Source organism: Rhinopithecus roxellana, chromosome 1, assembly GCF_007565055.1.
Source record: "Rhinopithecus roxellana isolate Shanxi Qingling chromosome 1, ASM756505v1, whole genome shotgun sequence".
In the NCBI taxonomy this organism is placed as follows: domain Eukaryota; kingdom Metazoa; phylum Chordata; class Mammalia; order Primates; family Cercopithecidae; genus Rhinopithecus; species Rhinopithecus roxellana.
In genome coordinates, this window is record NC_044549.1 from 196,064,076 (window position 1) to 196,117,067 (window position 52,992).

General features: G+C 43.3%; 2 protein-coding genes across 5 annotated transcripts; one reads left to right on the forward strand and one right to left on the reverse strand.

The window, feature by feature from the left end:
* Positions 1-2,337: 2,337 nt before the first annotated feature.
* Positions 2,338-38,968, reverse strand: SEC22C (SEC22 homolog C, vesicle trafficking protein). 3 transcript variants are annotated; one of them, XM_010374313.2, is made up of 7 exons: positions 37,805-37,954; positions 23,188-23,396; positions 18,139-18,302; positions 15,723-15,902; positions 11,946-12,064; positions 10,314-10,379; positions 2,338-7,805 (listed from the first exon to the last, which is right to left on the reverse strand). In XM_010374313.2, the coding sequence occupies exons 2-7, from the start codon at positions 23,367-23,369 to the stop codon at positions 7,605-7,607; spliced, it is 912 nt and encodes a 303-aa protein (XP_010372615.1). In that variant the 5' UTR covers positions 23,370-23,396; positions 37,805-37,954; the 3' UTR covers positions 2,338-7,604. The 3 variants fall into 3 exon arrangements, with proteins under 3 accessions (XP_010372615.1, XP_010372616.1, XP_010372617.1); XM_010374314.2 differs by lacking the exon at positions 37,805-37,954 and adding an exon at positions 38,132-38,968 and having other exon boundaries at positions 7,287-7,805; XM_010374315.2 differs by lacking the exon at positions 2,338-7,805 and adding an exon at positions 7,821-8,406 and having other exon boundaries at positions 37,805-37,951.
* Positions 37,804-51,621, forward strand: SS18L2 (SS18 like 2). Of its 2 annotated transcripts, none has more exons than XM_030935503.1 (4): positions 37,804-37,917; positions 47,407-47,564; positions 48,122-48,198; positions 51,046-51,621. In XM_030935503.1, the coding sequence occupies exons 2-4, from the start codon at positions 47,496-47,498 to the stop codon at positions 51,131-51,133; spliced, it is 234 nt and encodes a 77-aa protein (XP_030791363.1). In that variant the 5' UTR covers positions 37,804-37,917; positions 47,407-47,495; the 3' UTR covers positions 51,134-51,621. The 2 variants fall into 2 exon arrangements, with proteins under 2 accessions (XP_030791363.1, XP_010372618.1); XM_010374316.2 differs by lacking the exon at positions 37,804-37,917 and adding an exon at positions 38,055-38,174.
* Positions 51,622-52,992: the final 1,371 nt, after the last annotated feature.

Below are 52,992 nucleotides of genomic sequence, written 5' to 3' on the forward strand. Positions count from 1 at the left end.
ACCCCAGGCTTCAGTTTCCCCGCCCCCACTTCCCACCACTGCAGCCCTGGAGGCTCAAACACTCTGGCAGCATATGGGGCTTTAGAGCCCCCAAAGGTCAGCCTTCTCAACCTCGTCTTGTCAACTGCAGGGCTGGGCACGGCCAGGACAAGATCTCCCAGGGGGCATGCAGGCCCACCCCATTCTCCCAGAGCTCTCAGAACTGACTGCTGACTCAAGCAACCCTCTTTTTAAAACAATTCCTTATTATCCCTATACCTAACTCCCAAGCTCCTAGTCCCTTTTAAGAAGCCATTCAAGTGTATTTAACATGTATCTTTTTGCATGTATCCTCACAAAATATTTTATCGTCTTGTATGCATATATTTCTTATATAACAGTCATTTTTCACTCAGCTCTAAGTTTTCAGGATTCATCCATATGACGTTGCATCTAAATCTGGTACATCTGCCTGCATCGTGATGCTCCGTGGTATGCCTGCACACTTTCTTTCCATGATGGATACATAGATTGCTTTCCACCAACACCAGTAAGTCTTCAATGAATGTGTCCCCTTAAGGATCTGTATAAGAATTTTCCTGGGACAAATAACCAGAAGTCAAATTTCCACTTCACAAGGTGTGCACTCTTAACTTGGGTAAGTAGGCTGTATTAGTTTGTTAAGGCGGCCCTAACGAAGTACCACAGTCTGGGTGGTTTAAGCAGACATTTATTTTCTCATGGGTTGGGACTTCAACATGTGAATTTCGGGGAAACAGAATTCAGCTGTTAACAGTGGCATGGCTCTGCAGATCAGTTGTGCCTCTCTACTCACTGCCACCTCGCACGAAGTCCTGTATCTCCATATTCCCTTCTGCACTTGGTGCCATCCAGCTCTGCAAGATTTGCCAAACTCATAGGTGTGAGGTGATGTCTTATTATTGCTTCAATGTGTATTAATGATTTAAAATCTCTTCATATGCTTATTAGCTCTTTAGGTTTTATCTTCTGTTAATTGTCTGCACATTTTCTATTGGGATTGCTGTTTCTTGCTGATTTACAGGAATTTCTTCTGTGTTATTAATCCCTTAGTGGTTTCTGGCATCATAAATATCTCCTCCCATTCTTTTAACTTTGCCCATGGAATCCTTATTTGTGTATAGTCAAATTCATCAATCATTTTTGCTTTAAGGCAGTCCTTTTCCACCACAAGCCACAAAGATAATCTTCAAGTTCTTCAACGTATTCCATAGATTTTGCTGTCCACATTTGACTTAAGAAGTCCTTTTCCGCCACAAGCCACAAAGATAATCTTCAAGTTCTTCAATGTATTCCACAGAATTTGCTGACCACATTTGATCCCAGCAACATCTTTGTGCTGACTCAGCAGAGCCAAGTGGGCTCCTTAGAGCCTCTCCTCTACTAGCACTGCCCAAAGATGCTTGGCAGCTGTCAGGTAGCACTTCTGCTACCTGGCACCCTTCAAGGGGTAGGCCCCAAGAAAAAAGAAGGCAACTCACCAGCTAGAACTTCTCATCCAGTCCTCCTAGCATAGAAGGAACACTTTCATGGGCCAGAATCTCCTTCTATTCTTTGTGGGTACTGCCAAGTGGGGGACAGACACTTGTTTCCTGCTCAGTGGAAACAGAGCTCCGAACTTTACTGTCACTGGCTCCCTAGAACAAGCCTCAGCTTCCCAACCTGAGCAAAAACGTGGTTGAAGCAGATGGTGTCTGAAAACTACCAACTTCCAAATCCCAGCACCCAATAACTCAGATGTTTATTTTGGCAGTCACTGCCTTCCTCCAAAAGATTCTGACTCAGGACAGATGGTGCAGAGACTCTTGGAGAGTGAATTCCCCAATGTGTTTAGAGGATGGTCAGGAGAGGATAGTGCATTTGCTTCCTTTCTGGGAATTTTATTAGCTGCTATAGGAACAGCCTTTGCAAAAGGCCACCTTCCCTTGTCTGGAAACCTGAGGAGGTGGCCAGCAGCTGTGCCCCCTGGTGGCCATTCTGTGGTCAGGCTGGTCCTGGGAGATGAAACTTCACCTTCCCAGTAGACAAGAGCCCAAAACACAGAGCAGGGAAAGTGCCTGCTGCACACAGCAGGACAGGGGCAGAGCCTGCGAAGTGGGGAGGCCTCCCAGCCCCCAGAGCATTGTTGTGACTGCTATTTTGGTTGGGAATTAGTGCTAAAGACTATTTGAGCCCTTGCACCTGTCTAGACCTCACTGGACATGACCTTTCACTTCTCTCAACAACCCCCTCCCATTACGTCACGCCCGCATCACACTGTCTAGGAAAGGATCCATAACTCAGAATTTTTCACACAAGTGCAAAGACACATGTTAATAAACACTTTAGATTTATTCTGCCATTTCTGAAGCCACCTCATTTATGTACACATAGGATATAAATGGCTATACAACATTTTTACATACTTTCATACAAGTTTAGGTTGTACTACTATGAGTTTGTTAAAATGTACCATTTACTCAAAATATTGTTACAAGAAAACCGTAAGAAGCTTGTGTAACATGAACAGCAAGTATTTAAAATGAATATGTAAATGGTTTTGCCCTGACTAAATCAGCCTCAGTATTTTATGCTCTTAATAGAAAAGCCCATTAAACAAAATAGAATCCTGGGGGATCAAATCATATGAATGATTCATGAAATAATACTTCTGAAGCAACCCCAGAATCATATAAATGTAAGGGTTAAAGAAGGTTATATGTACCAAGCATGGGTCGGAGGAACAGAATGGGCTTGTTAATTTTACCCTAAACAAAACGCGCTTGTGGGCAACAGCTCTGCCATCAGCACACATGGGCAGATGTTTCCATATCCAGCCATTCCCAGATTTTACTGACAAGCCCTTTTCCACAGGTTCCCTGCTGATGAGATTTCCCCAGCAACAGAAGTTTGACATCACTGCTCCCAGATGGGAGAATCAGAGCTCTCCTCATTTGGGTCAGGGGTGGCTGGCTCATGAGGTTTGGTCCAACCAGCAGAACCAGTTCCCTGGATCCTGGAATAAACCAAACACCAATAGTACCATGCGCTCTGTGCCCAGGGGGTGAAAGGCAGGTCCAGGGTGGGAAGAAAAGGGGCTGCTACCTTTTGAAGTGAAAAATTGAGGTTGTTTACACTATAGTATAACAAAATGCCTTTTTGTAAAGGCCAGAAGAAATGGCTGTGCTGTGCTGCCTGAAGCAGAAAAACCTTCATGTACCAGATGAATGTAAAGCCTTTCTCCTCCCATACATGGTGGATTCACCCACTATTCCCCTCCACTATCACTTTTGACCCTCATAACAGCACCCTGAGGGAGCAGACTGATGTTATCACCATTTACCAGATGAGGAAACTGAGGCCTGATGGGCAATGATTTGTGCACTGTGACATAGGACTCAGTGAAGAGCCTAGCAAACTGATGGTTAGCTAACTGGTGCACTCTTTCCCTCACCTTATCTCTCAAGGGCACAGCTACACTCACTTTCTCCACCATCATTAACACTCACAGTGCACAGGTAGAGCGTCCCCAGACTTGTGCAACATTCTACACAAAACCATTTGGAATGTGAGCAATGTTTGAACAGGGGCTTGCCAGGCACATCTGATTACCACAAATGCTCCCACCCGTGCCTGTCCTCACTTGTGCTGCACTGTGCAAGCAAGCAGTAGGTTCTCAGAAGGCCATTGTCCTGCATGTTACAATGAGTGGCCAACTCCTTCACAGAACAGCAAATGGCAGCCCTGGCTGCAAGGTGCAGTGTGCAACCCCCATATGCCAAGGGGCAGCTGCTATCTTCCAGCAAAGAGAGAACCCCTAGCTCTGCTCCCTATCTATGCCCTGCTTCCTGTGCCTCACACAGCCAGCCTTGCTGCTGGCCTGCTGGCTGTTGTCTTTGACTCTGAGCTGTGCTGACCACCAAGAGTGTTACTCCTCTCCAAGACTTGACTCCCAGGCATGGGTGGGAGAGTTGAACCTCAGTGCAATCTGCTCCCACTCTGAAGCTCGTCTACCCACCCCATTCGTTACAATTAAAGGTGGTTTTCTCATCCCTCCAGAGACTCGTTTCAGCCTCTGTCTCCAGAGCTGGAGTGTATAGGGCAGAGGTAGAAAGAGGCAGGAGAGTTGGAGAACAAGAGCACCCAGAAAAGAACAGAGGAGCTCAAGCTCATTTAATCAAAATGCTTACATGTTTTAATTCCAGCATTCTCGAGTTCACAGAAAAGAGGGATGCAAGGCCAAAAAGCAAAACCAGGAGCTTATGGTCACATGCCTCCAGCTGCAGGCAGTGGGACCTCTGGTACTGAGAGGGAATGCCACCTGAATATGCCCCAGCTGTCTCCACCCAGGAAAAGGAAAGCCAGGTACAGTCCTCATCACAATAAGGCTAGCCTAACATGGGAAAACAGATTTACATGTTTCCTTCATTAGGATATTAGGGAAGGGGAAACCTTTTGGGCTCTGGCCCCTTGGTCGAGAAACCCTTCCTAAGAGCACTGAGCCACACTCTGGCCCTGATACAGTAGATGGGACTTAACACACTTTGATGCTCAAGGCCTTGCAGCATCTGATACCAGAAGGCACCTCTAAAGTTTTGTTTTCAACATTATTTCATCTATTCCCAGATCTAGCCCAGTAAGATCAGCTGCACAGGTAGCATTTAACTACTGGGAAAACAAAAGTGCTACAACAACAGTGAGTCCATGGTGGAGTGAGGATAATTCCTGGGATTTGGAACCAGTTTGCTGGTATCAAGGATCACACAAGAGGCTATATAAACCTCCAACCCTGAACCAAGTCAAACCTAAGCCTGGGGATTTCCCTTGGATGAAATCACCAGAACTTCTTTCCTATTATCAGTCTCTTCCTTCAGTGAGCTGAGGATTCTTTTAGCTAGCTGGATTTCAGTCAATGTTTTTGTGGTCATTACTTGTACTGTTTTTCTACTGCATCTTTTCCCTTTTGTTTGCAAAAGTCAATCTCACTCCATGTGGATGTTAACTGATATCCACACATTCAACCTGGTGTGGGTAACATCTTTGGTAGTGCTTTGGTGGTCAGGAAGCATTACCAGGAAGGACTCATCTTCAAGGACCGTTTCTTTACTGCCTACTGAATATGGATCATAGGCTCAGATGCCCAAAGCACCCGGGGTACAGGTCTACACGGCAACCCAATGCCACACAGGCTTAAAAAGAAAACAGTCCATTTTCAAGCTGTTCTCACCGACTTTTTTTTTTTTGAGACGGAGTCTTGCTTTGTCGCCAGGCTGGAGTGCAGTGGCTCGATCTTGGCTCACTGCAACCTCCACCTCCTGGGTTCAAGAGATTCTCCTGCCTCAGCCTCCTGAGTAGCTGGGGCTACAGGCGCACGTCACCGTGCCTAGCTAATTTTTGTATTTTTAGTAGAGACTGGGGTTTCACCATGTTGGCCAGGATGGTCTCGATCTCTTGACCTTGTGATCCGCCCACCTCGGCCTCCCAAAGTGTTCTTATTGACTTTTAAAACGTTTTTGTTCTTCTCATTTAAAACAATTTACCTCCCCTCCTTAAATTCCCATTCTATTTCACCATCTCTTCAAAATTGTCTCCCAGAAAAACTGAAAATTCACCTGCTGGGTAAGCAGAAAATTATGCAGATGTGAAATCAGCGGAGAGACAACTTTGGAGTTTATGTCTGAGTATGTTGCCAATATAATTTTCATATTCAGATTTTTTAGAGACAGGGTTTCACTCTGTCATGCAGGCTGGGGTGCAGTGGTATGATTATAGCTCATTGAAGCCTCAAACTCCTGGACTCAAGGGATCCTCCTGCCTCAGCCTCCCAAAGTGCTGGGATTACAGGCATGTGCCATCACATCTGGCAAGTTTTTTTTGTCCTTTTTTTGTAGAGACGAATCTTACTATGTTGTCCAGGCTGGTCTCAAACTACTGGCCTCAACCGATTCTCCTGTTTTAGCTTTCCAAAGTGCTGGGAATACAGGTGTGAGCCATCATGCCTGGCCCATATCCAGATATTTTATGTTTGGTCAAAAATAGAAAATTCTATTATAAAAAATAAAGTTACTATGGCAACATTTTCCCAACATAGTTCCCAGTATATAAACTTATCTTTCTTAAAATGATAACAAGGTAGCTCAGTAACAATATAATACCAATGATAACCAAATATAATTGAATTTTCTAAAACTACATTCTTACATTCCCTATCTACTCAACTCTTGTAATGGTTTTCCACTTTTAAAAACTATCAAAATAGGATTTTAAAAAATTTATCAAGACCACATAATGCAGTTGAACACTCAAAGCGTTCCGTGCCACTGTGGTTGAACTATTCAGATTGCAGACTTCTACCAAGAACAATCCAAAAAACAAACTCCCAAAATGGCCTCCTGAGTGGTACTAAACAAGCCAGGCTGAAATTTTGGGAGACCTAAGGGATCTTGTCCAGAACCATATTCTGGAAAACTGTGATCAAGCAATTTTTTGACAATGAAAGACAGTAACTTTCCAGAGTATGTGTTAATTATATCTCTATCAAGCTTTAAAAAGTTAACAGCTACTTAACTCTTGTTCATAAAAAATTAGGCCCTCAAGCAAATTAAGATGACTGGGAAAGGTACAGAGGAGGAATTAATTTTGGAGGTGCTCTGCAAACAGGTACACAGGGTACAGTAGTCATCATCATTAAAATAACAGGCACTCAGCTCTACTGAAAAGGCTGATGACAGCAGCCTCTCCCAAGTGGATCTGTAAGGTGCCATTGAATCCATGTTCATTTACCTACTCCAGGTTGTGGTCAATTGTAAGTAATCCTGAAATTCTCATTTCTGCTCATGCTGATAAACTTATCATCTAGTAGTACCGGTTATTCAATTAATTTTTAAAATATTCGGATATACCCCGCAAATAAATAAAACATTTCTGTACCCACACAGTGCCACCACCATAAAAGGTTACATATAAATTAACTCAGATTTCTTAACCATTTTCTCAGCTTAAGTTTGCCCTCACCCTAAATGAAGTCCAATTTATATCCAAAATATATTTAAATATTCCAAAGGTATATCGAACCTAAGATACTGAAAAAATGTAAACAAAATTTATCTAGCTTATATTTAAGAACCATATTTTTAGGTTTTTAATTCATCCTGTACTGACCCACTAGAAAAAAAAAAAAAAACCAACCAAGTTATATTTAGACTGAAAGCTGATTTGGATTTTAAAGTGGTTCCTTGGAGACAACTGCCAATTACTAAAACCAGTGTTACTGAATCAAGTGGTTTACTGTATCATTGAACTTAAAAGACCAAAATATTTCCTTTCTCTCTCCCAATAAAGCTCTTTCTGGATAAGCCCCCAAATCCAGCTGTCCTAAGTAAACGTGCTGAACTGGAGATCCTGCAATAATGCTCGGCACAGAACCAAGGCTGGGTATCAAGCAACTTCATGACTTCCACTGCAACTGTTTAACATCCCCAATTCCTGGTTTTTCAGGCCAGTTGGCTGAAAAGGATGGAAACTGGAGTGTAAAGTAGAGAAGCAGAAAGAGAAACATAGACTGATCCTCAAAAGAAAATCAAAGAATCCATTCATCAGTGTCATCCTCATACTCCATAGTCAGACTGCTTCTCCTGAAGCTGCCTTGTTAGTATCTGATATGAAGACAGAAAAGCCACTCCTATGTGGAAAAGGATTTGCCAGAGGTTCCTCAGCCCGTGCAGGTACATGTTGCCCAGGCAAATAAAGAGCAGCATCAGCACCACCTTCATAGTCCTGGCTGGACTGTAGAACAGGTACAAATAACACTGAAATGAGACCAGAAGAGGAATTTCAATCAGAGATAAAATGGCTACTAGATCATATCCAGAATTCACCTCCCACAGCTTCTAAGAAGAGTGTCATTTCCCTCACATTAGCTGATTAAACTGAATTCATTACAGTAAAGTGGGAACCAATGGTTAGGCTGCTGTTAATTATTGGATAAAAGTGAGGATTTGGAAGATTAAAGGAAAGTGAAATAGATGTCACAGGAAGAATTAGTGCATGGCACATCTGAGAGAAGTTCAAGAAATAGACAGAAATGCCCAGACTGTTGGCAGTAGAGAAAGAAGAGCTGCAGGTAAGCTGTAGACAGCCAGACCAGGGGACCCTAACGTGACTGACTGGTCCCCCAGTGAAGTTTTCCTTCAGGGAGCCATGACAGGCAAGCAAGCTGGTGAGAGGAAGCCATGCTTTTACTATTTTGGTTTCTCCTGAGCCACGACTACATTGAGTACCACTCTTCCCTTGGGCACCCTCCTTATCATGTCTTCCAAAGCATCTCTGAGTCTGGCAAAGGTCTCACAGCAGGGAGAGTGACTGGTATTTTGTGTATGATTATCACACATAAAAGGGGCCATTCTTGTTCTGCAAAAGGTAGAAACAGCATTTTGGTTCAATGCTTTCTTGTTTTTTGTTTTGTTTTGTTTTGTTTTTAAAAAAGGACATCACTGAACATGGATCAATACAACAAAGGTTCAACCTACAGAGGGAGGGAGTGAGCTATCCAACTAGGAACACAGTTGAAGGAATGTGGTGGAACTGTACAATCCCTGCAGTCCTAAAACATAGCTCTAGGAAACTGCCACTGGCTATGTCCAAGGTCTTGGAGACTTGTTTTCTAAAAAGTGAGTGTATTTTCATGGGTTGAAAATTTCTTTTTGCACCATCAGGTAATGCTTTGTCTTTTTTTGCATTTCTGGGCAATGTTTTTCTCTGTTGCCCAGGCTGGAATGTAGTCGCATGATCTGTCACTGCAACCTCCACCTCCAGGGTTCAAGCAATTCTCATGCCTCAGCCTCCCAAGTAGCTGGGACTACAGGTATGCACCACCACACTTGGCTGATTTTTGTATTTTTATTATAATAGAGACAGGGTTTCACCAAGTTCCCCAGGCTGGTCTTAAACTCCTGGCCTCAAGTGATCCACATATCTTGGCCTCCCAAAGTGCTAGGATTACAGGCATGAGTCATCGCACCTGGCCTGGGTAATTCTTAAGAATAAACCATTCTAGAATGCATGTGGAAGAGAAGGAAAGTGTCCTAAGAACAGAAATTTTAATTTAAAAAAAAAGGGAGAAAAAAATATGTATTCAGAGAGAGTGCTAAAATCCTAGTCCATATGGAGGACAAGGAAGGAGAATTAGAGCCAGGCTTTCACTGGAATTAACTCTGCCTATGAGGGACTCAAAAGTGCCTCTTTATGCCACCCCTTAGTACACAGCTTATTTGAAAATAACTAATCAAAACCCTCTAGTTAATTTTCTAATGTTTGCTTCAGTTGCTAAAGAATAGGTTTGAGTCAGAAAGTATTATTATTAAAACAATAACAACAACAAAAAACAGCAGTTCTTTGACCTAGTCCTATATATGTACATATATATTTTAAAAATTTTTTGCGGAGGCCAGGCGCGGTGGCTCACGCCTGTAACCCCAGCACTTTGGGAGGCTGAGGCAGGCAGATCACATGGTCAGGAGATCAAGACCATCCTGGCTAACACAGTGAAACCCTGTCTCTACTAAAAGTACAAAAAAAATTAGCCAGGTGTGGTGGTGGGCACCTATAGTCCCAGCTACTCAGGAGGCTGACGCAGGAGAATGGTGTGAACCCGGGAGGCAGAGCTTGCAGTGAGCCAAGATTGTGCCACTGCACTCCAGCCTGGGTGACAGTGCAAGACTCTGTCTCAAAAACAAACAAACAAAAAAGTTCAGAGATGGGGTCTTGCTGTGTTGCCACCGCTGGTCTCAAACTCTAGGCCTAAAGCCATCCTCCCACCTTGGTCTTGAAAAGTACTGGGATTACAAGTGTGAGCTACCATGCCTGGCCTAGTCCTATATATTAAAAACTACATGTACACAGATGCTAGTTTTATAGAAGGACATTCCTGTGCTTGGACTGTCCTAATAATAAGCACAAGGCAATAAGGCAGTATCTTGCCACCCACTAGTCAGGCCTAATCCAATCCCCATGTAATTTCATCCCTCCCTTCTGGGAAGTCAAATCCAAACTGCTGGTTTCTGTTCTGTTGCTGTCAGTAGCCCCTTGGCCTTGAACAAGGGGCTTTCCCTTTCTGAGCACAAAGTTCTTCCTCTGTAAAATGAGAGGACTGTGCAGAATGGGCCTAAGGTCCTCCACTAAGGGCTTGGTATTGTCCATGATTTGAACCATGACCTTGGTGGAACAAAAATCACATCTAGAAACTTGCTGATAGATGAACAGAAGAACAAAATAAGGTCATGGATTTAATCCACTCACCAAAATATCATTTCACCCACCTGGAAAATGCAGGCTACAAAAGGAACAAGAAAAGCCAGAACGTTTCCAATTTCCTCATGGGCAACCTAAAACAAATACAAGGAACACAAGGAAAGGGATATTTAGATGAAAGGAAACACAGCACCATAAAGCACTTTACTCTGCCTTCAGTCTGGTATGGTTGACAGTACAAAATCCCTGGCTGGGTGAGACACAAGTTCCGGTTTATGCACCAGATCAGGGTTAGCGTACAACTGTTTTCAACAGCCTGGTCACAGCATGTGCCTCCTGTCCCCATGTGATTGTGCTAAGTCTTCAACCTGGAATGAGCCGCCAATCCCTCCACCTCTCAGAAACCTAAGCATCTGTTAAGCCCTAGCTTTCTCTAATTCCTCCCATCTCCAGGCACTGCCGCCTCCTTAGGGTTGCCATCACACACGGTTTTGGGCCATGACAGCCCCCAAGGCAGGGACTATGTCTTAACCATCTTGCTCGCCAGGTACTTATTCTAATGTATACAAACAAGCAGACAGTTGGTAAGTATCTGGCTAAGAGCAATCATAAACAATAAGAGTAGAAACCATAACACACATTGATCAAAGACAGGATGTGGTAACAGCCAGTTACCACTCATAACACAGGCCTGCTGCTATTCGCCAAAGAGGTCAGTCTACATCAGTCTCCTGAGGTTCAACATCAGTCATGTGTCAGACTTTACACACTAAATTCATGGGTGTGAGTATGGTGGCTCTATCTTTAAAAGTAATATCTATTTGTTGATGCTAATAATGGTTCTATACCTTCTCTTTTTTTTTTTTTTTTTTTTTTTTGAGACGGAGTTTTACTTTTGTCACCCAGGCTAGAGTGCAGTGGCGCAATTTTGGCTCACTGCAACCTCTGCCTCCTGGTTTCAAGCGACTCTCCCACCTCAGCCTCCTGAGTAGCTGGGATTACAGGCATGCACCAACACGCCCAGGTAATTTTGTATTTTCAGTAGAGATAGGGTTTCACCATATTGACCAGGCTGGTCTCAAACTCCTGACCTCAAGTGATCCACCCACCTCAACCTCCCAGAAGTGCTGGGATTACGGGTGTGAGCCACCACACCCAGACTATACCTTCTTAAAATACTTCTTAAAATACTTCAAAATTTTAAAACTATTTTTAAAAAGCACTGAAATAGTAAGTTCCTTTGAAATGAGCAGACCAGTGTAGGAACTTCCTAGTGATATATAATTATTCGACAAAGACACAAGGAAGGTGGCATCTGCATTATATAAATCAGATTACAGGACAACTTTTTCTCAGGGGAAAAAGAGCCTGAACCTTAAAATCAGAGAATGAAACTTTTGTCCTGGGTAAATAATCCAGTCCCTGGAGTGACTCCTGAGCCACAGGGTGGTCTAATGTCCTTGTAGCAAATTCTCCATTTCTTACCAATATCTTGGCAGGCCCCTCTGGCCTCTTAGGACAATCGACATAAAAGAGCAACTTTCATATTCATTCAACTTACTACAAAGAATAAAATTTAGAATAAAATTCGTATTAGTTTTGAAAAATTATAAAACCTCAATTTTATAGATAAAATGTATACCTATCACTTTCTTCTATCATATGTCCTTCAATTTAAACTGTTAAAAAAAGAAAGTTACCTGTAAAGAATGTTCTGCAAGGTGAACTCCACGAATGAGATTCAGGGCAGCACACATGATGTTGAGAATGAGGGAGAGGATACCCAGGGCTGTCACTGGTTCCATTCGGAAATTAGGAGCTTCACAATGAAAAAAAACAAGTGTTTAGTGAAAGTAATTTCTATATGAAAGAAAAATAAACAAAGACATTAACTAGACCTACACTAATGATAGGTTCACTATGTTAAACACAGAATTACAAACATATTAATTGTAAAAGCAGCAGAAGTTAGAGGGAAAAAAGGCAAGAAACGATGGACAGAATGGATGTGGGTATTTGAGTAAAGTTTCTTCCAGAAAAAGGCTCTTTTCCAGGCAAGTACAGGTTTTTCAAGTGCTTAATTTCCTTTCTATCTAAAGCAGTGTTTCTCAACCAGGGCCAATCTGCCCCCCGGTGGATATCTGGCAATGTCTGGAATCATTTCTGGTTGTCACAACTAGAGACAGGCTGCTACTGGCATCTAGTGGATACAGGCCAGGAATGCTTCTAAACATCCTACAATGAATGCACAGGACAGCCTCCATAATAAAGAATTATCTGATGCAAAAATGTCAATAGGGATTAGGTTGAAAAATCCTAAAACAATTTCTGGGCCAGGCACGGTGGCACACACCTGTAATGCCAGCACTCTGGGAGGCTGAGGCAGGCGGCAGATCACTTGAGCCCAGTAGTTCAAAACCAGCCTGGGCAACATAGTGAGACTCTGTCTCTACAAAAAAAAAATACAAAAAATTATCCAGGCATGGTGACACATACCTGTAGTCTCAGCTACCTGGGAGCCTGGTAACCTGAATAATCAATGTTTCCCTCTTTCCAGTTATTTTAGGATTTTAAAAATTGCATTTGCTGTGAATTGCTCTAGAAACGCACATGACATCGCATATTATTATTGTCAGAGAAAGAGGACAAGCTGAATGTTGAGGCATATGATAGAAATGCTTTAAACATTTGACAACCAATTACAAATAAAGCCTTGGTTCTCTTTGGTAGTATAAGAAACTGTTTTATTTACTTATTTATTTAATTGTTTTTTGAGACAGGGTCTTATCTTACTCTGTCATCCAGGGAGGCTGAGGTGGGAGGAGGCTGAGCCTGGGAGGCTGAGGTTGCAGTAAGCCATGATTGCACCCCTGCACACAAGCCTAGGCAACAGAGCGACCTTGTCTCAAAAAAAAAAAGAGTTCAGGCATGGTGGCTCATGCCTGTAATCCCAGCACTTTGTGAGGCTAAGGTGAGAGGATCACTTGAACTCAGGAGTTCAAGACCAGCCTGGGCAACATGGTGAAAACCCCATCTCTATAAAAAAAAAAAAAAAAATACAAAAATTAGCTAGGTGTGGTGGTGTGTGTCTGTAGTCCCAGGTACTCAGGAAGCTAAGGTGGGAGGATAGCTTGAGCCCTGGAGGTGGAGGTTGCAGTAAACCAAGATCCCACCACGGTACTTTAGCCTGGACAACAGAGTAAGACCCTGTCTCAAAAAACAATTATATAAATAAGTAAATAAAACAGTTTCTTATACTACCAAAGAGAACCAAGGCTTTATTTGTAATTGGTTGTCAAATGTTTAAAGCATTTCTATCATATGCCTCAACATTCAACTTGTCCTCTTTCTCTGACAATAATAATATGTGATGTCATGTGCGTTTCTAGAGCAATTCACAGCAAATGCAATTTTTAAAATCCTAAAATAACTGGAAAGAGGGAAACATTGATTATTCAGGTTACAAGCTGTTTCTAGAACTATAATGAGAACAAATGCTCATTTTCTCTGTAAAGATAACCACTGAAATTGATTTTGGTTCACACAATTAAATGGTGTCCCTCCCATTCTCTCGCTATACTCCTTTCTTACCCTTATATTTCACACACACACAAATACCTAGCCACAATCCAATTTATGCCTATTGTTAGTGTGTTAGAGTTTCCACTGAGCAATTAAAAGTTACTGTTAGAACAGAATATGCTACCTGTAAAGATTCTAGCCTCAGGACAATAGGGTAAATCAAATCACAGTAAAATGTTCTAGAAAGACGGGCAAGGTGACACTTTCTGGATTTGCTTCTCTTGTCTAAGTGTTTAAAAAACAAAACATACATTACAAAGATATGCCTGCATTCATATACACTAAGTGAGAAGCTTGGAGCTCAATTACCCAGTCTTCCTTTTACAAAAATTAAGTTTATTCTCAATATAAACTAGAACCACTTACTGACCAGAATGAGAGCTAATTCAAGTATTGGTTGAAACACATTAAACTAAAACACAAAGTTAAGTCAAAACCATGAACATAATACATCACTTTTAAAATTCAAGAAATGAGTTTAGCATAAAACAGTTAAACAAAATAATTAAGACTATTATAGTGTAGACAGTTCTTTTAGCAAAGGATTCAGCTCTTATGCCATTATAGAATTCTTAGAATGTAAATATCCAATTTAATTAAATATTAGTTTAATTGTATGTAATATAAACAAGAATGCAAAAAATCATGCTTTGTTATGTGCTAAGCATTGAGTGGCTAATGACGTTAATGACAAAGTCATGGAATGTCAGGGCACTGTAATCACGTTCATTAAGACCTCTTTCTTCAGATGAGGTCCCTGAAATCCACAGGGATAGAGGGAGATCCCAGGTCTCAGAGAGAGCCAGACAGTGAGAACATTAGAAGCCCTGGCTCCAATCCACTGCCCAACGCTCTCATCCCCATTATCCTCCCTCCAACAAGAAGAGTGGGGGTTTCAGTTTTACAACATTTCAGTAAATAATATGATAAGGATTCTCTCTCTCTATATATATAATATCATTATATATATAGTATATATTATATATAATATATATTATGTAAATCTATACAGTTCAATAAGTAACTTACAGAAAAAGAGAATGAATCTTCTTTATAACAACATTTAAACTTGTAGTTCTGTCAGAACAACTTGAACTTAAATAAATGAATACATAAAATTTAAAAATAATAAACTTGTAGACTTCACCCTAATTAAGAAAATAACCTGCCAGCTGAGCATGGTAGCTCACACCTGTAATCCCAGCACTCTGAAAGGCCGAAGCAGGAGGATGATGGCTTAAGCCCAGGAGTTCAAGACCAGCCTGGGCTGTAACATGGAGAAAACTTGTCTCTATTAAAAAAAAAAAGAAGAAGAAGAAGAAGGAAAAGAAAAAAGAAAATAACCTGCCAAGTCATTCTTCAACTCCTGAATTGCATCACAATAGCCTCCCCTCAAACCAATCCACTGTCATAATAGTCAATTTTTTTCTTTTTTAAGACAGGGTCTCATTCTGTCAGCCAGGTTAGAGTACAGTGGCTCACAATCACGGCTCACTGCAGCCTCGACCTCCCGGGCTCAGGTGATTCTCCCACCTTAGTCTCTGCAGCAGCTGGGACTACAGGCACGAGCCACCACCTCTGGCTAATTTTTTGTATTTTTGATAGAGATGGGGTTTTGCCATGTTGCCCAGGCTGGTCTCAAACTCCTGGACTCAGGTGATCCACCTGACTTGGCCTCCCAAAGTGTTGAGATTACGGACATGAGCCTCCACGCCTGCCTGTAGTCAAAGTTTTGTAACAGCCACCAAGAAACAGGATTGGTCCATATTTTTCTCAGCGTATTTTATACCACTCCTTCTCCCCAAAAAATAGCTTTCTAGTGAGAAAAAAAATCAATGTCCATTTGAAATACACAGTATCACTTCATCAACATGAGGGAACTACTAGCCACTTACCAGGCTCCAAGTGCATCGGTGCGTGACCATTCATCACCCCATTTGCCACATCTGTGTCCTCCAGAGTGAGAACCACTGGAGGCTGCAACTTGAGCTCCTCCTGAATTTTTTCCAAGCTGCTCTCCATCTGAGAGGAACTTACATAGTTAAAATGCCACTTCACTTTCTGAATGATGTTGTCTGCAAAAAGAGAGCAACACAAGTTAAACATTTTCATCAGAATAGATATTATAAGATAATATGTACAAAATGAAGTTCACATTTCTTTTTTTGAAGATAGGGTCTCACTGTCACCCACTCTGGAATGCAGTGCAGTGGTGCCATCACAACTTACAGCAGCCTTGACCTCCCGAGCTCAAGTGATTCTCCCACCTAAGCCTCCCAAGTAGCTGAGACCACAGATGTGTGCCACCACACCTGGCTAATTTTTTTCATTTTTAAATTGTTTTTCTGTAAAGACAAGGTCTCACTGTATTGCCCAGGTTGGTCTCAAACTCCTGAGCTCAAGAGATTCTCCTGCCTCAGCCTCCCAAACTGCTGGGATAATAGGCGTGAACCATTGCACCCAGGTGAAGTTCACATTTCTAAGAGCTAATAAATCAGCCAGATTCTGAAAAGTGTCAAGTTAAACATAAAGGTCAAATGATTGCTAATATGAACACTGTCTGATCAATCTCTTCAAAGCAGGATAGTTAAAATGTGATTGACTAAAAAGGCAATAATGCATCACAGAACCTCAGCAATGAGTCAGGGGAAAGGGGCATGCGTCTTAGCCCCTTACCACTTCTCATAGTACAGTACAACCCTAGGCAATTTACAGAATATTTCTAAGCTTGAAAAACGGAGACAGTTACTCCTGATCTGATTAACTCAAAAAAAGGCTTGTTTGAAAAAAATTACAAATGAATATGTTGTGCAAACTAGGATTATATATTTGAAAAGTATTCATTTTAATTCTTAAACTTATGTTAGGATTAATCCATTATCGAATCTGAACAGTTCTTGAAATGAAGTTTTATACATACTGGCAAAGCAAAATCATGTATAATTCTACTCTCAGTGTACTTTGACTCATTCTACTCCCACTCAACAATGAGCAAACATGATGCTGGGGAAGGGGCTCCCATCAGATCAAGCAAACGGCTTTAGAAGGAAGGCACATCCAGAGATGAGGGGAGAGAAGAACACAGGTCTACCCAGCTCCAAATCAACTCACAGCCCAGGGATGCCGCAGCTATGGTCTGTTTTGAACTAGCAGCCCTCTTCAGAGAAAGAAGTGCGGCTCAGAGCACAAGCTTGACTAAGACCTCACAGGGAGACTCAAGGGCAGAACCCTCAGTCTATCACTGGTCTACCAGGCTGGAGCCTGCCTAGCAGGGTGACACCAAAAGAGGGTGCTAGCCCCATTCCTGATGGGCTAGCCAGTGAACACATGAAGGAATGTGAGGGCTATGGCAGGATTAGCCAGAAAGCCTAAGTGGCAACACTTCCAGGTGCTGGTTCTGTCCCTGACCATTTATAACAAATGTTGCCACACCTTTGTTTAAGAACATCACAGAGTCAGCAGCTGTTTACACGGAGAGCACAGAATGTCCCCCAACTCCCACCTCCATTCCTCTTCGTCCAAGAGCTCAAAATGACCCACACCTGACCAAAATAGGGCACATACTATGATTATCACGCTGTGTTCCAGTCTCTAAGCCTCGACAAGGCCTTTCTGGCAGAGCCTACAAAAGAAGTATCATTTTCCAGAGCAAACTTTTGGGTCAAGGAACTGTTTTTTTCTTCCAAACCATCACAGACTGATATTTTGATTTAAAAAAAAGCAATAAAAAATAATCACAGGAATGTCAAATTACCATAAGAATTTCTAAACACCAGTTCTCACTTTCTGTGCGTACCTCCTGATGGTATAAACACCCTTTCAGTAGTAATGCTCTGGGGCAGGGGTCAACAAAAGTTTCGTACAGTGCCAGTTAGTAAATATTTTAGGATGGTGGCTACATGGTCTCTGTCACAACTCAACTCCGCTGTTGTAGGGCAAAAGCAGCCACAGACAACATGTAAAAGAATGAGCATGGCCGAGTTCTGCTTCATTTACAAAACAGGCGGCTGGCCTATGGGCCATTGTTTGCTGACCCCAGCTTCAGAGAGCTGTGGGTTACAACTTACATGTTTCACCCTTCCTCCACCCTGCCCCCAGGCTCTGTGGAGATGAAAAGCCAGAGTATGAAACCTTGACACTTTCCGGGCCACTTCAATTGCTATGAAATCTCATGGTACAAGTCTGTTCTTCAGTGACATGTTTTTGCATCTCCAGTGGTTTTCCTTGATGGTCAAAGCCAAACCTAAACTGTAAATTCTACACATATAACACCATGGAAGAGAACAATAAATATGAAACAGGGTTACAAACCAAACTCAAGAAAAGCGTATGGCCTGGAGGCTAGGCCAATGCAGGTGGTGTCATAGGAAGCCGTGAATTCCCACCACAGGGTCTCCAGGAAGCAGAAGGCCATGGTTGCTGGACACTGGCAGGAGCAGATAGCCATGCAGGCCACGTCCCCGAAAGAAGAAAAACTGAAACAAAAGGGCAACATGTGTATTACCAGGAAACAGCCCCATGTATTCCCATCCCACACCCAGACACAACCTTACCTCAATTCTGCACTTGCTTGGCTTTAAACAGTCCTGTAGCTGTTTGTTGCAGGTATATTGTCTCTTCAGTTTGACCTATTCCTGACACTGTCTTTCTGCTACTTCCTTTAAAATGTGTAGCAGTCTTAGCCAATGACAGCCTGTGATCACTCTTATTTATTCATGCATGAGGGATGCATATTCTATTAGGCGGAATAAGCCTCAGACTTCTCCACATATACTGAGAAAACGTTTTTCTTCTTTAATCTACATCAACAGATTTCCTAATGTTAAATCATCCTGGCATCCTAAAATAAACCCTTGTTGGATCTAAGTTCCTACATATTCATCAACTGCTGGATTCAGTTTGCTAACATTTTAATTGGGACTTTTGTGTCTATGTAAATAAGACTGGCCTATAATTTTCCTTTCTTATACTGTCTTCATCTGATTATGGTATTTAGGTTATTCTGGTCTCATAAAATAAATACAGAGTTTTTCTTTTTCTACTCCCTTTTGGGCTGTCAGGCTATCATTTCAAGTTCAGGGTACGGGGTCTCTAGATCACCTATCTGTGTGTCTACTGACTCCCACTCACTGTGGAATGTCTCCTCTTGTGTTTTGTCATTTTGTGCTGAGAGCTCATCCCTATGGGACATTTTTTGTAAGAATCCCCTGAGGCCCGAGTTGTGACACACTTCTTCCAGTGTGGTTCTGCATTTGCTCTGGCTGCCTACCATAGCAATGTCATCACTCTGGGACCAATACCAATGTTTCAACCTTGGCTTAGGAGTTCCCCAGACTTTGAGGAGTGTACACTCCAACTTCAATCTTTTACAAGGCACAAGAATAACATTTCAATTTCTTAGGTGAAATTTATTTTTCCTTCCCATACAAAGCCAAGTAGAGGTGAGTTACCCTGTATCAATGGGAAAACTATTTCCCTCACCTATCACCATTTCATTAGGTTGTGGCCTGACAAGAACTTTCCTTTATGCAAGAGTTTTTGTTTTGTTTTTTTGACACAGGGTCTCACTCTGTCATCCATGCTAGAGTGCAATGGCACAATCTCAGCTCACTGCAGCCTCAACCTCCCAGGCTTAAGCCATCCTCCCGCCTCAGCCTCCCAAGTAGCTGGGACTACAGTTGTATGCCATCACACTTGGCTAATTTTTTGTGTTTTTGTAGAGATGGGGTCTCTCCATGTTTCCCTGGCTGGTCTCGAACCACTGGGCTCAAGCAATCTCCCTGCCTCAACCTCCCAAAGTGCTGGGATTACAGGTGTGAGCCATGGCACCCAGCCACAAGGGTCTTGTTCTGACACTCCATCCTATGTAAGCCCAAACCAAGCCCCAATTTTACGGTGACTGAATGCCAGGAGCCTCAGTGTCTGCTCACACACTTACTACCTTAATATTTTGCCCCCCTTTCATTTCTAGCATCTTAGGATTTCTTTCTTTCAAGATTAACTACATATTTAAAGTAATTGTTGACATGTATTTACCCTCATTTCTGGGTGTTTTCAGTAGGAGGGTTCTAAGGTTATGTTGTTCTACCATCTTTTTGAAACTGTAACTCCCTACATAAAAGCTTTTCCAATCTAAAAAAAAGGACAACTCTCCTCTTTATGGGAGAAATCCTTCAACAGGGTCTAGCCACTCTAGGATGGATGTGTCTCTATTTGAAAGAGGACCCCTGTTGTGGGTTGAGTGTGTCCCCCCAAAAAGATTTACTGATGTCTTAACTCAAAGAAATAGAGTCTTTGAAGATGTAACCAAGATAAAATGAAGTCATACTGGATTAGGGTGGGCCCTCATCTAATGATCAGTATCCTTATACAAAAGGAAATTTGGACACAGAGACATAGGGAAGAAGACCATGTAACCATGGAGACAGAGACTGCAGTAAGGCATCTACAAGCCAAGGAAAACCAAGGATTGCCAATGACTGCCAGAAAGTAGCAGAGGTTAGGGAAGGATTCTTCCTTAAAGTTTGTAGAGGGAACATGGTCCTGTGATACCTGTGAGAGAATGAATTCTGTTGTTTGAAGCCAATTTGTGGTAATTTGTTATGACAGTCGTAGGGAACTAACACACTCCTTAACTATTAAAAGCTATGGTACTGCTCACCTGTAAGAAAAGAAAGTCTGTTTCCTCTGCGAAAATAATGGTAAATATTTAATTCAAAATTACAAATGAGTAGAACATTTTTTATTCCTTTTTCCAAAATACTACTGAAGTATCCAGGATTTAAATCTGAAGTCTTAGACTTCTTTTTTCTGTGAAAAATAGCTTTTAACAGAGAAAAGCTTTCCTATTTGAAGTACAGTACAAATCAGCTAATCACAGTATAGTAAAGGAGAGACCATCAAGGACAGCATGTTCAGGCCCCCAGAGAAAGGGGCTGCACATGTGGGCAGGTGCAACTCAGTGTTTGCTCCTGAACATCCAAAGCCCACATCACCAGGTGACAGCTGCATGTGCCTATTATTTGTCACCCCCTTCAGGACATGGCCCTTCTAGCCTGACATTACCACTTAGCCTGGTGTCAGGGCTGGACTTTTCCTTTTGTTTTTACAATTCTGAGACTGAATTCCCCTAAAAGGACCTCAGCTTAGCAGGTCAACTAAAAATTCACTATTCAAGGAGAACAAAAGGGGGCCAGGTAAGGTGGCTCATACCTATAATCCCAGGCCTTTGGAAGGCCAAGGCAGGAGGATCACTTGAGCCTAGGAGTTCAAGACCAGCCTGGGCAACATGGCAAGACCCTGTCTCTAAAAAATAAAAATAAATTAGCTGGGGGTAGTGGTGTGTAGACTCAGCTACTTGGGAGGCTATCTATCAATCAATCTATCTATCTAATCTACCTGTCTATCTAGAGACAAGGTCTCTGTCCCTCCCAGTTTGGGGGACAGAGTTTCAGCTACTTGGGCGGCTAAGGTGTGGACATGGCTCACTGCAGCCTTGACCTCCTGGGCTTGAGCAATCCTCCCACCTCAGCCTCCCAAGTAAGCTGGAACTACAGATGCACTCTACCACATCTGGGTTATTTTTAATTTTTTTGTAGAGATGGGGTCTCATCCTGTTGCCCAGGCTGGTCTTGAACTCCTGGACTCAAGCGATCCTCCCACCTTAGCCTCCCAAAGTGCTGGGAGTACAGGCATGAGCCACTGCACCCAGCTGAGATCTTGTCTCTAAAAATAAAATAAAAAATAAAAATATAAGGAGAGCAAAAGGGACTTGCTAAGTAAAGGTCTAGATACAAAAGAAAATAGACATAAACTCTAACAAGCCATTTTCATATTCTAAAATCTGCCTTGCCCCTGATGCCTCCATAGAATGACTTGCTTCTTGCTCTGAGTCCTAGAACAGGAAATTTTATAACCCATAAGAAGCAGACTTTGGTGCCTAACTGCCTTCATTCAAATCCTGGGCTGACCAGTTACTAACAGTGTAACCTTAGTTAAGTTTTTTTACATCAGTTTCCTCCTCTGCAAAACAGGTGTAACACTATTACCTACATCATTAGCCACATAAAACACAGAATAGTGCCTGGCATATAGAAAACACTCAATAATATCAGTTATTGTAACCAGGATTATTGTAATCACTTGATTCCTACTTCCAATGGAGCATTTTCCCCACTGTATTGTAGTTAGTTATATATTTCTCTTGTTAACTCGTTAGACTTTAAGTTCCTTGAGAAGAGAGACCTCCTCTCACTTATTTTTCACTCCCCTGCTCCTGTCATGTAATAAAAATTTAAAAATGACTGGGTACAGTGGCTCACGCCTATAATCCCAGCACTTTGGGAGGCCAAGGTGGGCAGATCATCTGAGGTCAGGAGTTCGAGAGCAGCCTGGCCAACATGGTGAAACCTTGTCTCTACTAAAAAATTCAAAAATTAGCCGGGCCTGGTGGTAGGCGCCTATAATCCCAGCTACTCAGGAGGCTGAAGCAGAAGAATCACTTGAACCCAGGAGGCAGAGGTTGCAGTGAGCAGAGAGTGCACCACTGCACTCCAGCCTGGGCCACAAGAGCGAAACTGTCTCAAAAAAATAAATAAAAATTAAAAAGTGAAAAATCAAAACATAAAAAGTGAAAAAATTAAAAAGCAAAGGTATAAAGTATAAATGAAATTTTTTTCTTATTTTCTTGGCTTTCTAACTCTCATTATTTTCCCTCCCCAACATTATAATCCAGTATCTCCTCCCCCCTTACCTTTTCTCTTCCCCTGCATCTGAGTAAAAAAAACTACAAAACTAAAGACATGAACCTAGGTCTCCCAATGCGCATGGGCACTCCACTAACAGAAGTTAAGAGCTGGAGCAGCCATGGCTGGGCCCAGTGGCTCACACTTGTAAACCCAGTACTCTGAGAGGCTAAGGCGGGTGGATCACCTGAGATCAGGAATTCGAGATCAGCCTGGGCAACATGGTGAAACCCCATCTCTACTAAAAATATAAAAATTAGCTGGGCATTGTGGCATGCACCTATAATCCCAGCTACTCAGGAGGCCAAGGCACGAGAATTGCTTGAACCCAGGAGGCGGAGGTTGCAGTGAGCCAAGATGGTGCCATTGCACTCCAGCCTGGGTGACACAGCGAAACTCTATCTCAAAAGAAAAAAAAAAGCTGGAGCAACCATCCCTGAGGCTCTAAGAAAACCCATTTCTTTCATGATTCTGTTGCAGACACACATGACCTCAGACCACTGATGCTAGATCTACTTTTAATACACAATGTGATCAGCGTAAGATTACCACTACATGTAGTTAAAAATAATCCAAATTTTGCTAATATTCTGAAAAAGTGAATATGCTCACTTACTGTATACTAAAGTCACGGCCTTCTGCAGAACCTCGACCTGGATATTGGGCTAGTCGCAAGGCTAAACTCTTGAGCCGTCTCCTCCATTCCAAAAAATCTTGGGTGTGGTAAAAATCAGTAGAGGCCGAGAGGGGCAGTCCATCCCTTACCCGTACCACGCAGGCAAAAAAGATCATGGACATGGTCTACAAGAGGAGTCATGAGGACACCTGAAGAAAGCAAGATCACCTTGTTACTGAGGCTCAAATGACAGTGCCAGAAATACCCCCACCCATGAAATGCCCACTTTAGGGATTTTCACCCTCATTCCCACTATAATTGCAAATGTTGCTTTTATTATTATTTCCCTGGCCTCTACTGCTACATCACTCCCAATTTTCCTCCCTTTATCATCCTCCCTGCCTTTTCTGCACTTGTAATTCTCTTTTTCTTTTTCTCTAATGAGTCTCTCCTTTTCCAGAATTAAGCCAACTGGGATGATGGGGAAAGGAATACAGAACGGAAGCAGGACCAGATGGCTCAGGAGCAACAGTAGTAATGGCAGGTAGCAGGACTAGACACAGCAAGACAGTCCTAAAGAGACAAGAAGCACCAGACACTGAAGCGGCAAGGATTGAGGTCCAGTGACCTGTGCACTTCAGGTCACCCACGGAGATAGGCACTAAGCAGTTTAGTTGCCATATCCTCACTTGCGAGGAGATAGAAGAAGGTGGAGAGATTCTGAGCATCTAACCTAATGCTGGTGACAAGGAGAGCAGAAGGCAAAAATGAAACCTCCAGATCATGTCCTTCTGAATTTCTGCAAATGTCTGACATAGAGCCAGTCTTCAAAGTGATGACAGTCCCTACAGATGGCTAAAGGCAATCATTTAGCAAATTGTATTAGAGTAAGATTCTAAATATTTGGCCATGATATGTGAATACCATTAAGAAACAGAAAGAAACAGATCTGAACCCTCATGGTGCCTTGGGCAAATTGGAAAAGGATGTCTCTCTTGGTGGAAACAGGCCTGCACCAGTTCTGCTGGCAGAGTCTGGCTGTATTAGCCCTATCTGTAACTCTGCAGGGTGCTTGTTCAGGGCATAACTTGTACATCTGTGAGTGGCAACCCTGCAATTAGGGATTAGTGAGGTGGCCATTGCAGCTCAGATGAGTCTTTCCAACAGGATGTGTCCACACATCCTATTTCACAAATCCTCTACTTGACAGGATCCTCTACTACCAGGCCCTTTACTTGATAGGATGATAACAGGATACCAATGCACCTCTTTTCCAAAGAACTCTAGGGATGCAACCTTATTTGGCATCTCAGTTCTTCATCTCAGACTCCCAGGATGCACACTACTCTTTATCTCTGTACCTCTATGCATTCTTCACTTGTGTCTGCAGTGTCACTCCTCTGATCTCCCCACATCCAAATCCAAATCAAAGACTGTCTCAAATCCACCTTCTCAGACTTGTCCAGCTGGAAGTACTTTCTCCCTCTTTTAAATTCTTAGGAAACCTACCTCTTTGTTCTCTATTTTACTGATTTTGCATTTCCACTACCTAAATAAAAGTTCTAAGAATAAAGACCATGTCTGGAATGGATGAATGAATGAATAATTATCACCACAATATATATGTAGAAACTGCAGTGATATAAAAACACAAAGGAGGCAAAAAGAAAAATTAGGCTACCAGCCAACAGATACTACACAGTCCATTTGACCCATTTCTCCACACCTTCCATTGGGGAGTAAAAATGTGGAAAGCCCCTGGAAAAGTACACACACACAGAAAAGCTACTATGTTCCCAGCACCAATGGCAGGGTCAGGTCAACTGCCAGAAGACACTATGGGTTCTACAGCAGACGCCTGGCCAATGATGAGACCACAAGCACCACAAAGGGAATCAGGGAACAAATGTAGACAGGTTAATTGTTCTATCTTCTATATTTTTGTAAGTATTTGAAATATTTAATTTTAAAACATTTTTTTAAAAAGATTTATAGGGCACAAAGCCCTGACAGACATAGGGAAAGGCTACAAGATCAATTTGAGACCAGGGCTTAGGCTCTTAACAATAACTCCACGAGAACCATAAGCCAAGATATGAAGACATTGAGGCCAAAAAGAGACAGTCAATGAGATACCAAAACAGTTAGAGACAGGACAGAAACACCCCAAAGTAAAATAAGAAAGGTACTTTTTTGGGAGACGAGTAAACTGTGTGCTCCTCTAAAGGAAAGCAGTGTGCACTGACTCCAAATGTCAATTCCAAAACATCCTCTGTAGTTCTGTCTTTACGGAGCATCTACCTTACGCCAGGTATTGTCTTAAGCTAATAAAAAAGAAAAGGGTGACATTTCCAAGCGATGGTAATCAGGAGAACTAGTTTTACCACTCTCTAAAGGACCCAAATGTCCCCTCCAGGTTCTCTACTTCTCCATCCTATCCTTTGGTGATCAAACTTGCTTTTCCTCAAACATTAGTATTCAAGATAAATAAATACCCCTTCTGTTTTCCAGTTCTATCAAGTTACTAGTACTGCAAACTAGTGAAACCGCCATCTATTTTTTAAAAGTCTTTTAAAAATATTTGTGATGGTTTAATGAAGGTGACACTGTGATACTAACTTGTTTGTGCGTATTTGCGAGTGTATGTGAATGTACAGGATGGCAGCTGCTTGAAGGGTTAAAAGATTTTATAGGCTGCCACAGAAGAGTCTAAGAATGAAGACAACATCCTTGACATTGTTTTCCTTTGTAAAAATATACGTTATATTCCAAAAGACGGGAAAAAAAATAATACAAAAAGGAAGGGGCTTATCTTTACAGGGATTTGATATTTGTGAATTCAGGTTATGAGCTATTATGAGACAGCCTGTACTCAAATAAGAGATATGACCACTGCTCAAAACAGAATGAACTTCTGTTTCTGGAAAGATGAAGTAGAATTACTTTTCCCTGCTTCTCCCATGATATACCCTGGACATTACATATAAAATAAACATTCAAAAATTCTGACCAGCCTGGCCAGCAAGGCAAAACCCTGTCTCTACTAAAAATACAAAAATTAGCCAGGTGTGGTGGCACACACCTGTAATCCCAGCTACTCAGGAGGCTGAGGCACGAGAATCACTTGAACCCAGGAGGGAGAGGTTGCAGTAAGTCGAGATTGTGCCACTGTACTCCAACCTAGGTGACAGAGTGAGACCCTGTTTCAAAAATAAAAATAAAAATTCTGAAAGGTGAAGAAGAAGACTGGCTAGGGACCTTGGGATTTAAGGAATGACACATCTGTGAGTCTGCTGAGTTTGTTTTTTCTTATTTGTTTGTTTGTCTCACATATCACAGACTGGGTGTTGGAGAAGCTAGCAAGAAATGCCAATGGGTACAGACCGAACAACAAAAAAAAAAAAGTCAAAAAAACTTTGTTCTCTCCAGTCAAAAAAACTAGAAAAGGTAAAGCATAACAAAACAAAAAACTTTTAGATAAAAAAACTGCTCTACTCCAGCCAAACATCACAAAAAAAAAAAAAAAAAAAAAAAAAAAAACTGTAGCCACCACACACCTGCCAACGAAGGCCAAGTGAACAGCCTAGACTTCCACCACTGTCCTGCAGTAACAAGATGCCCCATTCTCCACCTCCCATCCTGCCGGGGTAGCATTAGAGAAGGCCAAGTAGCAGGTTAGAGGGCAGTAATGAGCCATTCTCTCCCACCACGTCACTCGGCAGACAGAATTCCTATCTCTCCCCAGCAATGATGAGCAGTCCCTTTCCCCTAGGGTGTCAACAGAGGCCATGTAGGGAACCTGGACTTCTACGTCCATCGGGCAGTAATAAGACAGTCCCTCACTCCCCCTGCTGGAGTGGTATCAAGAAAGACCAGCTAAAACAGAAGATTTTAGTAAGATTCAGATCTCATAATATCCAAAATGTAAGTTTCAATAGAAAATCACTGGCTATACTAAGAACCAGAAAAATCTCACCTTCAATGAGAAGAGACATTAACTGATGCCAACATCAAGATGACAGAGATATTAGAATTATCTACAAAGAGTTTAAAACAGCCACCATAAAAATGCTTCAATGGGCAATTATAAACTGCTTCCCAGGCTAGAATGCAGCAGTGCAATCATGGCTCACTGCAGCCTCAATCTCCAGGGCTCAAGCAATCCTTCCACCTCAGCATGCTGAATAGCTGGGAATATAGGCACACATCACTACATTTTTTTTTTTTTTTTTTTTAGACACAGGGTCTCGCTATGTTGCTCAGGCTGGTCTTGAACTCTCAGGTTCATGTGATCCTCCCACCTCAGCCTCTCAAAGGGCTGGGATTACAGGGGTGAGTCACCATACCCAGCCACTTTTAAAAAATGAAAAATAAAAACTCTCAGTAAAGAAACAGAAGATATAAACAACTAAATGGAGATTCTAGAATTAAAAATAAACTGAGGCAGCCAGGCATGGTGGCTCACGCCTGTAATCCTGCCACTTTGGTAGGCCAAGGCAGATGGATCACTTGAAGTCAGGAGTTCGAGACAGCCTGGCCAACATAGTAAAACTTCATCTCTACTAAAAATACAAAAATTAGCCGGGCATGGTGGCACACACCTGTAGTCTCAGACACTTGGGAGGCTGAGGCAGGAGAATCACTTGAATCCGGAGGCTGAGATGGCAGTGAGCCAAGATCACACCACAGAACTCCAGCCTGGGCTACAGAGTGAGACTCCATCAAACAAAACAAAACAAAATAAAACTGAGGCCAGGTACAGTGGCTTATATCTACAATCCTAATGCTTTGAGAGACCAAGGCAAGAGGATCACTTGAGACCAGGAGTTTGAGACCAGCCTAGACAACATAATGAGACCCCATTTGTATGAAAATAAATAAATTAATTAATTAAAGTAAAAAACGCAATGGATGGGCTCAATAGAAATATGGGGGGGAGAAGAATGAATAAGTAAATATGAAGACAGAGTATAGAAATTACTCAATCTGAACAATATGAGGGGAACTAGATTGAAAAATATTTCACAGGCACTTGGAGACCTGTGAGGGCTATAAAAAATGACCAAATATTCCTGTTACTTGAGTCCTGGAGGACAAAAGGAAGAAGACAGGGATGAAAAAGTATTCAGGCCGGGCGCGGTGGCTCAAGCCTGTAATCCCAGCACTTTGGGAGGCCGAGACGGGCGGATCACGAGGTCAGGAGATCGAGACCATCCTGGCTAACACAGTGAAACCCCGTCTCTACTAAAAATACAAAAACTAGCCGGGCGAGGTGGCGGGCGCCTGTAGTCCCAGCTACTCGGGAGGCTGAGGCGGGAGAATGGCGCAAACCCGGGAGGCGGAGCTTGCAGTGAGCTGAGATCGGGCCACTGCACTCCAGTCCGGGCGACAGAGCGAGACTCCGCCTCAAAAAAAAAAAAAAAAAAAAAGAAAAAGTATTCAAAGAAACAATTTCTGAATATTTCCCAAACTGTGCAAAAGACATAAGCCCAGAGATTCAAGAAACTGAACAAATCCCAGAAAGGATAAACCCAAGAAACCCATGCCAGCACACAGACAGAAGCCCAACTTACGAAAACTAAACATAAAGAAAAAATCTTGAAAGCAGCAAGAGAAAAATAATACCTTACCTATAAGGGGAAAACAATTCAAATGACAGCAAATTTCTCACAGAAACCATGGAGGCCAAAAGGAAGTAGCACATTTTTTCCGAGTACTAAAAGAAAAGAACTGCCAACCCAGAATCCCATATTCAGCAAAAATATCCTTTAAGCAGCTAGGTGCAGTGGCATGTGCCTATAGTCCCAACTACACTGCTTGAGCCCCAGGAGTTCAAGTCCAGCCTAGGCAACATAGCAAGACCTTGCCTCAAAAAAAAAAAAAAAAAAAAAAAAAGGCCGGGCGCGGTGGCTCAAGCCTGTAATCCCAGCACTTTGGGAGGCCGAGACGGGTGGATCACGAGGTCAGGAGATCGAGACCATCCTGGCTAACACGGTGAAACCCCGTCTCTACTAAAAATACAAAAAACTAGCTGGGCGAGGTGGTGGGCGCTTGTAGTCCCAGCTACTCGGGAGGCTGAGGCAGGAGAATGGCGTGAACCCGAGAGGAGGAGCTTGCAGTGAGCTGAGATCCGGCCACTGCACTCCAGCCTGGGTGACAGAGCAAGACTCCATTTCAAAAAAAAAAAAAAAAAAGGAATAAAAGAAAAATTAAAGCATACTTAGATGAAGGAACATTAAAGGAATTTGTCAAGAAGTTCTCTAAACAGAAAGGAAATGATAAAAGAAGAAATCCAGGAACATCAGGAAGAAAGAAAGAAGAATAGAAAGGGTAAAAACTTTTAAAAATATGACAGATTAATCTCTCATGAGTTTTCTAAATGATGTTTGGTAAATGAAGCACTAATTACAATGTCTCGTGGTTCTCAACATATGTAAAGGAAATATTTAAGACAATTATAAATGGGAGGGTTCAAAGACATAAAAGGAGGTAAAGTTTCTACATTTCATTTGAAATAGTAAAACACTGACATCAGGAGACCACGACAAGTCATACACATACACACACACACACACACACAAACACATACACACCCCACTAAAAAGCTATACAAAGAGATATACTAAAAAACACTGCAGATTATAAAATGAAATTACTATTTTTTGAGACAGGGTCTCACTGTCACCCAGTCTGGAACACAGTGGCACAATCATGGCTCACTGCAGCCTCGACCTCAAGTCATCCTTCTGCCTCAGCCTCAAGGCTCAAGTGATCCTTTTGCCTCAGCCTCCCAAGCAGCTAGAACTACAGACATGTACCACTACACCCAGCTAATTTTTTTAAAGATGTATTTTGTAGAGACAGGGTCTTACTATGTTGCCATGGCTGGTCTTGAATTCCTGTTCTCAAGCAATCTGCCCATCTCAGCTTCCCAAAGTACTGGGATTACAGGCATAAGCCACTAGGCCTGGCCTAAAATGTAATTATTTTAAAATGTTCAAATTACTCACAAGAAGTCAAGGAAAAGAAAATGGAGAAATAACACAACAACAACAAACACAACAAACACAAAACAAAAAAGGGCAGACTTATTTCCTAATATATATCAATGATTACATTACATGTAAAGGGTCTAAATATGACAATTGAAGACAGAGACTGACGGTAGATAAAAGACATGAACCAATTATATACTATCTACATGAAATTCACTTCCAATATACCAATATAGATAGGTTGAAAGTAAATGGATGGAAAAAATATAGCATGTAAACATTAATCAAAAGAAGCAAGAGTTATATTATCATCAGATAGACTTCAGAGCAAAGAAAATGTCCAGGAACAGAGAAGGATATTACATAATGATAAAAGAATAAGTCCACCAAGAAGGTACAATAATCCTAAATGTGTTTGCACCAAACTTCAAAGATGTAAATAAGTGAAGCAAAAACTAATAAAGTGAAAGGAGGAATAGACAAATCCATAGTTGTAGCTGGAGAGTTCAACCACCTCCACTTCAAAAATTGATAAGACAAGTAAACAGAAATCAGCAAAGATTTTAAAAAAAGAACTAAAAAACACTATCAACTAAAGGATATAATCATCATTTATAATATTCCATCCAACAACAGAATTCCTTTCAAGACCCCACAGAATAGGCCGGGCGCGGTGGCTCAAGCCTGTAATCCCAGCACTTTGGGAGGCCGAGACGGGCGGATCACGAGGTCAGGAGATCGAGACCATCCTGGCTAACACGGTGAAACCCCGTCTCTACTAAAAACTACAAAAAACTAGCCGGGCGAGGTGGCAGCGCCTGTAGTCCCAGCTACCCGGGAGGCTGAGGCAGGAGAATGGCGTGAACCCGGGAGGCGGAGCTTGCAGTGAGCTGAGATCCGGCCACAGCACTCCAGCGTGGGTGACAGAGCGAGACTCCATCTCAAAAAAAAAAAAAAAGACCCCATAGAATAGGCTGGACACAGTGGCTCATACCTGTAATGCCAACCCTCTGGGAGGCCGAGGTGGGAGGATTGCTGAGGACAGGAGTTTAAGACAAGAAACCACAGAATATCTACCAAGATAGACCATATCCTGGGCTATAAGACAAACCTCAATAAATTTAAAAGAATTCATACAAAGTGTGTTATATGACCACAATGTAATCAAATTATAAATTAATAACAGAAAGGTAATGAAAACCTCCAAACACTTGAAAAGAAGGCAAACACTTTTAAATAATCCATAGGTTAAAAAGGAAATATCAAGAAAATTTTAAAAATACATTGAACTGGATGAAAATGAAAATATATCAAAATTTGTGGTACACAGCTAAAGCAGTACTGAGAGGGAAATTCATAGCACTAAATGTTTACGTTCAAAAAGAAGAAAAGTCTCAAAACAATAATTTAAGCTCACAGGTCAAGAAACTAGAAGAAGAGCAAAATAAGCTTAAATCACAAACATGGAAGGAAATCATAGGGCAGAAATCAATGAAATGGAAAAATTTAAAAATAGAGAAAAACCAATGAAACAAAAAGTTGGTCCTTCGGATAGAGTGATACTTCATCTCAAAAAAATTATATTTCTATATACTAACAATGAACATATGGAAACCAAAACTTAAAATACCATTTATAATCACTCTAAAAAATAATCTCAATAAAGCTACAATTTTTAAAATAAAATGCTTAGATGTAAATCTAACAAAACATATTCAGAACTTGTATGATGAAAACTACAAAACATTCCTGAAATCGAAGTGCTAAATGGGGAGATACATCATGTTTTATGGATTGGAAGAGTCAACATAGCAAAGATGTCAATTTTCCCCCCAAATTGATATACAGATTTAATGCAACTACTGGAAAAAAAAATAAGCAAGAGAGTTTGTGGCTATAGATAAGATTATTCTAAAATGCATATGGAAAGGCAAAGAAACTAAAATAGCTAAAGCAATTCTGAAAAAAGAATAAAATAGGAAAAACCATGCTATCCTACTTCAAGACTTATTATATAGCTATAGTAATCAAGATTGTGTGGTATTGTCAGACAAATAGACATAGATCAATGAAACAGAATACAGAATCCAAAAATATACTTACATAGGTATATCTAACTGATTTTTTAACAAAGTGCAAACGTAATTTAAGGGAGGAGGGGTAGTCTTTTCTACAAATAGTGCCGGGAGTAAAAAGAAAGAATCTTGACCTAAACCTCACATCTTATATAAAAATTAACTCAAGATTTATCATAGATTTAAATATGAAAAATAAAACTATAAAACTGGAGAAAACATAGGAGGAAATCTTCAGGACCTATGGCTTAGTGAGGAGCTCTTAGATATGACACCAAAAGCATAATCCATAAAGATAATTCAGAAAACTGGACTGCAACAAAACTGTACACTTTTTCTCTATGAAAGCCCATATGAAGAGGATGAAAAGACAAGCTAGAAATTGGGAGAAAATATCTGTAAACCACATATCTGATAAGCAACTCAAACCTAGACTGTATAAAGAACTCTTGAAATTCAACAGTGAAAAAATACAAACAATCCAATTTTAAAATGGGAAAAACACACATACAGACATTTCACCAAAGAGGATATATGGATGGCAAATTAGAGCATGAAAAGATACTGAGCTATTATGAAACTGCAATTTGAGAGCCCAATGAGATAATACTACCTACCCATCAGAACAGCTAAAACGATAAATAGTGACAGTATCAAATACTGGCAAGCATGGAGAGAAACTGGATCTCTCATGCATTACTGGACTGTAAAATGGTATACTCTAGAAAAGTTTGGGCCAGGCACAGTGGCTCATGCCTGTAATCCCAGCACTTTGGCAGGCTGAGGTGGGTGGATCACCTGAGGTCAAGGGTTCGAGACCAGCCTGGCCAACATGGTGACACCCCGTCTCCATCAAAAACACAAAAATTAACTAGGCGTGGTGGTGGGCACCTGTAATCCCAGCTACTTGGGAGGCTGAGGCAGGAGAATTGCTTGAACCTGGGAGGCGGAGGTTGCAGTGAGCTGAGACTGCACCATTGTACTCCAGCCTGGGCCAGAGAATGAGACTTTGTCTCAAAAAACAAAAACAAACAAAAAAAAACCATTTGGCAGTTTATTTTAAAACTAAACATGGAATTACTGTACAATCTACCAATCACACTCCTGGTATTTATCCCAGAGAAATAAAAACTCATGTCTACACAAAAATCTCTGTATAATTGCTCATTACAGCTTTATAACCAAACCTGGAAACAACTAACATGTCCTACAAATAGTGAATGGTTAAACAAACCACAGTATATTCATTCCATGGACTACTCAGCAAATAAGAGGAATAAACTACTGTACTGGTACACAGAACAACTTGAATGGATCTCAAGTGCATTATGCTTGGTTGTAAAAAGCCAGTATCAAAAGGTTATATACTATATGCATCCTTTCATGTAACATTCTTGAAATGACAAACTTAGAGAAACGGAGGGCTGATAAACAGTTGTCAGAGGTTAGGGATGGTAGAGAAGAGGGGAACAGGTGTGACTATGAATGAATAGCCAAAGGCAGATCTTTGTGGGGATGGAATAATTCTGTATCTTGATTGCCGTGATGATTACAGGAATCTACACGATAAAGTGACAGTACTACACACACACACACACACTTTATACCCACGTCAATTTCCTGGAGTTGCTATTGTACTAGAATTATATAATATGTAATCAATGGGGAAAACTAGGTGAAGCATACATGAGATTTCTCTGTACTACCTTTGCAAATTCCTGCAACTATAATTATCTTAAAATAAAAGCTAGGAAAAAAGTATTAACTTAAGATCTTCACGTACTGGTTACTTAAATTATGCTCATACTTTTTTGTTTAAATATCATTTTTAAATATCTCCACCAATGGAACAATAATCTTATCTGCTAATTAACTATAATTTTGATGTTTTATGCATGAACATTGAAGGGCACACTTTATAGTGAATAGCTCCCTAACTACATGACATTTCCAAACTGGAAGTACTATAATCTCAGGACTCTTTGAAATAAAGCTGCTCAAAGATAACTAGTATTCAACTTAAAACAGGAAAGTGGCTGGGTGTGGTGGCTCACACCTGTAATCCCAACACTTTGGGAGGCAGAGGCAGGCGGATCAGCTGAGGCTGCGAGTTCGAGACCAGCCTGACCAACATGGAGAAACCCTGTCTCTGCTAAAAATACAAAATCAGCCAGGTATGGTGGTGCATGCCTGTAATCTCAGCTATTCTGGAGGCTGAGGCAGGAGAACAGCTTGAACCCAGGAGGCAGAGGTTGCAGTGAGCCGAGATCGTGCCATTGCACTCCAGCCTGGGCAACAAGAAGGAAACTCCATCTCAAAAAAAAAAAAAAAAAAAAAAAACTAGGGCCAGGTGCGGTGGCTCATGCCTGTAATCCTAGCACTTTGGGAGGCCGAGGCGGGCAGATCACGAGGTCAGGAGATCAAGACCATCCTGGCTAACATGGTGAAACCCCATCTCTACCAAAAGTACAAAAAAATTAGCCGGGCATGGTAGCAGGTGCCTGTAGTCCCAGCTACTCAGGAGGCTGAGGCAGGAGAATGGTGTGAACCCGGGAGGCAGAAGTTGCAGCGAGCCGAGGTAGAGCCACTGCACTCCAGCCTGGGCGACACAGCGAGACTCCGTTTGAAAAAAAAAAAAAAAAACTAGAAAAGCAGGCTGAGCATGGTGGCTCATACCTGTCATCCCAGCACTTTGGGAGGCAGAGGTGGGAGGACTGCTTGAGCCCAAGAATTTGAGACCAGCCTGGGAAACACAATGATACCCCATCTCTACAAAAAATTTAAAAAAAAAAAAAAAAAAAAGGCCGGGCGCGGTGGCTCAAGCCTGTAATCCCAGCACTTTAGAAGGCCGAGACGGGAGGATCACGAGGTCAGGAGATCGAGACCATCCTGGCTAACCCGGTGAAACCCCCATCTCTACTAAAAAAAAAAAATACAAAAACACTAGTCGGGGTAGGTGGCGGCGCCTGTAGTCCCAGCTGCTCGGGAGGCTGAGGCAGGAGAATGGCGGGAGCCTGGGAGGCGGAGCTTGCAGTGAGCGGAGATCCAGCCACTGCACTCCAGCCTGGGCGACAGAGCGAGAAGACTCCGTCTCAAAAAAAAAAAAAAAAAAAAAAAAGCCAGGCATGGTGGCACACACCTGTGGTCCCAGCTACTCAGGACTCTGAGGTGAGAGTCTTGAGCTCAGGAGGTCAAGGCTGTGTGAGCTGTGACTACATCACTGCACTCCAGCCTAGGCAACAAAGTGAGACCGTGTCTCAAAAAAAAAAAAAAAAAAAAAAAAAAAAAAAAGAATAGAAAAAGAAAAAGAAAAGAAAAGAAAAGAAAAGAAAAGAAAAGAAAAGAAAAGAAAATCAACTCCACAAGGACAAAGGCAGCTTCAGAATGTTCACACAAAGAGACAATGGAATGTCTTCCAGATCTTAGCAGATCCTTCCACAAGGCAGTGGATGTCATAACCTACCACCTTGCCTGGGACATATTAGGAAGCACTCAGTAAACACTGCTAAGCAAATGAATGAATGACCTAAAGGCTACCTTATTTTTGCTCACTGAAACAAGAAATGCAGGTTTACAGATCCCTTGCCATAATTCTGATCTACAGTTTGAACACTTTTCCACAATAAATCTGTACTTGGAGAGAAAAAGAGAAAGGTTTATACAGATGACATTTGTCTAAAAGTAGAGTAAAGTAATAATCAAATACACAGCATCTGTGTTACTAGTTTTATAAAAATATATTTTAATTTGACTCCCTTATTTCCTAAATCCTCTTCCCAGCATCTGTTTGTAAATTGCTCATGCCATATATTATCTCTGTTCTATCAACAAAGACTTTGTGCCTATGCTACAGGCTACCCTTGTTTCTGTTTTTTCTTCCACCTTTTACCCTTAACCCCTCCTCAAGCCCCTACCACATGCACTGAGAGAGGGAGAGGCTGAGAGAGAGAAACAGAAAGAAAGAGAGAAAGAGAGAGATGACTGCACCTTGCAAAATAGGAATTTAGACAAAACAGGGTTCATTTGGCACACAAATATTCAAACACAAAGTGTTCACCATAAAGTATATACAGAATACAGAAGACTCAAATACACAATACAGAAGACAAAACTGAGTTGTGTCACCTTTACTAAATTCACCTTCAGCCACAGGCCTTGAGAACTGGTTACCAAATTTGTAGATTCTATTAAGGCTCCAAGTTGCTTGGGGATGGAGTGAACAGGAGGGTAGAGGTCAGTTTTGTCATTTGTTAAGAAGTGAGAAGGGTAGGGAACTAAACTTGATAGGACCTTTTACACTGATAATGTTATTAAATGCTTGTAACTATAAGGTAGACATAACCTACACTGGCTAGGTGGGAAAACTGCAGCTCTAAGGCTCAAGAGGTAGAGCCAGATTCAACCCACACTTCCTTACTTCAAATATTCTAAAGCTGACGATCTTTCCACCACATCCTTCTTCTATAAATCCAACCTTGGGGATTACAGCTACTCCCTTTCTCTAAAATAATTTCTCCTCCTTAGAGCACTAATAAGGTAATCAGAGACCTGTTGGTAGACGAAGGAGCCTGAGATTACACTCGTTACAACTGCTCTTTATCCACTGTATTACCTTGAAGTCAGGTTGTCCTCTCTCTGACCATGTTACTTTTTGAATATAGTTGATTTCTAAGTTATTCTAAGAATAAAAAAACACTGAGACTTCAAGATGGCTTCTGTTGCAAGTACAAACACTTAAATCAGAGCTAGTAACAACATTGTCCAAAATGTACTTTCCAGAGGAAACTCTATTTGTTTATTTAATTCTATCTAGCAACGTTAAACCATTTCCAGTTGCTTCCATTTTTCATTTTACTAAAATTATCTTTAGCGGGATCAACTCTCCTCTGCAAAACGTAACTAAATATTATCCTCTATGTTGGTTCTGAGCTGTATTCTTTTCTGACCATGTCACAAATTTCACCAATTACTTTCCACACTGGCAAGTCTTTCGTGGCTTTGATTTCTACAAACCTAAGTTTTCCCCAAGTGCTTTATCCTTCTGGCTCTGGAGGTACATGTGTAAATCTGTAATGAACACAAAACCTGTAATGGAACGTCCTACACCCAGTGCTCTGAAAAGTTGGTTCAGTGTATCCAATATTTAAAGTCTTATAACACTGGCATGCTAAGGGAAGTTTGCTATTCAGATTAAACAATGCTCTGACGTGAGATTCGTGAATGGTTAAAGAAACAGTCGTCCCCTTTCTCACTCCCCATCTCTTCCAACTGGGAGAAGCCTTCGGCGCCCATCTGTCAGCCCAGGGTTCCCGCAGGCGCGTGTCTTGGGTGGCCCCGGGGTCCAGGGAGAGGCTGGCGGGAGAAAGGGGACAGAGGACTCCAAGAAGCCCAGGGAAGCCCCGTGGGGAGCCCCAGGGCCAAGGCCGGGCCTGAGGGCGGGGCTGGCCCTGGGCCGCCTCCACCTCTGGGCCCGCCCTGCGCCACACCCTAACCCGCCTGCTGTCGGCTAACGGGTTGCGGCACCCGCTTCCGCCCGTGAGCCCTCACCTCGCCCCGACGGCGGCCTTCGGAAGTCGGCGCCCGCCAGCTACCCGCCGCCTCCTCAGCAACCTTAGCCGACCGGGCGGACCCGGCCCAGGTCACCGGCGGCCCGGGCGCAGGTAGGCGGTAGTGCGCGTGCGCGAGCCTTGAGCCCCCATTCGCTGCTGCTAAGCGACACCCGCACCCAAACCGACCAATCCCGGCGCGCCTCCACAGCCCCCGTCCCGGCGAAGGCGAGACTGTAGTGGTTGTTAAAGGGCTGCGACCCAAACTGAGAGAGAGCGTGACGGGGGCGCGCGCCTCCCAACTTTCTTCCCACCTCCCGGCTCTCACCGCGGCGGTTTGAGGTCCAAGCCTGTAATTCTCACGTCCGGAGGTGAGAAGGAGCCTTCGTGGTATAAGCTCGATTCCTGCCGGGGTAGCAACCGGACTGACGTCTGGAGGCGGGGGAGGCTCCGCGTGACAGTGTGATACGCCCGGGGCGTGTGTTCTGCGGTCCGCGCGGCTGGGCGGGAGGCCCGAGATAGGCAAACCAAAGAGCACAACCTACTGCCAGCCTGGATAGGGCGCCAAAGTCCGACCCAGGGGGACACACCCCAAGCTGGGGGCGGAGGCACCCACAAGTGGATGACCGGCTGGAAGGATATTAGGTAGCAGAGTCCGTCCATTTATTCATTTAGCAAGGATTGAGCACCTGCTGTGTGCCAGGGCTTGTGGACAAAGCGAGGAATTCCTGACAGGAAAAACTACGTTAAGAGAGGAGGGCAGGATGAGAGCACCCTTCAAACAATCAAACACCTGTATAAATACAAATTGTTCTTCTGGGAGGAGAAGGGGTTTTGAGAGAATTTACAGAAGCTTCTAGGCTGGTGTTGGGAACCACAGGAGGCTAACTAGGCAAAGGGGAGAGGAAGTGTGTTTCAGATGGAGAGATCAGCATGTATATAAGGACTCTGTGGAAGGCAGCATAGCTCCTTTGAGGGATGAAAAGAAACCCAGAAAGGGGGTAATGGAAAGTTAGTGCTTAATAGATACAGAATTTCAGCTGGAGAAGATGAAACAGTTCTGGAAATGGTTAGTAGTGATGATCGCACAACAATGTGAATGCACCAAATGCCACAGATCTGCACACTTAAAAGTGGTTATGTACATTTTACCAAAAAAGAAAAGAAACTCGGAGTTTAGAGAGTAAAGGAGTAGAGTGAGATCCACTAGAGCGAATAGAAGGAAGGGGCCAGACCATGTAGGATCTTATGGGCCATAGTGGAACGTTTAGGACCATGGAACACTGATCAAAATTGCATTTTATAAAACTCACTTTGGCTGCTAAAGTGCAGATCAAAATGGAGAAATCTCAATAAAGCTATGATGGGACTTGCCTGGGAGCCAGTGCAGTCATCTGAGCAAGAGAGAATAGAGCTGGAGTGTGGACTGGTGTGAGAGTGAAGAAAAAGAGATCTGAGCAGGCTGCAGAGAAATACAGGAGCAAAATCAATAGGACTTGGTGATGAGTTGGATGTGAAGGGGGCGATGAAGTAGCTTCAAGGATGAGGCCACTGTTCAGCCTTGGATAAATGGATGGATGGTGGAGGGATTCACAGATATGGAGAACACTGGAAGAGGAGATAAAATGGATCTTGAGCTCCATCTTAGACAAGTTGAATTTGAGGCACCTTTGAGACTTGGTTAGGATTTTGCAATGATTCGTTTTTTATGTCAACCTGACTAGGTTAAAGGATACTCAGATTCCTGGGGGAACATTATTTCTGGGTATGTCTATGAGGGTGTTCTCAGGAGATATTGGCATTTGAATCAATGTACTGAGTAAGGAATATCTGTCCTCATCCAATATGGGCAGGCACCATCTAATAGAACAAAAAGGCAGAGGAAAGGCAAATTCTCTGTTCTGGAGTTGGGACACCCCTCTTCTGCTCTTGGCATCGGAACTCCAGGTTCCCCTAATCTCCTAACTCCAGGAGATTAGGTAGTAGAGTCCATCCATTTATTCATTTAGCAACTATTGAGCCTTTGGACTCCAAGACTTGTACCAGTGGTTCCTCAGGTTCTCCCGGCTTGGGCCTTGAACTGGGTGATACACCATTCAGCTTCCCTGGTTCTGAGGGCAAGTCCAAGACAGGGTGGTCTTGAACTGAAGCACTCTACCAGCCTCCCTGGTTCTCCAGCTTGTAGATGGCCTATTGTGGGACTTCTCAGCCTCCATAACCATGTGAGCCAATTCCCCTAATAAATCCCCTCCCATATATTTATAGATATAGATCTACATTGTAGATATATAGATGTCACATTGGTTCTTCCTCTCTGGAGAACCTTGACTAATACAGATGTCAACATAGCAGTTGTATATACAGGTTGCAGGTCAATGTAGAGGTCTGGGCTGGGCACAGACTTTTTTTGAGGCTGAGTCTCACTCTGGGACCCAGGTTGGAGTTTAGTGGCACGATCTTGGCTCACTGCAACCTCCACCTCCCAGGCTCAAGTGATTATTCTGCCTCAGCCTCCCAAGTAGCTGGGATTACAGGCATCTGCCAACACGTCCAGCTAATTTTTGTAGTTTTAGTAGAGATGGGGGTTTCACCATATTGGCCAGGCTGGTCTCGAACTCCTGGCCTCAAGTGATCCGCCTGCCTTGGCCTCCCTAAGTGCTGGGATTAAGGCGTGAGCCACCACGCCTAGCCTGGACTTTTGAAAGTCATCATCATATGGGTGGACATCGAAGCAGGGCTTACATAGCCAGAGAAAAATTACAAAATGAAAACTGAAGACAATTGTGATAGAATCTAAGATAGCCTACAGGGATCACTACCTCCTGGGATTTATACCCTTGTGTAGTCCCCTCCTACAATGAGTCTCTGATAATGAGGGTAGGTCATAACAGGCACAAAGAAGAAGAAAAACCAGGAGATTCGGGGTTGGTAAAGGCAATTGAAAACCCTGTAGCATAAGTGCGCTTCAAATATGGGGAACTGGGGCCAGGTGTGGTGGCTCACACCTATAATCCCAGCACTTTGGGAGGCCAAGGCAGGTTGATCACGAGGTCAGGGACAAGTGTGTCCAACATGGCAAAACCGCGTCTCTATTGAAAAATTACAAAAATTAGCCGGGAGTGATGGGGAGTGTCTGTGATCCCACCTACTTGGGAGGCTGAGGCAGAAGAATCACTTGAACCTGGGAGGCGGCTGCAGTGAGCCGAGATCGCACCATTGCACTCCAGCCTGACCTACAAGAGCAAAACTCCCATCTCAGAAAACAAAACAAAACAAACAAACAAATATGGGGAATTGGGCTCTCAAAACTTGTGGTGCGAGTGCTTTAGAATAGGACCTTACACCCTCTGACTGGTGCAACTGGTGTGGCTCAGGCACCATGGACAACAGGGGTGAGATGTAGTACCTAAAGTCCTAGCTCTCATCTCCATTCATTGGTCACTTTGACTCCAGACTCACAGTCAACTCCGGAGGCTTTCTCTTCCAGTCCTCTTCAGCCCTCCACTCCTAGGGTAACACCGTGGACCACAGAAGAGCTCCACCTCTGAAGTTATAAATGCAGACACCTGATCTTTCATCGGTCCTGCTAGTCTCTGAATTCCTTCCATGGTTTCTCTAGCCTGCAGAAACTTCCAGTTCATTTGTGCCTCTACTTTTATTATGAGCTCCCTCGAGTCTTCACTTCCTTCCCCATCAGCTGAGAGTTCAGGGTTTATCACCTCCATCACATTCTTCCCAATATACTTATATCTCTTGCACAGTTATCTTTCTAGCACAACTAGAAGGATAGTAACACCCATCTGGCAGCACTACAATTCTGGAAGAATCCAACCTTCTGTCTTCTCTGCTTCTTGGCTCTGAGGGCCACTGGACAAAATCTCACAACCACACAGATCAGTGCTACATACATTGTCAACTTCAACTAGGTCCTCAACACCCTTCAGCAGTCCTATTTGCCAAAGCAGCTCTCTCTCCAGCTCTCCCCCAAAATCAACTTCCAAATATCCTGCATGCTCCCCAGATCTCCCACTATTCAACACCCCCTCCCCCTCTTGCTTTCCCAGGAACCTCCTTTACTGAAGAAAGAGCAAGCATCAAAGTGATGTCCCTTAGCTCCAGACAACTCCTCTGCCTCCAGCTACCACCTTCTTTCCCTTCTCCCCTTTACAACCAAACCTCATGGAAAAAGTGGTCTATATCTGAACACTCCATTGCTTCACCTTCACCTTTCATCATTTCTCAGTCCTCTGCACTTCTGATATCTGCTTCACCATACCACTGAAAATGTTCTCCTCAAAGACTTAGTCTTTATCTTCCTTGTTCTTTTTTTTTTTTTTTTTTTTTTTTTTTGACGCAGAGTCTAACTCTCACCCAGGCTGGAGTGCAATGGCGCTGAGGCTTACTGCAATCTCTGCTTCCCAGGTTCAAGCGATCCTCCAGCCTCAGCCTCCCAAGTAGCTGGGACTACAGGCACGTGCCACCATGCCTGGCTAATTTTTGTATTTTTAGTAGAGACAGGGTTTCATCATGTTAGCCAGACTGGTCTCAAACTTCTGACCTCAAGTGATCTGCCTACCTTGGCCTCCCAAAGTGCTGGGATTATAGGTGTGAGCCACCGCACCCAGCCCTTCCTTGACCTTTCAACAGCATTTGTCATTGCTGTCCTGCCTATCCTTTTCAGTCACTGTTTAAAAAAAAAAAAAAAAGCCATAACCCCCACTCTCCTGGTTTTCCTCTCCCTATGTCTCTAGTCTCTTTCTCCCCTCAATCTCCATTGCAGCTTCTTTTCCTCTGTCATAAGAGAAACTATCACATTCTCCTTAGGCAGTCTTATCCACTGCATAGTTCCAGTCAGTCTCTACAAGTGATGTTTCTCAAAGCTGTATCTCCAGCCTAGTCTTTGTCCCTGAGTTTCAGCCCCAAATAGTCAGCCACAAGCCTCCACATCGTTTGATATCACCTCACACTATACATTTCCACAACTGAATTTATCACCTTCATTTCCAGTCCAGCGTCTCCCCCACTGTTCCCTGCCTCCATAAGGGGCATCACCACTTTCTCAGTTGCTTAACCCAGAACCCCAGAAGGCATCCCTAATTTCCCTTTTCTATCCCTCCCCACTCGATCACTAAGGCCTGCCAAGTCTACTTCCAATGTCTTTCAAATGCATACACTTCTTTTCTCATTGCTCCCAATATCTCTGGCCTGCCTTCTTTTTTTTTTTTTTTTTTTTTTTTTTTTTTTTTTTTTTTTGACACGGAGTCTGGCTTTGTCGCCCAGGCTGGAGTGCAGTGGCCGGATCTCAGCTCACTGCAAGCTCCGCCTCCCGGGTTTAGGCCATTCTCCTCCCTCAGCCTCCGGAGTAGCTGGGACTACAGGCACCCGCCACCTCGCCCGGCTAGTTTTTTGTATTTTTTAGTAGAGACGGGGTTTCACAGTGTTAGCCAGGATGGTCTCGATCTCCTGACCTCGTGATCCGCCCGTCTCGGCCTCCCAAAGTGCTGGGATTACAGGCTTGAGCCACCGCGCCCGGCCTGGCCTGCCTTCTTATAGCAGCCTTGTTACTGTTCTTTTTGTTTCTCATCTGGGTGTCTTCCCTAACTTTCACCATGTTACAGCCAATAAAACTCTAAATGCATCTCAGGTTTCATCATTCTTCCGCCTAAAACCATCCATGGCTCCCATTGCTCCTAGGAGAGTACAGAATCTGGATACCTGTGTCCTGCTTAACCTCCACTTTGCCTTTATACTGCCTTTATAAAACTTTTCTTTTGGAGGGCTTTCCCTGTATGCTGGAACAGGTTGGTCCCCTATACCACCTGCCTCACCCTAACACCATCTTTTTTTTTTTTTTTTTTTTTTACCTAATAGAAACTTTAATGATGTGGCCGGGTGCGGTGGCTCAAGCCTGTAATCCCAGCACTTTGGGAGGCCGAGACGGGTGGATCACGAGGTCAGGAGATTGAGACCATCCTGGCTAACACGGTGAAACCCCGTATCTACTAAAAAATACAAAAAACTAGCCGGGCAAGGTGGCGGACGCCTGTAGTCCCAGCTACTCGGGAGGCTGAGGCAGGAGAATGGTGTGAACCCGGGAGGCAGAGCTTGCAGTGAGCTGAGATCCGGCCACTGCACTCCAGCCTGGGCGACAGAGCGAGACTCCATCTCAAAAAAAAAAAAAAAGAAACTTTAATGATGTTAAAAAAACCAATCAGGCCGGGCGCAGTGGCTCATGCCTGTAATCCCAGCACTTTGGAAGGCCGAGGCAGGCAGATCATGAGGTCAGGAGATCAAGACCATCCTGGCTAACACACTGAAACCCTGTCTCTACTAAAAAAAAAAAAAAAAAAAAAAATTACAAAAATTAGCCGGGCTTGATGGCGAGCGCCTGTAGTCCCAGCTACTCGGGAGGCTGAGGCAGGAGAATGGCGTGAACCCGGGAGGCGGAGCTTGCAGTGAGCCAAGGTCGCGCCACTGCACTCAAGCCTGGGCGACAGAGCAAGACTCCGTCTCAAAAAAACAAAAAACAATCAATTCCTTCTATAAACTGCACTCAAAACCTTCGCTTTAGGCCAGGCTTGGTGGCTCACACCTGTAATCTCAGCATTTTGGGAGGCCAAAGTGAGTGGTTCACCTGAGGTCAGGAGTTCGAGGCCAGCCTGACCAACGTGGTAAAACCCCCATCTCTACTAAAAACACAAAATTAGCTGGGCGTGGTGGTGCATGCCTGAAATGCCAGCTACTTGGGAGGCTGAGGCAGGAGAATTGCTTGAACCCAGGAGGTGGAGGTTGCAGTGAGCCTAGATTGCACCATTGCACTCCAGCCTGGGCAATAAGAGTGAAACTCTGTCTCAAACAATAACAACAACAACAACAAAAACCAGGGCCAGGCAGGATGGCTCACACCTGTAATCCTAGCACTTTGGGAGGCCAAGGCAGATGGATCATGAGGTCAGGAGTTCAAGACCAGCCTGGCCAACATAGTGAAACCCCGTCTCTACTAAAAATACAAAAAAATTAGCTGGGCATGGTGGCGCGTGCCCATAGTCCCAGACTACTCAGGAGGCTGAGGCAGGAGAATTTCTTGAACCTGGGAGATGGAGGTTACAGTGAGCTGAGATTGCACCACTGCACTCCAGCTTGAGCAACAGAGTGAGACTTTATCTCAAAACAAAACAAAAACAAAAACAAAAAAACAAAACCTATTCACTTTATTCCTCAAAACATGTATGTCCCAGTTCCCTCCATTTCAGAGCCATAAACATAAAGCCTAGAGATAAGATACTTAATACCCAGGACAGATCTTTGTGTCTATATATATACATACCATATGTAGCATTATGTTATATAGTATTACATAAATTACATGAAATTTTGCATAAGATTGGTAAGCAAGTCACTTAAACTTTATGAACAAAAGTATGGGCTGGGCATGGTGGTTCATGCCCATAATCCCAGGGAAGCTTTCAGAGGTGGGAGGATTGTTGTCTGGGCCATTTCATGTTATTGTCATTCCTCACTTGTCTTAACAGGAATAGGGCTGAGTGAAACTAAGCAAGACCTACATCCTGCTCCTGATGGTTCTTTTTCTGCCCACTCTGTTTCTCTGAAAGCTTTGGGGAATTTTCCTGAGGAGGAAGCCTGATGCAGAGTTAACAGTGCAGGCTTGGTAACCAGGAAGTCCTGAGTCCGCCCCAGCTCAGGGGTTACCTCACTTCTCTCACCGGGTTTACCTCTCTGTGAAATGGGATGAAAGCAGGCTGGGTGCGGTAGCTCACACCTGTAATCCCAGCACTTTGGGAGGCCAAAGCGGGCGGATCACGAGGTCAGGAGTTCAAGACCAGCCTGACCAACATGGCGAAACCCCATCTCTACTAAAGATACAAAAAAAAATTAGCCAGGTGTGGTGGCAGGCACCTGTAATCCCAGCTACTCAGGAAGCTGAGGCAGGAGAACGCTTGAGCCCGGGAGGCAGAGGTTGCAGTGAGCCAAGATCACACCACTGCACTCCAGCCTGGGTGACAGAGTGAGACTCTGTCTCAAAAAAAAAAAAAGAAAAGAAAAGAAATGGGATGAAAGCTGCCTTTTCACAGGTTTGAATAAAGGGGTTGTGGAAAGAAAGCCCAGTAAAGCCGATGAGCTTGCTCAGAATCAGGCCCACCATTCAGGGGAATAAAGCTCTAGGGAGCTCCCCTTTTTAGGAGTAGGCTCCCAAGATCTCCCTCCTAAATGAAGTGCTCACTCCAGGGAAAACGAATCTTGTTACCACATCCACCACGGATGGCTAGAACAGGGGACCTGTACCGCACAGCAGGAGGTGAGCAGAGGGCGGATAAACATTACGGCCGAGGATTCTGCCCCGTCAGATCAGCGGGGGCATTAGGATCAGCGGGGGCATTAGATTCTCACAGCAGCATGGACCCTATTGTGAACTGTACTTGCGAGAGATCTAGGTTGCACACTCCTAATGAGAATCTAAATGCCTGCTGATGTGAGGTTAAACAGTTTCACACCAAAACCACCCCCACCCCCGTGGAAGACAAGAAAAATTGTCTTCCACGAAACCAGTTCCTGGTACCAAAAAGTCTGGGGACCACTGGTCTAGAAGACTACAACCAGTTCAGTTTTAGTGATCACCAGGAGTAACCATGTGGCCCAAGAGGGTATGTCCAGCTTCCTCCTTGCATCTTGCGGCACACCACCTTTGCAGTATGGTGCCTGGGCAGTCCCTGGTTGTTAAGGGTGAGAGTTCTAAAGCCAGACTGCCGGTATTCAGAGACTGGCTTTGCTAAGGAACCATGGGCAAGTTACTTAACCTGTTTCCTCATCTGTAAAATGGAGAAAATACCAGTGCTTTTTAGGGTTGCCAACCTAATAAGCATTATTCCTGCCCCAAATAAGTCTAGGCTATGTGGAAAAAACGCGAATTTCTCCTTCAGCAAAGAGTAAAACTAATACCAGAGTTTTCCCGGCCCTGCAGATTTGGCCTGGCAGGAAACAATGCCATAGTCAATGTTCATGCTCTAGATGCAGACCTGGAGGCACCAGAGTGATGTAGAGAGGACAGTGGATTTGAAGCCATATATCTCGGTTACAGACATGCTGTGTGATGCAGATAGATTAAGCATGCACACCCAGCACTTTGGGAGGCGGAGGCGGGCGGATCACAAGGTCAGGAGATCGAGACCATCCTGGCTAACATGGTGAAACCCCGTTTCTACCCAAAAAAAAAATTAGCCAGGCGTGGTGGCGGGCACCTGTAGTCCCAGCTACTCGGGAGGCTGAGGCAGGAGAATGGCTTGAACCCGGGAGGCGGAGCTTGCAGTGAGCCGAGATCGCGCCACTGCACTCCAGCCTGGGCGACATAGCGAGACTCCATCTCAAAAAAAAAAAAAAGCATGCACAGCCTAACACCGGAGGTGCTGAGGCCAGGTAGGTCAACAGTAGACCCAGCCCCGACCCACAAGTTTCGCTCTCCAGACTGCGCAAGCGCAAAGGATACGTAAACGGCCCCGGCGTTCTGGGGGCGGGGACCGAGGAAGGCGCTGAGTGTCGCTCCTGCGCGTCCAGTCACAAATGACGTCCCTTCTGTCCGCCCTGTAGGCGGGAGCATCCAATCAACGTCGACAGCGTAGGCCCCACCTTTCGTGGGTCGAGTCGCTTGGCGGTCGTGGTTCGGGAGTTTCCTCGGGATGTCGGTGGCTTTCGTACCGGACTGGCTGAGGGGCAAGGCGGAAGTCAATCAAGAGACTATCCAGCGGGTAAGCATCCACGCGGGCGGGCGGGCGAAGAGAAGTAGTCGGGATCCCGAGTGGCCGCGGGGTGCGAGAAGCATCCTGTGGTGAGCGGCCTCCCAGCTGACTGTGAAGGGTGCTGAGCAGCCGGGGTGCGGGGTGAGATGGGCACGAAATCAGCACAGGCGCCGGGGCAGGATAGCCCGGCATGGGGTTCTGTCCCCCGCCGTCCAGACGTCACACTGCACTAACCCTTTCTCTTTTTTTTTTTTTTCCCCCGAGACGGAGTCTCGCTCTGTCGTCCAGGCTGAAGTGCAGTGGCGTCATCTCGGCTCACTGCAACCTCCGTCTCCCGGGTTCAAGCGATTCTCCTGCCTCAGCCTCTTGGGTAGCTGGGATTACAGGAGTGCGCCACGCCCGGCTAATTTTTGTATTTTTAGTACGGGGTTTCACCATGTTGGCCAGGCTAGTCTAGCACTCCTGACCTCGTGATCCGCCCAGCTCGGCCTCCCAAAGTGCTAGGATTACAGGCGTGAGCCACTGCGCCCGGCCTGCACTGACCCTTTCTTTCTCTGATCTTTCAGCTCCTTGAGGAGAATGACCAGCTGATCCGCTGTATTGTGGAGTATCAGAACAAGGGCCGGGGGAACGAGTGCGTCCAGTAAGTGCCCCCACCCCCGCGCGCCTCACCTGTGGGTAGAGGGAAAGCCTGTGTGATATGGTGCTTTCTCGAACTAAGAGTCTTGGGTGATTGATCGCAGTTAAGCCCCTCTTTGAACTGAGGAAAGAGAGCCCCAAAGAGTTTGCTAACCTGCCCAAGAGCGTACAACAAGTACACTGTGGAGCCTGGAGTCAGACGTGGCTCTTTCTTCAAAACGTGAATTATTCTCACTGCAAAACTTCCTTCACTCAAAGCTATGCCAGCTGATGACAACAGGGATGGGGGTGGGAGCACAAAGAAAACTAGGCTCAGGAGATTGGAGCCATGGCCCCTTTCTCATCTTAGATCCCCGCCTCATCCTTTCTCTGTTAAGTGAAGGGGTCAGGCCATTTGACTGCTAAGCTCCCTCTCATTTCTAACTTCCCATCAGTCTGTTAGTGACACACACACAAAGACAAACAAAGGATTTCCGAGTTCAGTCAAAGGTGAATTCTGCATCATAGTTTAATGCACTCCCTAAGCAGATACCAAAATGAGAGAAAATAGAATCTGAGTCTCTTTTCCGAATCTACTCCAGGTATTATGCCCATTTTTTTCTTTTCGTTTTTTTTTTTTTTTTTTTTTTTGAGACAGAGTCTTCCTCTGTCGCCCAGGCTGGAGTGCAGTGGTGCAATCTCGGCTCACTGCAACCTCCACCTCCGAGGTTTAAGCAATTCTCGTGCCTCAGCCTCCCGAGTAGCTGGGACCACAGGCGTGTGCCATCATGCCCTGCTAATTTTTGTATTTTTAGTAGAGACGGGGTTTCACCATGTTGGCCAGGATGAGCTCAAACTCCTGACCTCAGATGATCCGCCTGCCTCAACCTCCCAAAGTGTTGGAATTACAGGCATGAGCCACTGCTCCCGGCCTTATGCCCATTTCTTATAGAAAAATATATTATTTCATTGTTACTGAAGAAATGTTTCACAATCCCTACCCCCTAGAAAAATTACCTACAGTCCCTCACTGAATACCTTGATAGAATAGTAGAGATACCAATTTTTGGGTTAATCTTTACATCTGACTCTGGCATTTGGTAATTTGATTTTTAAAAGTTTATAATAAATACCTTCTCCTTTTTCTATATGAAAAATGGTTGCAAAACCTTCCATTTGGTACAGTAATTCGCAACCCAAGGGTAAGAAAGTTATCAAAATCTCCTAGTGGGATTTTTCAATTGCACAGGCCATGCTTTCTGACCCCTTGTCTGATTTATTTTTCTGGGTGAAGAACTCTACTCCCCTATAAACTTATGTTGATAATGAAAATGTTTTGTCCCTTCTTGAAGTTGTTGAACAGATATTTTATAAGTACAGTTGGTCCTCTGTATCTATGGGTTCTGCATTGCATTTCAAAAATATTGGGGAGCACAAAACCATAAAAAATAACAACACAACAATAAAAAACAATATAGTATAACAACTAGTTATATGGCATTTAAATTGTATTAGGTATTATAAGTAATCTAGAGAGTATTTAAAGTATGTGAGCCAGGTGTGGTGGCTCACACCTGTATTCCCAGCACGTTGGGAGGCCAAGGCGGGCAGATCATCTGAGGTCAGGAGTTCAAGACCAGCCTGGCCAACATGGCAAAACCCCGTCTCTACTAAAAACTAAAAATACAAAAATTAGCCAGGCATGGTCGTGTGTGCCTGTAATCCCAGCTACCTGGGAGGCCAAGGCAGGAGAATTGCTTGAACTTGAACTCAGGAGTTGGAGATTGCAGCGAGCCTAGATCACCCCACTGCACTCTAGCCTGGGCGACAGAGCAAGACTCCATCTCAACAAATAAATTAATTAATTGAAGTATATGATATGGGAGGATGTGTGTAGGTTATATTACAAATACTATGCCATTTTATATAAGGGACTTGAACTTGAGCATCCTCGGATTTCGATATCTAAGGGGAGGAGGGAGGTGTCCTGGAACCAATCCCCTGTGGATACCAAGGGACAACTGCACTCCTGGTACCAGGCACAGTTTCAGACTCTGGGAAATCCATAGTAAAACAGATACTAGCTCCACACTCATGGAGCTGACATTCTAGACTCTAGAATCTATAAGAAAATGTATAATTAGGCACATAATAATGAGTGCTTTGAATAAGAATAAAGCAGAGAAGTCGGGGGAGGAGTGCTATTTTATACATGGTATGTCTGATAAGGTGGTATTTGAGTAGAGACCTGGGGTAAGGGAGCCAGCTATGCAGTAGTAAGGCATAGTGAGATAAGTAAGACAGAGAAAGCATCAGGTGGAAAAGCTCCCGAGTAGGAGTGTGCTGGATATCTTCAAGTCACAGGAAGGAGGCCACTGTGGCCAGTATTCAGTAAACAAAGGTATAGCCATAAGAGATGAGATCAGAGGGGTACTGGAGGCCCCAATCATGTAGGGCCTTATTAGGACACAAGAACAGCTCACCTTTACTCTGAATGAGATGGGAGCCTTTGGAAGGTTTTGAATAGACATGTAACAACATGTAACATGATCTTGATTTAAATTGTACAGTGATCTCTCAGACTGTTGTGTGGAGAATAAAGTAGGGTACAAAGATAGATCTGGGAGACTAGGTGTCTACTGCAATAGTCCAAGCAAGAAATGATGGTAGCTATGAAAGTAATCAGTGAGAATGGGTGAGAATCTGACTATATTTTCCTTAAATATGTTAAACAAGAAGGTTGATAACAGTGAATCATCCAGTTAGTAGATGAGCCATTCCACTAGAGTGGGCAAATTATTTTCCAGTTTTTTGTTCATGGTCAGTAAAAACAAGCCTCTGATTTTTGCCTGTTTTTTTTTTTTGCCCATAGGTACCAGCATGTGTTACATAGAAATCTCATTTATTTGGCTACCATTGCAGATGCCAGTCCAACCAGCACTTCAAAAGCAATGGAATAATCTTTCAAAAGCAATAGAATAATCTTCCATTTGGCTGTCATGAGGAGTAATTGAATGTAATCCATCTCTTACAAAATGGAGACAGGGTCTTTATCAACTCAACTGGTTAAAACATGAATGAAACCTCCGTGGCTCTTTCAAAAAATGTGAAAATGTGAAGAAAGCTCCTAACTTAACTGTATTCTCAATGTAAATATTTTTTAAATAATTAAGCAAATCCCTCAATAAGTTGAGCCCAGGTGTCCTCTTTCCTGAACTTGGAGCATGTTTGGATAACAAAGACATCACTGGGATGTTCAAGTCTACTTTTTAGTTTCAACCTGAAGAGGAAACTGAGTAGGTATTGGGCAGGAATTGGTGAGACTCCTGACTTGAGACCTTGCTAAATGGAATGTAACTGTATGCTCCTTCCTACCAGTTTGCAAATGTGGTCCCCCGACTGCTGTTTTCAGATTGCTTTGAAATAAAGCTTATTTTTCTATAAAATACTGATGTGGAGGTATAGACGTTTTCATGTAATAAGTATTTCATTTGGTTTTCAAGAATAACTTTGAGGACTTAACTGTAAGGTATATAACAACAATGCTATTATCATTGCCAACAAAATGAATAGTGATTTCTAGTTATTGTCTAATATCATCTGATAATAGATGTTTAATTTTCTTCAGTTATCAGATAGTCTTTTTGTTGATTTATCTGAACCAGAATCCAAACAAGATTCACACATTGTATTTTGTTGATGTTCCTTTAAGTCACTTAAAGAATACTTGATAGTTCCTTTTTTTATTTATTTGTTGAAAGAACTAGGTGTTTACCCTAGAATTTTCTCATGTTCTACATACAGTTGTATCTCTGTAGTGTTGTTAACCATGTGTCACTATCATCCACTTTTCCTGTAAACTAGTAGATCTAGAGGCTCATGCAGACTCATGTTCTAATATTTTTAGCAGGAATATACTAGAAGGTGATAAGTACTTGCTTTTGCATCACATAAGGAGTGACCTGATTTATTTTCAAGTTCCCAACCAGCCTTTCACTTAAATTATGATCCACCCAGCTTTGATCTGGTAATTAATTAGAGATTACATAATGAGGATTTTCTAATTTATCATTCTTTCTGAATTTATTAGCTGTATTCTGTAAACAACTTTCACTCTTGGAGATATATCTGAAAGATGAGGCAAAGAGATTCTTGTAAAGATATCCAAAATTAGAAGTCCAGGTCCTGCTCCTTTTTTTTGGAGTCAAGGGTTGCAACCTAGGGCAACTGTAAAATACATGTAAATAGTGAAGAGATAACTCATTTTGAATGCCAGCTCTATCCCTTAACCTCTGAAAGCTCTGTTTCCTCACTGCTAAAGTGAGGATAATGAAAATAGCATCTGCCTCCTGAGGTTGTGAGATTGAGATAATGTGGCTGAGAACTGGGCACATGTTAATCTATGTTAGCACTGATGTGTTATCTGAGGGCTCTGGCTCTTTCTTTTTTGTTTTTCCTTTTTGGTTTTTTTTTTTTAAATGGAATCTTGCTCTGTCAGAGTGCAATGGCGCAATTTCAGCTCACTGCAACCTCTACCTCCCGAGTTCAAGCAATTCTCCTGCCTCAGCCTCCCAAGTAGCTGGGATTACAGGCACATGCCACCATGCCCAGCTAATTTTGTGTTTTCAGTAGAGACAGGGTTTCAACATGTTAGCAGGGCTGGTCTGTAACTCCTTACCTCAGATGATCCACCTGCCTCAGCCTCCCAAAGTGCTGGGATTATAGGCATGAGCCACTGTGCCCGGCCAGCTCTGGCTCTTTGTAGGCCCTTTCAGATCTGAGAGGGAGCTTGTTTCTTTGCTCCTTCACCCAATCTGCT

Coding starts and splice junctions, on each gene's coding strand:
- SEC22C (XM_010374313.2), bottom strand. CDS start 23,369: ATGTCCATGATCTTTTTTGCCTGCGTGGTACGGGTAAGGGATGGACTG. Junction 18,303..23,187: donor GGCCGTGACTTTAGTATACA/GTAAGTGAGCAT, acceptor CTTTTGTTTCAG/TTTTTCTTCTTTCGGGGACG. Junction 15,903..18,138: donor ATACGCTTTTCTTGAGTTTG/GTTTGTAACCCT, acceptor CTCTTTTTGCAG/ACAACATCATTCAGAAAGTG.
- SS18L2 (XM_030935503.1), top strand. CDS start 47,496: ATGTCGGTGGCTTTCGTACCGGACTGGCTGAGGGGCAAGGCGGAAGTC. Junction 47,565..48,121: donor ATCAAGAGACTATCCAGCGG/GTAAGCATCCAC, acceptor CTGATCTTTCAG/CTCCTTGAGGAGAATGACCA. Junction 48,199..51,045: donor CGGGGGAACGAGTGCGTCCA/GTAAGTGCCCCC, acceptor TTTTGCCCATAG/GTACCAGCATGTGTTACATA.